The following is a 64,142-nucleotide window of genomic DNA, read 5'->3' as shown; positions in this document are numbered from 1 at the left end:
ACCTGGTCTGTAGGAAGTTGCTCCTCACCGTCCTCTTTGGGGAGGAAGCGCCCCCTCTGGGTCTGAGCCGAGTCCGCGGGCGCGGGCTGCCCTCTGAGTCGGTGGGCCCAGGGTCCTTCCCAGCCAGCCTGCGCCTCCTCCGGACGGGCCCTGCCCTGCCTCAGGCCTGCCCGCGCCTCTGGCGGCGTGTAGGGGCCACAGGGGAGTCCAGCGAGCCGCAGCGGGCTTCGCGGCTCCTGGCACTGGAGACCAGCTAGCAGGCCGCCCGCGCCGTCCTGAGGATGCCGCAGCCCTTGCGCTGTGCAGGGAACCCTTTCCTGCCGCAGGCCGGGGAGCGGGACTTGGTCCCACGGCGCCCGGCTGCGCGCGCTCTCCCGCTGCCCTGCCCGGTGCTTGACCTCCTGAGAGGCTGGCCAGGTCGCCCCCACAGTAGGTGCCCAGACCTAGCTATTACGGTGACTCACTGTTTTCAAGGTGACAGACCTAGAGCCCCTGGGCTACTCGGGGAGACCTGGAGTGGGAATGGGCAGCCAGACTTCTGGAACGCAGGGGTGGCCGGAGCCCCAGGCGCTGCCCTGTCCCGGAGGTGTGGGCTGTGCCAGCCCTGGCCCCACAGGTGGATGAGCCAGCGGGCCCAGAGCCGGGGCAGAGGCCATTCCTAGGGAGGGACAGACACCCAGGGCAACCTTGCCCTGGACTTTGCCTTGCCCACCAGCTCATGACGTGAGATTCCTGAGGTCCCCCCTGTTTTCTGTCTTCCCATGTAGGGTGGGGAGCGCCACTCTCAACAGAGGCAGGGTTTGTGGTTTGTTCTAGTTGCTTCCTCTAGACCCTCCCTGTAAAAGGCCCCAAAGAGCTGGCAGCCCCTCCTGCCCGTCCTGCTCCAGCCAGGCCGGCTGCCTCTCTCAGCCACCTTCAGCTTATCTTTTTTCAGGCTTTCTGGGAGCGTCGCAGTCCTGGGATCCTCTCCCAGAGCCCCCTGGGGACTCCCGGCGTGGGCCCCCTCTCCGCTGGGTGCCTGCACGCTGGAGGTTGTCCCCTAGCTCCTCCTCCAGTCCAGCCCCGCCGGCGGAGGGCTCCTCCATGGACAGGGGCATCAGACGAGCGGTCGTGGACCAGCTCGGCTCCAGGAGCCTGTGGGGACCTGGCAGGTGACGGCTCCCACTGGCTGGGACAGGGAGGACAATGCCCTTCCCTGCAGGGGCCTCTGAGCTGGAGGAGAACGTGGGCCGTTTGAGCCCTGGCAACCCTCCAAAGGGCCACCCTGTTGCCCAGCTGTGTGCGTGCAGGAGCTCGGGCTGCCTTCAGCTGGGATGGCCGTCCAGCTCGGGCTCAGCCCCTCACCAGCCGCCTGGTGCTCTGGGCACTGGGTGTGCATAAGTGGGCCCTGGAGCCATGGCTGCCTCGGGCTGCAGGGAGCTTGGGATCTGTTCATCTGAAACCTCTCAGCCCAGAGGAGGAAGTAAGCGCCAGGCCAGGGGAAGGCCTCCCGGCTGGACGAGGAGCCAGGTCCCGGGCCTCCTGCCTGGTTGTCAGAGAGGCGACGTGGCAGGGTGAGGTCTGAGAAGCCTGGCCGTGGGCACCCGCCAGCTCCCCGTCACAGCTGCCCGCTAGAATCGCAGTGCGAGCACAGATGCCAGCCACGTCTGTCATTTCCACTTTTGTCTTAGTTTTTTCATTTTGTGTTTTAAATTCCTCTTTCATTCTTTTAAAAATGAAATAGTTCCCCCCTTATTCTTTATTCTCTGGTGACACATCTGTCATTTTAATCTTTCTAACAGCCATTTTGAAAAAAAAAAAAGCAACAAACAGGTGAAATCAATATTTTTATCAGCTTTTAAAAACACATTTCAAGCCTCCCTGGTGGCGCAGGGGGTTGAGCAAAGCGCTGTGAAGCTGGCCGCGGCCTTTGCGGTCCAAGTTCGATCCCTGGCCGCCCGGGAGCGGCCCACATGGCGCGGCAGACCTCTCTGCTCCCCTCAGCAGTGTATATCGGCACATCTGCCTGTTCTGTTCCCCACTCTCTTGGGTGAATCTTCTCACCCACCACAACTCTGGCCTTTATTCCACTTCTAAAAAAAATAATAATAATAAAACACATTTCACTTAACTCGATAGCATTTAAAATATTAATGAGAATTTAGCATCTTTTGTTCATACTTAGTCTTTGAAATCTGGTTTGAATCTTAGCCTGGCAGCACCTCTCCATTCAGAGGGGCTGCATGTCCCCCAAAAGCCGCCTGTGGCCGTGGGGACTGTGGGGACCGTGGGGACCTTGAGGAACAGCAAACCCCATCTGGACACTGTATGAATGACTTGTACATATAAAAAACCCAGTGTCTTTCCAGATGATTCTGCAAAGGCTGTGGAGCCAGGGAGGAAGCCTAGCCTCTCTCCCTTCTCCTGCACTTTAATCTTAGGGACAGAGTCGGGGAGTCGAGCTGCCTGGGAGGCCCAGCTGGGCCTGTTCCTGCACGGCACCTCTTATCTGGGGAGCCGGGGTCTGATTTGCTGCTGAGTTAGTCACGCCAGGAATTCAGCTCTTGTTTTTTTTTTTGTTTTTTTGTTTTTTGCAGTGAATCAGTCCGTGTTAATCTCCGGGCGTGTGAGGGGTGCCAGTAGTTTATTTCCAGGAGGGCTTCTGCAGACAGGAGGCGAAGCTCAGCTCCCCCAGATCCAGCCTGGCTGCCGTGCCCCCCCAACCCGCCTGCCCCAGGGCCTCAGCCCTGTCCCACACCCCGTCCTCCTGGAGCCTCCCTGGCTGCGCCTGCTCCTCGGGCTGGAGTCTGGACATCTGGCCCAGGCCCCCACCTGCCTGACCCATGCGTCCCAGGAGGCAGCCCGGAGATGACAGGGAGGTAGGCGCCAGCTGCCGCCGCCCTCCCGCCCGGCTCTCCTGGGCGGTTGCCATCTTGCTCAATCTCAGAGATAAGGGAGAGGGCTGACTCGGCCCTGAGGTGCAGGCCCGGGAGGGCTGGCCACTGAGACAAATGGCCCCTTCCGAGAACAGTTGATTGCAGGTGTGCTGCTGCTGGTGAGGAGAAAATTGTCGGCTGGGCCTGTCTTCTCTGGCTCATCTCTTGTCACCTCGGCTGGAGCGGGGGCCTCCCTGACCCCTGGTGCTGTCCTGTCTGTCAAGCCTCCCACTGCGCTCCCCGCCCCGGTGCCACCGTCGCCCGTCACTGTCCCGACGGGCGGACCCTGTGCCCCCTCCAGGCTCAGCACAGTGTTTTGTGCATGAGGTGCAGCCAGAAGAGGCTCCGGCCACTTCCATCCCGGTGGGCAGGGGCCTGTCCCGGCTCTGCCCCAGCTCTCAGCCCCTGCGGCTGCGTCCCTGCCCCTCCAGCCCGCCGGCCACCAACCCCGGGGATGACTCCAGCTGTGTCTGGAGAAGGGGCTTCGTGAGCTGGGCGGAAGCAAAGCACCTGGAGCTGGGGCCTGGCAACTTCCCACGTCAGGCTCCTCTGGGGGGGGCAGCTGCCGAGAGGAGACAGCCCCCCGCCCAGCAGTGGGGTTAGAGGCCAGCACCAGCGCCACGTGGGCCGCTCTATCCAACTTCAGAAAAGCCATCAGGGGCCACTTGTGGGCACAGGGTGGGGAGAGCGGGGAGTTGGAGCAAGTAGGCAAGCCCAAGGGCAGCGGGTTTCCGGGGGGGCTCAGCCAGAGCCAGGCAGCACCCAAGGCTGACGCTCGCCCCGGGGGGAGAGGTCTGGGGAGTCCCTGCCTCTCCCGAGCGGATCTGAGGATTTGAGAATCCAGTGAGGTGCCTTCTACGGCATCGGATTCCAGAGCCCAGGGAGGTGGGGTGACGCCGAATCAGCCGGGAAGATGGGAGGCAGGACGACCGGTCATGGACTGGGGGGGCCTGCTGGGTGGTGCCCACTTATAAAATGTGCCCGCCTCGGGAAACGCCCTCCAGCTGCCCGGTCACGTCGGGGGAACACAGAGCGGAGATCTGGACGCCTGGCGGTGAGCAGAGCGCCAGGGCCCACCCACCACCCTGGGCAGGCAGGGGGCCCACCCACCCCCGCGGGCCTGCCTCAGGCGGGAAACGTCTATTAACCCCGAGCCGGAGCGCTGAGGCCGGGCTCTGTGGCGCAGCCTGCAGAGCGGGGTGCGTCTGTCTGTCCGGAGCCCCGGCCCTCCTGGCCCCAGCTATTTCCCCATCTGGGCGTGATCCCTGCCCGCTCCCTCTGGGGTGTGGGTGTAACAAGTCCAGACCTTCTCCGGGAGTCGGCAGGCTTGGGTGCCCCGCCCTCGGGGCTGCGCCCTTTCCTCCCAAACTGGTTGTGCAGGAGCGGGTGTGAGTGTGGGTGCAGGCGCGCCGCCACCGCTAGCTGCCTCACCTGCAGGGAGGGGCTCCCAGAAACTGCCTTCCCGGTGCCCGGCCACCCCGCCTCGCCAGAGCCCAGCTGAGCAGCCCGCGAGGACGCACGCCCGCCGCCCGCCGCCCGCCGCCCGCGCCGGAGCCAGCCTAAGCCGGCACCTGCTTCACCACCATGTTCAAGGGGCTGAGCAAAGTCTCCCAGGGGAAGGGGTCCCCCAAGGGCTCCCCGGCCAAGGGCTCCCCCAAGGGCTCTCCCAGCAAGCACAGCCGGTGAGTGGGGGCCGGGGGCTGGGCGGGGTGGGGTGGTACTACCAGGCCTTGGTACCCCAGCCACCTGGAGGCGGCAGCCGGAGCTGCCAGAGCTGGCGTTTGGTGTCCTGAGGCTAAAGGGCCTGGGGCTGGATTCTCCAGCTTCAGCCCTGGCGGGAGGCCAGGAACAGCCCGGAGCTGCCCATGTCCTCCAGGGGCTCGAGGGCGCCGTTGAGGCCACACTGCAGGCGTCTCGCAGGACAGGGCCCGAGCGGCTCCTTCCTCCCCGGGAGGCTGGACACCGGGGCACCTGGCTCCGCTTCTCACTCTGCTCTCAAGCCTCCGCTTGGGCCCGGGAGATCCCAGGAGTCTGGGCACAGAGTGGGAGGGGGCCCTGGTGCGGGAGGCAGACTCTGCCCCCTCCGCCGAAGCCCAGCTGCCCCACACGGCTCGTCTCAGCCTTGAGAGTTTGTTACAGGGTTGGGGTGATTCCTTTACTGTGTGGGTGTGCAGCGTGTGGAGGGGGTACAGTGGGGCAAGGGGAGAGGCCTTGGGACTATGGTGCCCTCAGAGCCCGCCTCAGTTTACCCAGTCACCTCCCACCCACCCCCTGCAGACAGGCCTTCTTCCTGCTCACTGGCCTTCCGCCCCTCTGCGGGGCGTGGGTGGGAGCAGCTCACCTGGGGTCCTGGGTGGAGATGGGAGGACAGACGAAAGGCTTATTACCCCGATAAAGATCAGAGTGAGACACTGAGTCTGTGCTTCTGGACGGGCAGGGAGACAGCAGTTAAGACCTGTTGGGAGTGACCTGTCCTCCCCTGGGCACCTGGGCCCTGTCCAGGCTGGAGTGAGCCCCTCCCGACGGGAGCAGCTGTCCTTGAAGGCTCAGGACCCTGGCCCCAGGCAGCTTCCCGGGGGGGGGGATTGCTCCGCCATGGCCCCCCTCTGACTGCAGCCCCCAATAGGGCTCATCATTCCCTCATGCAATCCACTCACTGAGCACATAGTTATTGAGCACCTACTGTGTGCCAGGACTGTGGAGGTGTCCCTGCCTTCCTGTCACTTACATCCTAGTGGAATAAAAACAAACATCTACGTGTGCTGACCCTGCCCAGGTTCTGTCCCGGGGGCACTTCAGAGGGCGCTTAGTTCTCGTAACTCACCAACAGTGTGCTGTGAATAAGTTAAAGCCCCGCTCTAGAGAGGGAACCTCAGGCACAGAGAGGTTAAGTCACTCGCCCAAGGCCACAGGGCACTAGAGAGGGAGAAGGATCAAACCCTGGCTGTCAGGCCACAGAATTCCTCTAGACTGCGTCCTTGCTGGCGCGGTCTTCTGCCTGGGGACTCGTACTTTGAAGCTGTCCGCTTCCCCAGGACCATCACCTCACAGCATGCCCTGCTTGAAGAGCTTGTGCCACTACCTGTATTAGGGCTGCTTGGCCTTCTAGGCCCTGGAAAGAGGGCTCAAGTGCACACAGCAGGTGCCAACAGAGGTTGAGTGAGTGCACACAGCAGGTGCCTATAGAGGCTGAGAGTGCACACAGCAGGTGCCTATAGAGGCTGAGTGAGTGCACACAGCAGGTGCCTATAGAGGCTGAGTGAGTGCACACAGCAGGTGCCTATAGAGGCTGAGTGTACACAGCAGGTGCCTATAGAGGCTGTGTGGTGCACACTGCAGGTTCTGCGGAAAGGACCTTGGGAACCGGGCTGCTGACCTGTGACCTGGAGGGAGTCAGGTCGCAACCTGGGCTCTCAACAGGCCTGACGCTGCGCTGCGTGGCTGGAGTGGAGCCTGGGCTGGGAGGACGTTGGGGCGGGGGGACATGTGCTGCCTCTGCCAAGGCCCAGCTGCTCGCAGGGATTAGCAGCCGCTGAGTGTGACTCACTGCCCCGGGGCCACCCGCCCGCCCGCCCGAGGGCACAGCAGGTTGTTGGGCCAGGCCAGGAACTCACTGCCAGGACAGGGAGGTCGCTGGGGACCCACAAGTGGGGGGCAGCGCCACTTGTGGCCTGGGATTCCCCTGCAGAAACCACAGAGGTTCCCAGTCTGGGGCGCCTCCTTCCAGAGCAGTGCGCCTGGCAGTCGGGGCGGGCAGAGGGGTGGGGACCCCTCTGGGTGGGTCAGCCCCGCCCGGGCGGAACAGAGGGCCCTTCACAACCCCGCCGCCCGCTGTCCCCGCCACCCCCAGGGCCGCCACCCAGGAGCTGGCCCTGCTCATCTCCCGCATGCAGGCCAGCGCCGACCAGGTGGAGAGGGACATCCTGGAGACCCAGAAGAGGCTGCAGCAGGTAAGGCCTGAGGAGCAGGTGGCAGGGGCACCAGCGCCAGCCACTCTGTGATGGTGAAGATGAGGCCAACCGGCCTAGCCCTTCCCCGGCTGCCCTCCAGGCTCTTGGAGGGAGCGGCCGGCCCCGGGGGACTCCCACCTGAGGGTTCAGGGTTCAGGGTCCCGGGCCTCCCCGGTGTCCTTGGGCCCGCCCCGCATACACCCTGGGTCTGGCCCTCCGCTGGTGTGGGCACCGAGGTGGACAGCGCAGCCAGGCCTCGGGTGGGGTCGGGTGGCCGTGCTGGGCAGTGAGGACGCCGCCCTGACCCACAGGACCGCGCACGCAGCGAGCAGAACCAGGCCCTGCAGCACCGGCAGGAGGCCGGCCGCAACCTGAAGGAGGCCGAGGTGCTGCTGAAGGACCTTTTCCTGGATGTGGACAAGGCCCGGCGGCTCAAGCACCCGCAGGCCGAGGAGATAGAGAAGGAGTAAGCGGGAAGCTGAGCTGGGGGAGGGGCGCTGGCGTCGGGGCAGCCCCGGGCCGTCCCTGACCGGCCGCTGTGGCTGTCCCGCAGCATCAAGCAGCTGCACGAGCGGGTGACCCAGGAGTGCGCCGAGTATCGCGCCCTGTACGAGAGGATGGTGCTGCCGCCCGACATGGGGCCCCGGGTCGACTGGGCACGGGTGTTGGAGCAGAAACAGGTCAGGAGCCACCCCCAATATCGGAAGCCCCTCGAGCGGGTTGAAGTCACGCAGGGCACAGAGCTGCGCATCATCGGCCCCGACAGGGCTCGGACCTGTGGGCAGTGGGGGATCTGGGCAGGGAGCGCGCAGATGGTGCAGTCAGGGAAGGCTTCCTGCTAGAGGAGGCAAGTGAAGAGGCTCAGAGGAGGAGGGCCCTGTGGGGTCGGGTGAAGTAGTGGACCTTCTAGCAAGAAGGAACAGAGGCTCCTGCACAGAGGAAGGCTGGAGAGGAAAGTGAGGTTACCTGGGCAGGTGGGCAGAGGTATTCTGAGCATCGGGGGAGCACTGGGCTCTGATGCCACAGCAGAAGAGGTGCCGTGCAGGGACAGAGCAGAGCGGGCTCGGGGCGTGGAGCCTGCTGGCGTCCAGGCAGCTGCTAGGCCAGGCGAGTGAGGAGGCCGAGCAGGGAGACTTTCAGAGCTGAGGCCCAGTGCAGGGGCCGGTGGCACAGGGGCAGTCGTTGGTGACACCACGGCACTGGCCAAGGGCCCCTCTCCCGGGCGAGCTGCCTGGTCAGGGCACGTTCACCCAGGCTGCTCGCCGGCCTGCCCACCCTGCGCACGTGACCAAGCCTGCTCCTTAGGAGGGGGGTGGCGGGCACGGCGGCCGCAGCGCTGAGCCCGGCTCTTCTGCAGAAGCAGGTCTGCGAGGGCCAGTACGGGCCGGGCATGGCGGAGCTGGAGCAGCAGATCGCGGAGCACAACATCCTGCAGAAGGAGATCGAGGCCTACGGGCAGCAGCTGCGGAGCCTCGTGGGCCCGGTGGGTGAGCCCAGCCCTGTCCTCCAGGGTCGGGAGGACACAGCCAGCCCGGGGGGTGGGTCAGGGCTCCCCCGCGCCTCCCCGCTCACTGGGCCTGCGTTTTCTCCCCCCGGCGAGACAGGACGCGACCACCATCCGGAGCCAATACCGGGACCTGCTGGTGAGCAGGGAGCAGAGGACGGCAGCCGGGGGGGCCGTGGAGGGGACGGGCGGCCTGGGGCCTGCACCCACTGGGCAGCGCCCGGAAGCCCTTCTCACGGCCCCTTCTCTCCGGCCGAGCGCAGAAGGCGGCCTCGTGGCGCGGGCAGAGCCTGGGCAGCCTGTACACGCACCTGCAGGGCTGCACGCGCCAGCTCAGCGCCTTGGCCCAGCAGCAGCGGCGCATCCTGCAGCAGGACTGGAGCGACCTCATGGCGGACCCCGCGGGCGTGCGGCGGGAGTACGAGGTTGGCGGGGCGCAGGGGGCGGGGTGCCGGGGAAGGGCGTGCTCACCCCCGTCTCCTGCATCTCACCCGTCTCACCCTCACCCCCAGCACTTCAAACAGCACGAGCTGCTGAGCCAGGAGCAGTGCGTGAACCAGCTGGAGGACGACGGGGCGCGCATGGTGGAGCTGGGGCACCCGGCCGTGGGGCCCATCCAGGTGCCAAGGCCCACGTGCTACCAGGGAACCCCACTCCCTCCGTTGGGGGGCCCCAGGGAGGCTGGGAAGAGGGAGACAGGGCCCAGGTTGGAGCGGGCGGGCCAGGGCAGGGCAGGACCCAGAGCTGCCCGCTGCCCCCAGGCCCACCAGGAGGCCCTGAAGATGGAGTGGCAGAACTTCCTGAACCTGTGCATCTGCCAGGAGAGCCAGCTGCAGCACGTGGAGGACTACCGCAGGGTGAGGCGCGTGCCAGCGGGGCGGGCGCGGCACGGGGGCGGCCCAGGGCCCCGCCCAGGCTCAGAGACACCACAGAGACCCGATGCCATCCACAGCAGGGGGTGCCCACCCGAGGTGTCCCCGCGCCTTGAGAGAAACCGAGGAGTTTCTCCTTCCTTTCTCTCGCCGGCTGCAGGGCACGCCCGTGTGTCCATGCCTTCACCGCGCCCGGCTGCAGGGCCCCGTCAGCGGCCCCGACCCCGGGGGTTTCCGGGACGCGCACCCCAGCTTCCGCTCTGGCTCTGGGCTGGGAGGAGAGTCCGCCGGGCGCCTGGGTGGCCTCCCAGGGTCCCAGGAGACGGCGCTTTCCGCGCAGGCAGCACGAGCGAGGGGCTTATGGCTCTCAAAGAAATTCAGTTCTGTAAACCAAAGAGCCCTTGGCAGAGACGCCCGTGAGCGGGTCCCGCTGCCCCGGGAGAAAGGGCCCCAGCGCGCACCCAGCTGGGCGGCAGGATCGCGGGCCAGGGGCCTGTCCTCGGCCCCCCGCCCTTGACCGCCCGCCCGCTGCAGTTCCAGGAGGAGGCCGACGCGGTCAGTCAGACCCTGGCGAAGCTCAATGCCAGCCTCAACACCCAGTACAGCCCTGCCCCCGGGGGCGCCCCGGGCACCCTCACAGAGCTGCTGTGTCGGCTGGAGGTGAGGGCCCCTCCCGCCACCTGCACCCCCCTCCCGGGCCTTGACGGTCTGGGCCCAGGCCTGGGAGCAGAGGGGGGTCCTCTCCAGTGGCGGGGGTGGGGTGGTCTGTTACCAGCAAGTCCTTTTCTCTGGGCCTCAGTTTCCTCACGCGCGCTGAGAGAGCTGACTCTGAGGCCCCTCCAGCTCCCGCTCCGGGGCGGCAGACCCCAGGATCCCGGCCCCCGGGGAGGCGTTCCTTGACCGTGCCGACTTGGAGCCTGCCCTTGCAGACGCCAGACCCCGGGCCCCTGTGGGGTGGGACGGGGTGGGCCTGACCGGAGCCCCCACGGCCTGGGCTCCCCGCAGGCAGAGGAGAAGCAGCTGGCTGTGGCCGAGAGGACCGTTGGGGACCTGCAGCGGCGGAGCCGGGAGGTGGCGCCTCTGCCCCAGCGCAGGAACCCGCCGCAGAAGGCTCTGCACGTGGACAGCATCTGTGACTGGGACTCGGGAGAAGTAGGGACTCACCCGCCGCCCCCACCCGGGCCCCGCCCCACTCCCAGCCCCCCACGCCTGGGCCCCCGGCCCACACACCTGCCCCAGCCCTGCTCTGCCCAGGCCTTATCCAGCACCACTAGCCCCAGCTCCTGCCCCGGGTCCTGTCCGCACCTGCCCTGTCTCCAGCCCCTGCCCCGTCTCGGCCTTCACGCGCCCCACCGGCCCCCAGGTGCAGCTGCTGCGGGGGGAGAGGTACCTGCTGCTGGACAACACTGACCCGCACACCTGGGCGGTGCAGCGCCCTGGCGGGGAGAGCAAGCGCGCCCCGGCTGCCTGCTTCTGCATCCCGGCTCCGGACCCCGAAGCCCTGGCCAGGGCCTCCAAGTGAGCGGGGACACCAGGAGCGGCACGAGGCTGCGGGCCCAGACCAGGCCCCGGGGTTGCCGCCGTTCCCTGCCCGCAGACCCCTGCCCGCTCGTTGGCCTTGGCGGTGCCCAGCCGGTGCAGGGAAGGAGGGAGGGGCTCGCTTCTCTGATTCCCCGCTCCCTCCAGGCTGACCTCGGAGCTGCAGGCCCTGAAGCAGAAGTTGGCCGCCGCCCGGAGTCGCCTGAAGTCCAGCGCAGCGGAGCCCCCGCGGCCGGGTCAGCAGGGTACATGGGACTGGCCAGGGAGTGGGGGTGTGGATACTGAGGAAGGAGAGTCCTGGGGGCAGCCCAAGGGCAGGGGTGGCCCTGAATGGGGGGGTCCAACTGCTCAGGGACCTCCTCCTGGGCTGGCAAGCTCCTGGGTGGCCCGTCCCTCTGACCTGAGTAGGCCCTGGACCTTCACGGCCCCCTCGCCCCCAGGTGCCACTGGCTCAGCCCCAGCCGACCCACAGGCCCAGCAGCTCTTGACACAGATGACCGGGCTGCACGGGGACCTGGGACAGCTGGAGAAGCAAGTGCTGGGCTGGGCGCGGGCCCCCCTGAGCCGCTCCACACCTGTGGAGGACCTGGAGGGCCGCATGCAAAGCCACAAGGTGGGTGAACCGGGGAGGAGCGCGGGGGACGAAGGAAGCCAACGGGCCACCACAGGGAGCAGGTGGCAGAAGGGCCTGGGCAGGGGAGCTCTGCTGACCAGCTGTGTGGCCTTGGACATCAGGTTAACCTCTTTGAATCTTGGGGTCCCCATCCCCCAAAACAGATAAAATAATAGCCAGCTCCTCTGGTTGTCCTGAAGGAGAAACGTGGTGACTCCAGGAGGAGTCAGCTCGGGCAGGGTCCAAAGTCATGACCCTGTGCCCCGAACCTGGGGGGTGTCCTGGTGAGGGTCCCCAGGAGGACCTGGAGCATCTTGGGGTGATTCCTCCTGCCTGGGTGGGCTGGGCAGGCTGGGGAGGGGTGAGAGATGAGGAACCCGCCCACAGGGGTTCCAGCCTGACCAACATGACCCCAGAAGAAGGCCTTCTCTGCGCGGTAATAGCGGAGGCCACCCCTTCCCCACACCCGGGTGGGGGACTCCAGGGGGTATGTCCTTCCAAACCGGCGTCTACTCAAATGTATTGTTCGAGGTTGGTTTTCAGACACTTGAGCCATGTCGTCCACATTCTGGCGCTACCTTGCCATTCTGGTGGGACCCTGCCCAGCTGCTCCTGTAGCTGGGCCTGTGGGGGGGTGTCCAGAAGGAGGATGAATGTCCGGGGTTCCACCCGCAGGTTGGGCCCTGGGAGGCTGACCTTGAGATGGCGATGAGGCCGCAGGGCAGTTATTAGGGAGTCTCGTGGGCCCGACCCCTGTGGGTGGGGGGAAGCAGGAGGGGAGAGCAGGCCGGCGGAGGCCTGCGCTGGCCCACGTGCTGGAGCCGGGCGGGGCTGGGCCTCTGTACCCCACCTTAAGTCACGTGTAGCCCAAGCTGTCCCCTGGGCTGCCCCAGGTCACGGTCTCTCTCGGATCCTCAAAGTCCCCAAATTGGTCCTTGATGTCACGAAAGGTCCAGGTTGAAGTCAGAGCATCTGCCCCATAAAGGGTACTGGGGTCCCGCGGAAGCCCAGTTAGCCGGGCGGGTGGGCAGTGGCGGGCGGGGCGGGGCGCAGAGCAGGGAGCGTAGGGAGTGGGGAGTGAGTGATCAGAGGACAAACACAGTAACCCCACGTGGACAGAGCTGGGGCGGTGCCGCCTGCCCTGGAGCGACAGGGCAAGGACCTCGGGTTTTGTGAACCACCAGGGCTGTGACAGGAAGCCACAGGGGGTGACGGCCCGGCTCCGCTGACACCCAGGGCCTTGCTTCACTGGCCCACCCTGTCATTCTGTAGAAGAGGCCACCGAGGGTCGGAGGCTGGACTGCCCGAGGTCATGCACACAGGAGCCCCGGGGCCAGGCTGTCCCCAGGTCCCTGGCCTCACTGGAGGATCTACCCGGCCTCTGGGGCAGAGTAGGGTGGACCTCAGGAGGGCGGGGTGCACTCAGACCAGAGACCCTGATCCCACCCCGCCCGGCCCAGGACCTGGCCCAGCGGCTGCAGCGCCTGGGAGCAGAGAAGGAGGCCGCCCAGCGGGAGTGCGAGGAGTTCCTGTCAGCCAGGCCCGTGGGCCCCGCCGCCCTGCAGCTGCCAGTGGCCCTCAACGATGTCAAGAACAAGCACAGCGACGTGCAGGCTCTCTGCAGCCTCTATGGGGAGAAGTGAGTGCTCCGGCGTGCCCTCCAGGATGGGGGTGGTGGCCCAGGTGTGGCCCAGGGGTCTCTGATCCTCAGTCTCCTCCTGGCAGAGCCAAGGCTGCCCTGGGTCTGGAGCGACAGATCCGAGATGCTGACAAGGTCATCCGAGGCTTCGAGTCCACCCTGGCGAAGGAGCCCCCCATCCCTGCTGCCCCGGGCGCCCTGCAGGAGAGGGTTGGGGAGCTGCAGGTGAGGGACCAGGCCACCTGCCAGGGTGGGGGTGGGCTGAGCCTGTACAAATGTTTGGGGGTGCATCATGCCGTGTCCCCTCGTCCCAGCACCAGCGGAGGGAGCTGCTGGAGCAGCAGGGCTGCGTGCTGGGGCTGCACCGAGAGCTGAAGGCCACCGAGCACGCATGCGGGGCGCTGCAGAATCATTTCCACGAGTTTTGCCAGGACCTGCCGCACCAGCAGCGCCGGGTGCGGGCCCTCACTGACCGCTACCACGCCGTGGGGGACCAGCTGGAGTTGCGGTGAGTGGCTGGGCCTGTGGGGGGGTGACTGGTGTGCCCCCGGAGTGCAGGGGTGACTGGCCAGCGGCGTGGCCTTGAGCTGGTGACCACCTGTCTGGACTCAGCTTCCTCCTCTCTCATGACAGCACTGCCCGGGGGTCTGGGTCTGCACCATCTCTGAATGCTCAGCTCCAACAGGGTCCCTCAGGGCCCTGCGCTATCCCCAGAGGGTGGCTCTCACCTCTGCTCCGGTCTCGTCCCCCTGCAGGGAGAAGACCGTGCAGGACGCCACTCTAACCCACCAGCAGTTCAAGAACTGCAGGGACAACCTGAGCTCCTGGCTGGAACACCTGCCCCGCAACAAGATGCGGCCCGGCGACGGGCCCAGCCAGGTCGCCTACAAGCTGCAGGCACAGAAGGTGAGGGGCTGGCACTGCAGGTGGCCTGGGGGCAGGTCAGGCCCCCGGTCAGTGTTGGGCCTCCATCTGCCTCTGCTCCCTGGCCCCCTCCCCGGAGGGCAGCTGCAAGTGTGGGGCCCCCTAGCGGCCAGAGTGAGAGCTGCACAGCTCAGCCCACAGAGGCCTTGGGTCCTCATGCCCGCGGGCATTGGGGGCAGCTCTGGTTAGGAGCTGTTGTGCCGCAGCACCCTCTCAGGGGGTGGTGCTGGACCAGCGGCAGAGCAGCACCCAGCAACTCTCATACATGCGGCCCAGCCCTGCTCCATCAGAACCCCTGGGGCGGGACCTTTGGTGCTTCCAGCACAGGACACACGGTGCAGTGACTATCACGATCAGAGTCACGGTAACGTGATTCTGAGGACACCGGGCAGAAGACAGGGACTGCTGGGAGAAGGAAGGAACCCCGAGAGCAGGCGCCAGGAAAAGGCAGATTCCCACGCCCCTGACTCTCACTTCCTCCTGGCAGAGGCTGCTGCAGGAGATCCAGGGCCGAGAGCTGGAGAGGGCAGCGGCTTCTCGCCTCTCCCAGGACCTGCAGGCGGCTCTCCAGGTCAGCAGTTTGGCTTCAGCTGTCCCTCTATCCGCCTGCCCTCACCAGTGCCCCCCCCCACTACACACTGACCGGCAGCCTGTGTCCTCTCCCCTGCTCAGGACTATGAGCTGCAGGCTGACACCTACCGCTGCTCCCTGGAGCCCACCCAGGCAGGGCCGGCCCCCAAGAGGCCCCGCGCGGTTCCCCTGCAGGAAAGCATCCAGGCACAGGTGAGATCGGACCAGCGGGCTTGGTGGCCCCGCCGCACTTCTCGGGGCCTGACCCACACTCTCCCTCCTGTTGACCTCCCCAGGAGAACAGCCTGACGAAGGCCTTCACAGAGGCTGCGGCGGCTCAGCGGGAGCAGCTGCACCAGCTGGAGTTTGCCAGAAAGGTGCTGGAGAAGGTATGAGACAGAGCCCTCCACCCCCACGTGAGGCCGCCTGGCCGGCCGAGACCCACAGCCGCAGGCCTGGCAGCCTTCCTCCCCGGCCCTCCCCAGCAGCTTACAGGCTGGTGTCTGTCTCAGAGTTAGGCCCTAGATCTCCCTCAGTGGGGTCAGTGTTGCCTTTGGAAGTAGAGACAGGGGCTTCCGACAAAGTCTTCAGCCTCAGGACCCTGTCACTATGGGCAAGAGGCCGCCTGGGGCTCCACCCCTGGGATGCCAGGAGTCAGAATTTCCCCACAACTCTCAGTGACCGGCAGAGGGCTTACCTGCTTTCTCCATACTCCAGCACCCCCCAGAGAGGCAGGCACCCATTTCTGGGGCTCTGGATGGAAGGGAATAGGGGAGAGGCTTGGAAGGGAGGGTCTGTCTTGTTCGCACACTCCGGGGCACACTCAACCTGCACGCGGCCTTGCACCCGACACAGTAGTCATTGATGGGCCTCTCTAAATCCTACCTCCGAGCACCTCCGCTCCCACTCCACCGCCTGAGTTCCAGGGGAAGTCTCGGGGAGCAGGGAGGGGTTCTGATCTTGGGGTACTCATCCCGTCCTCCCCTTCATCCTGTGCTCTGCCTTGCTTCCTCTCCCTCTGCAGAGGGAGCTCAGCGAGGACATCGAGGTGGCCCAGGGCGCACAGCAGGGGGCTGAGAGCATGAGGCACACGGGGAAGCAGCCAGAGGCCCTGAAGGCCCAGTTGGAGGAGGAGCGGAGGCGCGTGGCCCAGGTACAGCAGGAGCTGGAGACGCAGCGGAGCCAACTGCTGCAGCTGAGGACCCAGCGGCCTTTGGAGAGGCTGGAGGAGAAGGAGGTGGTGGAGTTCTACCGGGACCCCCAGCTGGAGAGCAGCCTGTGCAGGGCGAGGGCCCAGGTGGAGGACGAAGGCAAGAAGCGCTCGGGCCTGCAGGCCGACCTGGAGGCAGCCGCCCAGAAGGTCATCCAGCTGGAGGGCAAAAGGAAGGCCATGCAGCCTCACCTGCTCACCAAGGAGGTCACTCAAATTGAGAGGGACCCCAGCCTGGACAGCCAGGCAGCCCAGCTCGGCAGTGAGATCCAGCAGCTCCGGGGGCAGGATGCGGCCGTTGTGGCCCAGCTGGAGGAGCTCAGGAAGGAGCTGCTGGCCCTTGAGCAGAAGGAGGCCAATGTGAAGGAGAAGGTGGTGGTGAAGGAAGTAGTCAAGGTGGAGAAGGACCTGGAGATGGTCAAGGCAGCCCAGGCGCTGAGGCTGCAGCTGGAGGAGGACACGGCGCGGAGGAAGGCGGCGGAGGAGGCCGTGGCCAAGCTGCGCGCCCGCACAGAGGCCCTGGAGCAGGCCATCAGCGCTGTGGAGCCCAAGGTGATCGTGAAGGAGGTGAAGCAGGTGGAGCAGGACCCGGGCCTTCTCCAGGAGGCGTCCAGGCTGCGGAAACTCCTGGAGGAGGCGAGGAGTGAGAATGTGACACTGGCCCGGGAGCTGCGGGAGCTGCAGGGCGAGTACAGCGCGCTGGGGAAGCAGAAGCCCCGCGTGGAGGTGCAGGAGCGCGTCCACGAGATCTTCCAGGTGGACCCGGAGACCGAGCGCGAGACCGCCCGGCTCCGGGCCGCGCTGCAGGAGACGGCCAGCAAGAGGAGCGGCGTGGAGAAGCAGGTGGAGAGGCTGCTGGCCGACCTGGCTGTGCTGCGGGCCCAGAAGCCCGAGGTGGAGTACAAGGAGGTGACGCAGGAGGTGGTGAGGCATGAGAGGAGCCCAGAGGTGCTGCGGGAGATCGACCGGCTAAAGGCTCAGCTCAACGAGCTGGTCAACAGCAGTGGGCGGGCGCAGGAGCAGCTCATCCGGCTGCAGGGCGAGCGCGACGAGTGGCAGCGGGAGCGCGCCAAGGTGGAGACCAAGACGGTGAACAAGGAGGTGGTGCGCCACGAGAAGGACCCGGTGCTGGAGAGGGAGGCCGAGCGGCTGCGCCAGGAGGTGCGGGAGGCCACGCAGCAGCGGCGGGCTGCCGAGGACTTGGCCTACGAGCTGCAGAACAAGTACCTGCTGCTGGAGCGAAGGCGGCCCGAGGAGAAGGTGGTGGTGCAGGAGGTGGTGGTCACGCAGAAGGACCCCAAGCTCCGAGAGGACCACAGCCGGCTGAGCCAGAGCCTGGACGAGGAGGTGGGCCGGCGGCGGCAGCTGGAGCGGGAGGTGCAGCAGCTGCAGGCTGGCGTGGAGGAGCAGGAGGGCCTGCTCAGCTTCCAGGAGGACCGCAGCAAGAAGCTGGCCGTGGAGAAGGAGCTGCGGCAGCTGACCCTGCGCATCCAGGAGCTGGAGAAGCGGCCCCCAGCAGTGCAGGAGAAAATCATCATGGAGGAGGTGGTCAAGCTGGAGAAGGACCCGGATCTGGAGAAGTCCACGGGGGCCCTGCGGCGGGACCTGGACCAGGAGAAGGCCCGGGTGACCGAGCTGCACCGGGAGTGTAAGAGCCTGCAGGTCCAGATCGATGTCCTCCAGAAAACCAAATCGCAGGAGAAGACCATCTACAAGGAGGTGATCAGGGTAGAGAAGGACCGGGTGCTGGAGGGCGAGCGGTCCCGGGTGTGGGAGATGCTGAACAGGGAGCGCGCGGCCCGGCAGGGCCGGGAGGAAGAGGTGAGGCGCCTGCGGGAGCGGATTGAAAGGGCGGAGGCTCTGGGGAGGACCTGGGCCCGGGAGGAGGCCGAGCTCCAGAAGGCCCGGAACCAGGCCAGCCAGGAGCACCGGCAGCTGCAGCAGGAGCTGCGGGATCTGGAGCGGCAGAAGCAGCAGAAGGTGCTGCACCTGCAGGAGGAGTCCAAGCTGCGCAGCCAGAAGACGGAGAGCGAGCGGCAGAAGGCGGCCCAGCGGGGCCAGGAGCTCTCGCAGCTGGAGGCGGCCATCCTCCACGAGAAGGACCAGATCTACGAGAAGGAGCGGGCCCTCCGGGACCTGCACAGCAGGGTGAGCCGGGAGGAGGTCAACCAGGAGACCCAGACACGGGAGACCAACCTTTCCACCAAGATCTGCATCCTGGAACCCGAGACGGGCAAGGACATGTCCCCGTACGAGGCCTACAAGAGGGGCGTCATCGACCGCGGCCAGTATCTGCAGCTGCAGGAGCTGGAGTGCGACTGGGAGGAGGTGACCACCTCGGGGCCCTGCGGGGAGGAGTCGGTGCTGCTGGACCGCAAGAGCGGGAAGCAGTACTCCATCGAGGCGGCGCTGCGCTGCCGGCGCATCTCCAAGGAGGAGTACCACCTCTACAAGGAGGGCCGCCTCCCCGTCTCCGAGTTCGCCCTGCTCGTGGCCGGGGAGACCAAGCCCTGCGCCTCGCTGTCCATCGGCTCCATCATCTCCAAGTCCCCGCTGCCCTCCCCGGGCCCCCAGAGCGCCTGTTTCTTCTCTCCCAGCATCTGCCCGGGGCTCAGCGACGACAGCTTCCCCATCGCCGGCGTGTACGACACGACCACGGACAACAAGTGCAGCATCAAGACGGCCATGGCCAAGAACATGCTGGACCCCATCACCGGGCAGAAGCTGCTGGAGGCGCAGGCGGCCACCGGTGGCATCGTGGACCTGCTGAGCCGGGAGCGCTACTCGGTGCACAAGGCCCTGGAGCGGGGCCTGATCGAGGGCACCTGCACGCAGCGGCTGCTCAACGCCCAGAAGGCCTTCACCGGCATCGAGGACCCGGTGAGCAGGAAGCGGCTGTCTGTGGGCGAGGCCGTGCAGAAGGGCTGGATGCCGCGGGACAGCGTGCTCCCGCACCTGCAGGTGCAGCACCTGACCGGGGGGCTCATCGACCCCAAGAGGACGGGCCGCATCCCCGTGCCGCAGGCCGTGCTGTCCGGGATGATCAGCGAGGAGCTGGCGCAGCTCCTGCAGGACGAGTCTGGCTACGAGAAGGATCTGACAGACCCCATCTCCAAGGAGAGGCTGAGCTACAGGGAGGCCATGGGGCGCTGCCGGAAAGACCCCCTGAGCGGCCTGCTGCTGCTGCCCGCGGCACTGGAGGGCTACCACTACTACCGCGTGGCCTCCCCCGCCCTGCCCCGCTGCCTGCGCTGAGGGGCGCCCGGACCCGGGGCAGCCTCGTCGCCGGGCGTGGACTTCCCTTGGCCGAGGGCTGTTCTGTCACTCACACATTCATGGTGTTGGGCGGCTGCCCTGACTTTGGTGCCCAGTCCATGCCCAGAGCCGCGGGCAGCTGCCCTCCCTGCCCCTCCGCCCCGGTGTTCCCAATAAACCAAGTCTTCACATTCGAGAATGTAGGATTGGTTTTGTCTGCGTGGTCTGGGTGCTTCCCAGGCGGGGAGCGGAGGCGCCAAGCGGGAATGGGGTGCTTGGGTGCTTCTAGAGGGCGGCAGCTCCTCGGCTCTGGGAGGGGTGCCGCGGGATCCAGAGGCGGGTCACGGACAGCCTGGGAACAGCTCCGTCTGCCCCCCATCTCTGTCCCCACTTCTCCAGCCATCTGTGACCAAGTCCCTGGGCCCCCGTGAGCAGAAGCACATCAGAAAGGTCAGAAATAAATTCACTTTTATTTCCTGTTCTTAAAGCCAGGGGCAAACCAGCGTGAGCGGGTGGGGGCGGCAGACAGAGCTCTGGAGCCGTTCCCCAGAATTTTAAACCCAAAAGGACCAGCAGGGGGCACCCTTGCCCCGGGGTCCGCGCCGCTGAGGGCGAGGCAGGTGAGGCACTGGAAGCGCCTTGTTGGCGGGGCAGGCGTCCCTGTCCTGCCCGGGGCCTCTATCACACCCCCCCATGCAGGGCCCTCGGTGCCCCACGCTGAAAGGGCCCCGGCGAACTCAACAAACAACACAGGAACTTCCTAAGCTGCTGGCAGGACTGACCCAAACTCGGCCTCTGACGGCTGATGCCAAACTCCTCCGCGCGCTGCTCTCTCCCCAGGTGGGTTCTCTCGCCTGGGTCACTGGGGGGGCGGCCGCCGGGCAGCAGCTGGAGGGAGACTGAGGCGGTGGGTTCCACCTTCTCAGCTGCTGAAATGCTCCAGCACACACGGGCGGGCGGCCTGGGAGGTCTCGGTGGATGAGAAGTAGGGGTGGGCGAGGGCTGTCTTGGCGGAGATGCGCCGGCTGGGGTCGTACTGCAGCAGCTGCTGTGAAGGGAGGAGGAGACGATGCGGCCTGGCAGTGGGGCGAGGAACTACTGGTGCCAGGTCCCAGCTGCAGGCCGCAGCCCGAGCACAGCCTCCTGGCTGCCGGAGAGCTAGTTCTGGCTACTCCTAGAATCTGGGGACCAAGAATCCCTTCTAGTCCAGCCCTGAGTCACCCCCAGTCGCCTTCAGAGAGGCCAAGTCTGCCTGTCCCCATTCTTACTGAGTGTCCGGCCCAGCCCATTTTCAGTTGAGACAGATTTCTCTCTGCGTATCAGGAAGTGGGGGGCCAAACTTGCCCAGGGAGCAAATGTGGGGGTGGTGCAGGAACGCAGAAGCCCCAAACCTAGCCAGGACGTGCCGCCTTGGAGCAGCGGGGGTGGAGACCGTTCGTGGGCGTCTGCTGCCAGCACTGGTCAGCAGACACCGGCCTGAAGTCCAACCCTGCGGGCCTGGCTCTGACCCCTGCCCGTCACAGCCAGTGCCATGGCCCCGAGTCTTTGTGGGCAAGACTGGCAGGCTCTGTGCTGGCATTCAGGCGTAGGGGTCAGTGTGCCAAGACAGCGCAACAGGAGGACGAGGAGACCCTTGGTGCAGCCCAGTCAGCAGGGAACGGCCTGTCTGGAGATGCCTCATGGCAGCCATGCGGAAGGCGCTGTGGGGAACAGAGAAGCAGGAGGAGGGCTGGGCCCGCCTGGGGGAGCGAGCTGCTTGGATGGGGCAAAGGCTCAGATGAGGCAATTTTGGAAAATTACTAAAGACTCAAGGCAGCTGGGGACAAAAAAAAAAAGGTCAGCATCGCCGCCGAGCTATTTAGAAGAGAGACGTGAACGTTGGACCGACCCAGAAGTCTGTGGGTTGAACGATCAACATCACAGGGCAGCCAGCTGTGTACACGGGTCAGCAGTGGATCGGCTGGGACGCAGCGAGCCGGGGTTACATAAGAGGCTGGCTGACACAGGGGTCACTCAGGGCGGGGGGGGGACACAGCGGCTGCAGCCAGGAGGCCTTTCTCGCCTCCCCCGCTCATGCCGGTACCTACCACCAGCAGGTCTTTGCCCTGCGCCTCCAGGCTGGGCACGATGTCCTCCAGCCCCCTCCTGACCCACTTGGGGAAGCTGCCCTTGTAGTCAGGCAGTTGGGAGATGCCTGGCCACACGGCTTCACTGGGGGTCCCCAAGGTGCGGAAGATACGAAAGAGCTGGTCGATCTCAGAGTCCCCAGGAAACAGGGCCCGGCGGGTCACCTAGCGGGGCGGGAGCAGGTATGAGGGCCACTCCCTGGCCATACAGAGTCAGCACCAGGCCGCGCTAGGAATCCAGGCCCCTGCGGGCATCAGGGCCCTGCAGTGCTTCCGCCAGCGCCCAACACGCTTAAATCCACGTTCACGGGAGAATTGGAGCCCCACCCGCACCACCGTGGCCTCCCCGTGGCCATGTTTGTCCCTCTCTCTACCATCTCTGCAAAGATGCAGCCGATACTCCAGACGTCCACGGCTGTTGAGTAGAACTTGCTGCCCAAGAGGATCTCTGGGGCACGATACCAGAGTGTCATCACCTGTTGGGGTGAGAAAGCGGCCTCCTTCAGGGTGGCTGAGCGCGTGGAGGCCGTCTCTGCGCTCCCCTTTGTCCCGAGGTACCTCGTGGGTGTAGGTGCGCAGAGGCACCCCAAAAGCTCGAGCCAGTCCAAAGTCAGCCAGCTTGATGGCCCCCTGCTCATTGATGAGCAGATTCTGGGGCTTCAGGTCTCGGTGGATGACCCGATGGGAGTGGCAGAAATTCACCCCCTGCAGCAGCTGGAAGAGGTAGCTCTGGAAGAGTGAGAGAAGCAGCCGGCTGAGCAGCAGTGGGCTGGGGGGGCGGGGAGCCGGCCGGTCCCCTTGGTACCTTGACCAGGTGCAGGGGCAGTTCAGAGGCCGGGGTGGAGTCCATGTACTTCTTGAGGTCCTGGCTGAGGAACTCAAACACCAGGTAAAGCTTCTTCTCATTGTGCATCACGTCCAGCAGCCTGGGCAGGGGACGCTGTCAGGAGGCAGCTCCCGCCATGCTGGAGCAAGGCCGCTCCCGCTTCCTCCCCCCGCTCACCTGACAATGTTGGGGTGCTTAAGCTCTTTGAGCAGGGAGATCTCCCTGATGGCGGTGCTCGGGACCCCCTCGGTCTCCCTGCAGGAGAGGAGGGTACAGCCCAGGAGGCAGGAACCATGAAGGGTGCTTCTGACTGGGAGCTCCCTCAGCCACACACCCACTTATCTCTCCTGGAGACCCGGGGCGAAGCCCAGTGGGGTGAGGCCAGGCAAGGGCTACACTTTGTGGTCGCCCTAGAGCCCAGAGCTGCATATGAAACCCTGAGATGAGGGAAAGCTCTGGGCTGCGGGTCTCCCGGGGAAGACCGGACCGTCCCAGCACTCACAGATCCAGCCTGATCTTCTTGAGGGCCACGAGCTGCCCTGTCTCCTTGTTCTTGGCCTTATACACCACCCCATAGGTGCCCTCTCCAATCTTCTCTAGCTTCTGGAACACATCCATGTCTGAGAGCTGTCTGGGGAAAAGACGGCACCCCGGGCATTTGCCGCCCTGCCCAGTGCCCGCTGCCTCCTCCAGCCTCAGGGGACACCCTGCTGGCCCCCTCAGGCGTCCCAGCTCCCCAGGCCCGTGGCCCACAGGGAGCCCCCTACTCCTCCTGCCAGGCCCCCCAGGCTTGCCTCCCTCCCCCAACCTGGCCTTCATCCAGCCTGACCCTGGCTTGGAGGGGGCCTGCCCTCAGCCAGCACAAGGCAGGCACCTCCAGGCCCTCGGGGGTGCCCGCTGTGGTGTGCGGAAGAGCCCAAACCTCTCCCGCCCCAGCCCCACTGCGGCCATGCCCAGTCTCTGGAGCCAGAAGGATGCAGAGGCCTCCCTGGAGGGGACGGGCCAGCTGAGGGCAGAGATCAGGGAGTGAGAGGGTCTCTGAAGCCTCAGTTCTGCCCCAGGCCGCACGGCCAGGGTGAGGGGCTAGGCAGGGTCTGTTTGCGATACTCAGTCTCCTCTGCCGGTGAAACCTTGGTGAGAGTGTCCCCCCTGGGCCCTGGGCCCCCCCCACCTGGGCCGGGAGCCCTCGGCTGCCTCCCCTCAGCCACCTCCCCTCAGCCCCACAGCCCAGAATTCACCAGAGACCCTATGCTCCTGCGGCTGGCGCCACTGCTGCTCCACCGCGCCCCCTCCTGGCCCCTGCCGGCGCTGCACCACCTGCACACACTTCCCCCTGGGGCCTTTATTCACCAGCACCTTCTGGAACACTCCATGGCCTCCCCAAGGCACAGCCCCCAGCACCCCGGGGGCTCAGTCTCTTTAGGCCTCCTGGCAAGGGCCGAGGAAGGTGGAGAGTGTCAGGCTGAGACAGTCCCAAATAAGCAACGGCTACTCTCCAGCTTCAGACAGGCTGTCATTCAGGGGGGCCTGGGTCTCCACAGCGCCCAGGTGGCCAGTGGACTTGAGCTCAGGCGCTGCCTCATCCCGCTGGCCGCTGGCCCTGGCTCGCTGGTGCAGCCTCTGCGCCTGGATGGCTTGTTCTAACAGAGGCAGGTTCATTCCTTCCACACACGTCAGCACCCGCGCCTTCACCAGGGGGTCTCCACCTGCAAGACACACGCACCACAGTGCTGGCAGGGCCGCCCGAGCGCCAGCCACGCTCCGTGTTCTCGCTCTTCCTCCCCCGCCACGCCCGTCTGACAGGGTGTGGGGCAGGAGGACACCATCAGGATGTTGCCAGCCAGTCTGGGCTGAGAACTGTGAGCCTACGATGCCCTGTAGGCACGTGTCTGAAACTTAGGGGGCAGTCTGAGACCCCACTTCTCCAGAGAGGAAGAAGCTGAGTCCTCTACCCCCGCCCCACCCTTTGTCATCTCCGTTCCTGCTGCCTTCCCTGTAGGTCCCAAGTGCCGGGGGTGAGGAGGAGTCACGATCTCCATTAGCATCCTGGACCCACTGGGCCTGTAAATCAGGGCCAAGAGAACCCCATGTTTAATACACCCAAGGGGACAGTTTGGCCTGATAGGGGCAGGGGGAGGGGCTGACATGACCTAGCAGAGGCGACCTGACCTTATCCATTATGAAAGTCTTGTCAGGTGACATCAAACAGGAAAGACACCTGGGATTTGCTTAAAGGAAGTTTTTTCTTTTCCTTTCTCCACTCATGTCCTCTCTGTAATTGGGACACACCGATAAATACAATCCGTGTTCCTGGCCACTAAAATGTCTTCTTTTCATGCCATTTTGAGATAGAGGCACTCATTAAGCTAAAGTGTCCACCTTGCCTTCCTTCCAACCTACATTGCTATGTTGATTTAACTCAGCCTGGGGGCAGAATTCGGAAAGTCAGGCTGCAGCCCACACCCAGGTGGATGAACCACTCCGGCGGGTGGCTGAGCATGGGGGCATGGGTGACAGAGCCAGTTCCCTGAGCTCCCTCAGGACTGGCTCGGTTGCCCGCATTGCTCAACCCAACAGGACGTGTGTCCGAACTCCGCTGAGGAGCCTGGACCTTCTCTCGCGACACAGCCCTGCGAGCGCTCTCGGAGCCGGTTGTGCGTGTCCGATGTCCCGGGCTCGTGAGAGCACCAGGCACAGCTGGGGCTGCTCAATCTCAAGGCTCCCAGCCACAGGGCGGGACGCAGGTCTGGGTGACCTTTATGTCCTCCAGGACTGGCAGGAAAGCAGCCAGCTGTGCCCCCTGGCAGGATGGGGACTGGGGAGGGGCTTCTGTGCTCAGCCCACACCTACCCTTTCCTCTGCGCCCTCACCCGCCTCTCCCCTGTCAGCTGGGAGCGATGAGACTGTATTACTTTGAAACTAGAAACTCGGGGGATATTTTTTTGAAGGAAAATACAGATTGTAACATAAGAGGCAAACCAGCCAGAGCTGAGGAATGCTGCTTGATCTGAGGGCTGAGTTTTCAGGTTCCATTTTTTGGGGGGGTGTGGGTGGAAGAATGGCTAGATTCCAAGTTCAACATAGTAAACAACTTCTGTGCCCTCCTGATGCCTCACAGCCAAGACATGGGATTGATGGGCCTGCTTTTGTAACGTTTAGATGATTTACACTGAACTTTCGCCTGAGCATTCACAGATAATGATCATTGACCAGGATTTATTATTTCAAGGAGGCTGTTTGAGTGGTGATTAGAATTTAACCATTTCAGGGGGCCTCCCCAGTGGTGCAGCGGTTGAGCACTGGGCTTTGAAGCTGCCGCAGCCTCTGCAGTACCGATTCGATCCCCGGCCACTGGCGAGGGTCCCACATGGCGCGCAGACCTCTCCTGCCGCCCGCTGCTCCCCTCAGCAGTGTCCTTCGGTCCTTCTGCCTGCTCTGCTCCCCGCTCTGGCTCTGGTGAATTCTCTCACCCTCCCGCGCTTCTGACTGTGCCCAGTGCCTGTATAAATAAATTAATAAATCTTAAAAAAAAAAAAAAAGAATTTAACCATTTCCCCTGCATTTATTCATGGCAATTTTTCTGTAAAGAACATTCCCTCATCAACTATTTAGTTTGCCTGATGTCAGACAGAAAAAGGCACGGCAAGAGAATTTCAAGGGAAGGAGGAGCAGGTTTCACAACCAGGAGGAAACAATCGCCAGTGGTGTCCAGCAAATTCCACAGGGACCAGTGGTCACATTCTCCAATAAATGCCTTTTTTAAAAAAGATTTATTTATGTATGCATACAAGAACTGGGGTACAGGCCAGAGGTGCGGGCTGGGGAGAATTCACTAGAGAGAGGGGGAACAGAACAGGCAAACTGACTGAAATGTACTGCTGAGGGGAGCAGCGGGTGAGACAGGAGAGGTCTGCTGTGCCATGTGGGCAGCTCCCTGGCTGCCCAGGGATCAAACTTGTGCTGCAGAGGCTGTGGACAGCCTCAGAGTGCTGTGCCTAACCCCTTGCACCACCAGGGAGGCCCAAAAGTGCCTTTTTTTAAAAAAGGAAAGAAGGGAGACAGAACTGTCACAGAGACTTAGGATAGATAACCTAAGGGCAGTGGAGGGACTTTGTTTTTTTTTTTTTAAGACTTTTTTGTTTATGCATACAAAACTGGGGTCTATGCCAGTGGTGTGGGGGCATGAGAGGACTCACCAGAGACAGATTGGGGAACAGAACAGGCAAATCGACTGAAATACACTGCTGAGGGGAGCAGCAGGGAGCCAGGAGAGGTCTGCTGCACCCTGTGGGTAGCTCCCTGGCTGGGGATCAAACTCATGCCACAGTGGCTGGAGACAGCTTGACAGCACTATGTCTTTAACCCCTGAACCATCAGGGAGGCCCAATGGAGGGATTTTGGATCTGGATTTGAACTAACCAATTGTAAAAAGCCATTTTTCTGGAGGCAACAGGGGGAAGTGACTGTGGACTAGGTATTAGATTATATTAAGAAATGACAATTCTGTTGGGTGTAATGTTAGAGGTACTTATTGAGGTATTTACAGGTAAAAATGAAAGAACTTCTTAAATTTGCTTATCAATACATCAGCAAAATAAATGAATGTAGGTGATAGTGACACAGAACAGTGGAATGTGGGTTGATCACAGCTGAATCTGGGTGATGGGTACCTGGAGCTCACTCTATATTCTACATTCATTTGAGATGAAAATAGTCAATTTTTGGGCCTCCCTGGTGGCGCAAGGTGTTAAGACGCAACCTATGAAGGTGTCTACAGCCACTGCAGCATGAGTTCGATTTCCCGGCCAGCTGGGAAGCAACCCACATGGCACAGCAGACCTCTCCTGACTTGCCCTCTGCTCCCCTCAGCAGTGTACTTTGGTCAATCCGCCTGTTCTGTTCCCCACTCTGTCTCTGGTGAATCCTCTCACCCCTGCATCTCCGGCCTGTACCCCAGCTCTTGTATGCATAAATAAATCAATCTTTTAAAAAAATAGTCAATTTTTTTAAAATCCATGTGAGTTGAATTTAGACTTTAAAGTTTTTTTCCATTTTCTTCCCACAATAATTCTAGATGACCACACCAGGTCCTGCCCTCACTCTGGCCGCTGTTCCGGGCTGGTGTCAAAGTGCCCCCTCCTCATGGGATTTATAATGGGAGGGCCAACCCTTTCAGACACTGGGCACCAGGTTCCTGGCTTCTAAGACTCACTGTAGAGGTCACAACTACAAGGGAAAGGCTCAGGTGATTTGGGCTGAAGTCAAAGTGGAAATCATTTATGTAAAAGGCCTTTGTCCACATTCCCAATCCTGCCTCCTGATAACTCTCTCAAATCAGTTATGAGGGCAGGCGCTCTCAGCTCAAAGGCTTAATCCTGACTAAAGATTAACTTTGATGAAATCAAGTATAGATAAAGTAAGCACCATTTAATTACTTTCTCCCCTGGAGTGCATTTCATTTTCAGAGTGTTAAAAATCGCTGTGACTTAGAAAGTGAGTTGGTAATATAAGCCACGAAAGGTAAAGAAATGTTCACATCCTTGAGCATAAGGATTCTACTTTCAGGAAACAACCCTAAAAAAAAAAATCAAAATATGGACAAAGACTAGTAGATGTCAGATGGATGGATGAGATAGATGGATGCATAGACTGACAGACATGTGACAGACAGATGAGTCACTCTTTTTTTTTTTAAGATTTATTTGTTTATAAAGACAAGAACTGGGGTACAGGCCAGAGGCGTGGGGCTGGTGAGAGGATTCACCAGAGACAGAGCGGGGAACAGAACAGGCAGACTGACCAAAGTACACTGCTGAGGGGAGCAGCGGGCGAGTCAGGAGAGGTCTGCTGCGCCCTGTGGGCAGCTCCATGGCCGGTTGGGGATCAAACTTGTGCTGCAGTGGCTGCGGACAGCTTCATAGGCTGCATTTTAACCCCTTGGCACCATCAGGGAGGCCCCAGAGTCATTTTTTAACTTTTTTCCCCTTTTGCTATAAAAGCAACATATTTTCATTGTAAAATCCCACCACCCACAAGTAACTGCTATTAACATTTTGGTAAATAATCTTTCAAACTGGGGCATCCCTGGTGGCGCTGGGGTAAAGTCTCTGCACTATCAAGCTATCTGTAGCCACTACGGCCTGAGTTCAATCCCTGGCCAGGTTGCTGACTCACATGGCGCGGCAGACCTGTCCTATCTCCCTGCTGCTCCCCTCAGCAGTGTATTTCAGTCACTCCGCCTGTTCTGCTCCCCACTCTGTCTCTGGTGAATCCTCTCACCACTCCCACCCCTGCACCTCTGGCCTATGCCCCCAGTTCTTATATGCATAAATAAATAAAATATTTGACAAATACTAATAATCTTTCAAATTTTTACGTGTATGAGATATATTAAGACAAAAAAGGTATCATTCAACACATATTGCTTTGTAAACTGCTTTTTCTTAGTGTGGTTTTGTGAGTATATTTTCAATGGCAATTGATATAAATTTACAACTCCGTCTATAATGCACAATATCCTACTGACTGAATGGACAATAATTTCTTTAAGCAACTAATACACTTATTAATGTATAAATGTACTGATGAGAGCAAAAAATGGAAACACTATACATGACCCATTGTCACATGACTCAGGATATGTGTTATGATACGTGTTATCTGTAAAGTATCATGTAGCTGTTAAGACCTACATCTGGGGCCTCCCCGGTGGCGCTGCGGTTGAGCGCTGGGTTGCGAAGCTGCCCGCGGCCTCTGCGGCGCCGGTTCGATCCCCGGCTGCTCCCCGGCCACCGGAGGAGGGTCCCGCATGGCGCGCAGACCTCTCCTGCCGCCCGCTGCTCCCCTCAGCAGTGTCCTTCGGTCCTTCTGCCTGCTCTGCTCCCCGCTCTGGCTCTGGTGAATTCTCTCACCCTCCCGCGCTTCTGACTGTACCCAGTGCTTGTATAAACAAAACAAACAAATAAATAAATAAAACATGCCTCTCTTAAAAAAAAAAAAAACTACATCTGGAAAAATGTAAGATATGGGGAAATGTTTGTGATATAATCTAAGCCAAAAATAACCTGACACAACATTTTATATTAAGTAACCAACCAGGTAAAGGGAAATGCACAGGATGGCCAGAAGCACAGGCAAGGAATAATGAGAGGACCTAGATTTCATTTTATTTTTTTTTTAAAGATTTATTTATTTATTTATAGAAGCACTGGGTACAGTCAGAAGCGCGGGAGGGTGAGAGGATTCACCAGAGCCAGAGCGGGGAGCAGAGCAGGCAGACTGATGAAACACACGCTGAGGGGAGCAGCGGGCGGCAGGAGAGGTCTGCTGTGCCATGTAGGACACTCGCTGGTGGCCGGGAATTGAACCGGCGCTGCAGAGGCTGCGGGCAGCTTCGCAGCCCAGCGCTCAACCGCTTCGCCACCAGGGGAGGCCCAGGACCTAGATTTTAAAGACCAACTACAGCTCTGGGTCCTGGAGATTTTATGATTTTATCCCAACTGGCTTTTATTCCTTGTGTTCTACTTTCTTCCCCTGACCTGGCCTGTTACTCCAGCCCCATTTTCTATGAGCCTTAGTTTTCTCCTCTATGTCATGGGCTGGTGGTTAGATTCAAAAGGATTGTAAGCAAACAGCCTTGCGCCACACCTTCGAAAGGAATGGCCTCTCCCCCTGCCATGCTTCCTTGGCAGGCCTACTCTGAGCCCAGTCAGGCCTGTTTCCCAGGAGCCCTTGAGTGTGAGGGACTCCTATGTGGTCACAAGCAAGGCCCAGCTCTGAGTCACCCCATGACTGCCCAAACTCGAGACTCAGTGTGAAAAGGGGGTGTGGTTCCACAGCCTACCCTTCTGGTGTTCCAGCTCCCCCAGGACAAGGTACAGGGAGCCCACCTGGGCTCGGAATGGCTCCACCAACTTGGTACAGATGTGGACGACGTGCTGTTCAGGTCCGTGCTGAGCCAGCAGGGTCACGTGGGACTGGGCCGTGTCATAGACGCTCAGCCTAGAGATTGGGGAAAGCGCCGTCAATTCTACTCATGGACAGAACCACCATGAGCCCAAAAGGTTCTGGGAGGCCCATAAATCCACAGGAAATATTAAGTCTCACTCTGATCAGGCAAATAAAAATGGCAGCAATGAATCAGAAAAGATGTTTCAGTCCACCTGCTGAGATGTGAATCACATGCATTAAACATCGAAGTCAACAAGCATTGATGAAAGTACAACCTGGGCCTCCCTGGTGGCGCAAGGGGTTAAGACGCAGCACTATGAAGCTATCCACAGCCACTGCAGCACAAGTTCAAACCCCAGGCAGGGAGCTGACCCACATGGCGCAGCAGACCTCTCCTGTATCCCCACTGCTCCTCTCAGTCACGCCACCTCTTCTACTCCCCACTCTGTCTCTGGTGAATCCTCTCACCCCCACACCTCTGGCCTGCACCCCAGTTCTTTAAAAAAAAAAGTACAACCTCCACCAATTTACCTGGTGCGTTCCTGTCACCCAACGAAGTCTCCTCATGCCCCTTTGACGTCACTCTCCCACCCCAGGCAACCACGGATCTGCTTTGGCCCCTAAAGGTGTTTTGCTTCTCAAGCACCGTGTGTAAGTGGAGTCATGACAACGTGTGGTCTTTTGTGTTTAGGCTTTTCTGTTGTTTTTTTTTAAATTTCATTTAGTATTTATTTATTTATAATATCTTACTTTATATAATTCTTACATCATTTTTCATCTTTGCACAATGTATGCATTTTCATTTTGGTTATATTCCCCATACAATTGCACTCCCCCCTTATTTTGACTCTAGTTCTTCCTCTCCCCGCCTCTCCCTCCTACCCCCCCCCAACAGCTCCCCCCCGTAGTGTGTCTCTGGTTTATAGTTGCTTGTTGATTTTGATTTTCACTTTGTATTGATTAGTCTTTTTCCTGGTCCCTTATTTAGGTTTTCTAGATTCCTGCTATGAGTGAGACCATCCGGTATTTTTCTTTTTCTTTCTGACTTATTTCGCTGAGCATCATCTCTTCTAGCTCCATCCATGTTGCTGCAAACTGCATGTGTTTATCTTTTTTGATTGCTGAGTAATATTCCACGGTGTATATGTACCACCTCTTCTTGATCCAGGCATCTATTTTTGGGCATTTGGGTTATTTCCATAGCTTAGCTATTGTAAACAGTGCTGCTATAAACATAGGGGTGCAGGTGCCCTTTGGAATTACCATTTCTGTGTCATTTTCTGTTTGTTTTAACATAATGGTCTTGAGGCTCTTTATGTGGTTGGGCAAAGCAGTGGCTTGTTCCTTTTTATTATTCAACAGTGCTCTGCTGAACAGATAAATAGACCGTTTGTTTATTCGTCCACAGCTGATTTGGTTTGCTTCTAGTTTGGAGCTATTAGGAATAAACTGGTAAGAACATTCCCATACATGTCTTTGGGCTGACATGTGCTGCATCTCTCTTGGGTAAACACCCAAGTGGGCATGCTGAATGGTATAGCCCAGCTGCCTGTTTAAAAGAAATTGCCAACGTGCTTTTCACAGAGGTTGTGCCAGCTCACATCCACTAGCAGGTAAGAAGGTTCTAGTTACTGTGATTTTCGTCAGCACTTGGTGTGGTGAGTTTTCTCATTTTGGCCATCCTATTGGGTAGGAAATTCCTTATTAGGATGACTTTAATTTGCATTTCCCTGGTGACCAATGATGTTAGCCATCTTCTCCTGTGCTTAGGCACCATTTGTGTGCATGTGTGTGTCTGTGTGTGTGTGTGTGTATATATATATATATATATTTTTTTTTTTTAGATTTATTTATTTATGCATACAAGAACTGGGGTACAGGCCAGAGTTGTAGGGATGAGAGGATTCACCAGAGACAGAATGGGGAGCAGAACATGGGGATTGACTGAAATACACTGCTGACACGAGCAGTGGGGAGACAGGAGAGGTCTGCTGCGCCATGTGGGTAACTCCCTGGCTGGGGCTCGCACTCGTGCTGCAGTGGCTGCTGATAGCGTCATAGTCTGAGACTTATCCCTCTGCGCCACCAGGGAGGACCCTGTATATTTTAAAGTGGTTTAATATTTCAATGTTGTCTTTTTGTATGACTGCTAGTTGCTATGTCTTTCTTCTTTTGTAGAGTCTGTTCACGTGTTTTACCCTCCCTCATTCTTGGCATTCTGTTACAAATGCTCCTTCCCTCCGGTGTTAACGAGGTATAACCTGATGAACTGCATATATTTAAGGTACGCAGTTTGATATCTGCACACACTTGTGAAGCCGACGGCGCAAGGTAATGAACATAACTTTTTATCACCCTGGCAAGTCCCCTCTTATCCTCCTGTGATTCTCCCAGCACCCCACTGATCTGCTATTTTCCCACTATAGATTACTTTGCATTTTCTAGATTTTTACATACATGCAGTCATACAAACATGTACCTGTTTGGTACCTGGTTTCTTTTTTTTTTTTTTAAAGATTTATTTATTTATTTATTTGTTTGTTTGTTTATTCATACATACATACATACAAGCACTGGGCACAGTCAGAAGCGCGGGAGGGTGAGAGAATTCACCAGAGCCACAGGGGAGAGCAGAGCAGGCAGACTGAAGAAGTACACTGCTGAGGGGAGCAGCGGACGGCAGGAGAGGTCTGCGCGCCATGTGGGACCCTCGCCCAGAGGCCGGGGATTGAACCGGCACTGCAGAGGTTGCTGGTAGCTTCGCAACCCAGCACTCAACCGCTGCGCCACCGGGGAGGCCTGGGACCTGGTTTCTTTACTTCAGTTGACTTATTTTGAGATTCATGCACATTGTTGCATATTGCCATAGTTCATCCCTTTTTATTGCTGAATAGTATTCCACGGTATGACTCTCCCACCATTTGTTTATTTAGTCAGACAGACAGACATTTGGGATGCTTCAAGTTTCTGGCTCTTACAAAGAATATTGCTATAAATATTTATATGCAATCCTTTGTGTGCACATAAAGCTTTCATTTTTCTTGGGCAAATACTTAGGAGTAGACTGGATGGGACACATGGAGGGTGTATGGTTAGCTTTTATAAGAGGCCGCCAAGCTGTTTTCTAAAATAGCTGTGCCATTGTATGTCCCCACCAGAAGTGCATGTGAATCCAGTCACGGCTTCTTCAGCATTTGGTATTGTCCATCTTTTCTAATGGAGCCACTCTAGCATGTGCAGGAAACTCTTTGGGGTTCTAATTTGCATTTTCCTAATGACTAATGACGTTGAGCAAAATTTCATGTGTTTGTCTGCCATCTGTGCATCTTTGGTAGCACCTGTTCAAATCTTTTGCCCTTTTTACAATTCAGTTCTTTGTTTTACTGAGTTGTTTGTGCTCTTTGATATTCTAATACAAGTCACTTGTTGGGTAGAGGTATCATGTCCTCACATACACAGACACACAGGTGGTACACACTTTCTCCCTTGTGACTTATCTTTAAATTCTCTAAAAGGTATCTTCTGATGAGCAGCAAATTTCAATTTTGTTGAAGTCCAATTTATTCATATTTAATGACTTTTATTTTCTGTGTCTTATCTAAGAAATTTTTGCCTAACGCCAGGCTGTGAAGTTTTCCTCTAGATATTTCATAGTTTAGATGATACATCTATGAATTCCATTTATTGTGAGTTTTTTTAATGCTGCAAACAATTTTTTTTTTAACACCTGTGAGAATGTCAGTAGGAACCTCCAGTACCATTTACTGAAATGACTATCCTATCCCCACTCATTTACATTGATGTCTTTGTTGATAATCCATAGATCTTGGTTAAATAAACAGATATTTTTAAAAATTATGATGACTCTATATAATAAAATGAAAGGGATCTATTTAAAGTGATGATAAAACTCCAATATTTGGCGTAGTGCCAGGTCTACTAAATGCAGTTAAGTAAATAAATGGTACAATATAATATAATAGGATCTCATCTAGCTTGAGATATTTCTCTATGTCCATATATACAGACTACTGCAGAAAGGACTGAGTGACAGCCAAGGATAGGTCACAAAAGGCCTGTAGCTTTTTCTTTGCTCGCTGTTGGATGGCCCATTGACTGATTTTGAGATTCATCCACACTGTGTAATACTGCCATAGTTAATCCCTTTTTATTGCTGAACAGTATTCCACTGTATGGCTCTTCCACCATCTTGTGAGAACCCTCAATTAGTCCCCAGGAAGGAACCTATATTTTTAGAAATCAGTCTTCTTGACAAGAGCTGGTACTGACTTGCCAAAGATGTGAATGAGTCACCTTGGAAGCAGGTCCTTCCCACTCAGTCCCTCCTTCAGGTGTTGGCAGTTCTAACCAACTTCTGACTGCAATCTTGTGAGTCTGAGCCAGAACCACCCAGTCAAGCTGCTCCCAAATTCCTGACCCACATAGTAATTAAATAAACTATTAAATGATAAGCATTTGTTCTCATTTTAAGCCACTACCTTTTGGGGTAATTTGTTACACAGCAATAGGTGACTAACAGATGCATTACATATGTTGTGTGTATCTACCACGTGGCTGTCTGTACATACGTGCACGAAAATGTGGGTAAAGCAATCAGCGGGCTGTCAGACAGTGGGGTCACCAGGGACTTTTGCTTGCCCTTTTCACACCTTTGCGATTGTTTGCATTTTTACAATGAAGACATTATTTTGTTTGCATTTTCAAAACATCTAGATAAATGTAACATAAAATGATTTCATTTGCTATTGTTGGGTTTAGGTAAAGTCATTTAAACATCCCCCCACATACAAAACATTCTCACCGGCCAAATGTTCGCAGAGAGGCTCCCTCGGGAACATGGCCGGCGCTGACCTCCCAGGGGAAGTAATAGATGCCAGGTGTGGGCAGCATCCTTGGCTCCTCTCACCAAATTGCTGAGATGGATTTTTGGAGACTCCTGCAAATCAAGCAGACAGAGATTAGCAGATGTCTGGGACCAGCCACTTCTGAAGGCCTAGTTCCAGTGCTGGGTGTCTTCAAATTTTTTAAAATCGTTTTGATGGTTGTGCATTCACATATTTTGTTAAAAACTATTAAAAAAAAAAAAGTTGGGTATCCCCAATGGCGCAGGGGTTAAAGTCTCAGCACTATCAAGCACTATTGCCAGCCACTGTGACCTGAGTTAGATCCCCAGCCAGGGAGCTGACCCACACAGTGCAGCAGACCTCTCCTGTCTCCCCGCTGCGGGGAGCAGTGGGGAGTATTTCAGTCAGTCTGCCTGTTCTGCTCCCCACTCTGTCTGTGGTGAATCCTTTCATACCCTCCCTCCGCACCTCTGGCCTACACCCCAGTTCTTGTATGCATAAATACATAAATCTTTAAAAAAAATTTATATAATAACAATCACTACAACATTCACTAGGCATTTTAAGAAGACAAGAGTTTACATACCCTCAGAGCACAAGATCTCCAGGGCACACTAGCGGGGACTAGAAAGGTGAGGGTGTGGGTATGGCCTGCAGGCATTTGTGTGTATGTGTAGGGTAAAGAAAATATCAGGCTTTTCTGCCCTTCCGCCATCAGGATAGATGATGGATCCTTGTCCTGAATGCACGCCTGATGGCGGCACCTGGGGTAGGGTGTGGGCCTAGGTAGATGGGATTCAGCTGAGTTAAGACTGTGCTTTTAAGGGCGGCGTCACGGGGACGCCAGAAGCAGCAGCAGCAGCAGCAGAAGTCGAAGCAGAAGCCGAGAAGCAGCCAAGAAGCAGCAGAATGAACGCCAGAGAGTCCAGATAGAGTGAAGACTTGCTGGGGGCTGGGAGGCTGGCAGGCCTCCCAGCCCCCCAGCCAGCACCCCTGCCTGCCATATGCCGGGTGAACCCCAAATAAAAAACCTGCAAAACTACTGAGGACTCAGACTCCTCCTTTACCCGGTCTGCATGGGATCAGAAAACCTGCACTGTGGCCAGTTCTGCCTTACAGTATGTTTGTTGTACATGAGAAAGAACAGTCCAGAACACAAGGAGCCTGTAGGGTAAGGAAAACTGTCAGGCTTTTCTGCCCTCCTGTCATCAGGATAGATGATGGATCCTTGCGGTCCTGAATGCATGCCTGATGGCAGACACCTGGAATTAGGGTGTGGGCATAGGTAGATGGGATTCACCTGGGCTAAGACTGGGCTTTTAAGGACGGCGTCATGAGGACGCCAGAAGCCAAGAAGCCGAAACAGAAGCCGAGAGAGAAGCAAGAGAAGCAGAAGCTGAGAGAAGGCTGGAGAGCCCAGAGTGAAGACCTGCTGGCAGGCCTCCCGGGCCCCCAGCACCCCTGCCTGCCATATACCTGGTGAACCCCAATAAAAGACCTGCAAAAACCACTGAGGACCCTGACTCCTCCTTTACCCGGTCTGCTGGATCATAGAAAACCTGCACTGTGGCCATTCCTGGCCCTTTACAGAGTCCCTTGTGGAAAGTGTTAAGGACTGCAGGGCCTCAGGAGTAATTGTTCAGTGACAAAGCCTAAAGGTGACAGCCTTCACCCGTTTCTTGCTAGGACAGCAAGCAGAGGCAGAACAAAGAAAGCGACCACGAGAGAGCCCCAAGCAAGGCCTCTGCAGAAACCAGATGACAGAGCATTTGCCCACAATGAAGGTAAGCTAGAATCTTGCACAATTGGGCTTCTCATCCCCAGGAAGACGTCATGGACTGTAGGTCATTGTTCAATGATCATCCCAGGACAGAGTGTCCACAACAGGTTTGGCTGGTGTGACGGGAGCACTGGCCAAGGTCAGCAGCATCCTCTACTCCAAAGAGCGGGTGTTCCTCACTGCCGAGACCAGGGAGAAGCCACTTCGATCACCAGAAATGAGATAGCCCTCATGCCATCTTCGGCATGAGGCAAATAAATAAACAAAATAACAAGAAACAGCCAAGAGAAGAAAGAAATGTAGTTCTTGTTTGGGGTGATGGAGACAGTCCTGCCCAATCTAGCAAAAAGTTGAAGCTTCAGAATCTTGAAAAATAATTTTTCTACTCTCAAGGGCCACATATATTACAGGCTAAGCTGTTGGTAACTACATCACCAAATTTGTTTTTATTTTAATTATCTTTCAGTAGAGCTCTTTGGGGGCCTACACGTCTGTAAATTTTCACTTCATGAATTGTTTTCAAACAAAAGTTATGATGTATTTATTAAGGTGTTTCTGTGAAATCGGGCAGAGCTGGCTCAGTAAATTATTATTTGTACATCACACATGCAAGAAAGTTTCTAAGGAGATATAGCAAGACAGGCTCCTCTGGTGGCTCAACTGGATTTCAAATAATCTCTTTCAAAATCTAAGCCGTGGTGTAACCTGCCAATCAGCTCCTTTTAATTACCAAGGCAGAAATCCACTTCTGGGAGAAAAATCCATGGTATGAACAAGAGAAAAATTCCGGGAAGCTTGTAAATACTATAAAGAAAGGATCATAAACCAATCTGACTCTCTTTTTCTCTTAAGCAATTGCCAAAGTTTCTGTAAGAAGACTGAAGGTCAGAGGAGGAACATCTGATGACCAAGCTGTAGTTTTTATCAGCTTTGGGTTTGTTGCTCAGAAAGAAGAACCTTGATGGCAGATGTTAACCATTCTGCAATCAGAATAGACCACTGAGGGCCTCCCCAGTGGCGCAGCGGTTGAGCGCTGGGTTGTGAAGCTGTCCGCAGCCTCTGTGGCGCCGGTTCGATCCCCGGCTGCTCCCCGGCCACCAGAGGAGGGTCCCACATGGCGTGCAGACCTCTCCTGCCGCCCGCTGCTCCCCTCAGCAGTGTACTTCGGTCCTTCTGCCTGCTCTGCTCCCCGCTCTGGCTCTGGTGAATTCTCTCACCCTCCCGCGCTTCTGACTGTACCCAGTGCTTGTATAAACAAAACAAACAAACAAACAAATAAAACATGCCTCTATTAAAAAAAAAAAAGTATTAGAATAGACCACTGATTCTCACTACAGGATGTAGCTCGGGAGAAGCCAGATGGAAGACATGCAGGGTATTGGGAAGGGGCTTCCATGCTCTCTTCCAGAATCTCCATGCTCTCGCCAACCTGGAAGTAGGTCACTGAATCCTCTTAGCTACCTGATTACCCAACAAACCTTCACCATTACAACTGGAGTTATACCACAGGATTTGAACTATGGCCTCCAAATGATCTACACCCTGGGGATTATTTCCAAATTTATCTTTTTTTTTTTAAAGATTTGTTTTTATTTATGCATATAAGAACTGGGGTGTAGGCCAGAGTGCAGGGGTATGAGAGGATTCGCCAGAGACGAAGTAGGGAGCAGAACAGGTGGATCTACTGAAATACACTGCTGAGGAGAGCAGTGCGGTGAGACAGGAGAGGTTTGCTGCGTCATGTGGGTCAGCAACCTGGGCAGGGATCGAACTCAGGCCGCAGTGGCTGGCGAAAGCTTGACAGTACTGAGACTTTAACCTCTGCACCACCACAGAGGCCCCCCATTTCCAATTTTTTTTTAAAGATTTATTTATTTATTTATTTTTTTTTTTTTTTAAAGCTGGTTCTTTTCTTCTTTTTTTTTTAAGATTTATTTATTTATTTATACAAGCACTGGGCACAGTCAGAAGCGCGGGAGGGTGAGAGAATTCACCAGAGCCAGAGCGGGGAGCAGAGCAGGCAGAAGGACCGAAGTGCACTGCTAAGGGGAGCAGCGGGTGGCAGGAGAGGTCTGCACGCCATGCGGGACCCTCCTCCGGTGGCCGGGGAGCAGCCGGGGATCGAACAGGCGCTGCAGAGGCTGAGGGCAGCTTCGCAACCCAGCGCTCAACCGCTGCGCCACCGGGGAGGCCCTAAAGATTTATTTATTTATACAAGCTTTGGGTACAGTCAGAAGCGCGGGAGGGTGAGAGAATTCACCAGAGCCAGAGTGGGGAGCAGAGCAGGCAGAAGGACCGAAGCACACTGCTGAGGGGAGCAGCGGGCAGCAGGAGAGGTCTGCGCACCACGTGGGACCCTCCTCTGGTGGCCGGGGAGCAGCCGGGGATCGAGCCGTGCCACAGAGGCCGCGGGCAGCTTCGCAACCCAGCGCTCAACCGCTGCGCCACCAGGGAGGCCCCCTGTTTCCAATTTTAAATGTAATCTCAACCAAATGAATTTTACAGTGACCAAATAAAAGGATTATTTCATTATGCCTTTGAAAGTTTTGCAACTGCAGAGTAAAAACGTGTTTAGGAACGATCTTTCAGTGTTGGCTGGAAATATTGGGTAAAGGTTTGATGAGGACCAGGATACTGACATGGTCTCCGCATGTCTCCCCACAAATTATTTATTAATGGCAATGGGAAAGGGGTTCTCTTTGCAGTGAGGAAACTTGGCAAATGCAACCTTCGTGGACCTCTTTACAGGACAGAGTGAGGATGCTTCATTTTTGTGCTATCCCTGCAAAAACTGCACAATCTGAACCTAATCACGAAGAAATGTCAGACTCATTTGAGGGACAGTCTACAAAACAACTGACTTTACACAGAAGACGAAGAAATCACTCCAGTTAAGAGACTAAAGCAACAGGCTTCAGTCATGGGTTGAATTGTGACGCTGTTCCCCCTCCCCCCAAGAAATATGTCAGAGCCCTAACCCCAGCACCTTCACAATGTGACTTGTTTGGAGAGAAGGTCTTTACAGAGGAAACCAAGTTAAAATGATGTCATCAGGGTGACTGGACAGAGACACACACCGGGAGAAGGCGTGTGAGGATGAAGGCAGATAGAGCGTGAAATGTACGGACTGGTAGGTCAAGGAATGCCGATTCCCAGCAGATTATCAGAAACTATGAAGAGAGACATGAAGCAGACGCCCCCTAGAATGAACCAACCCTGCCTACAGATCTTGACCTTGGCCCTTGGCTTCCAGAATGGTGGGGCAATCTGTTTCTGTTGTCAGACCACTGACTACCGGAGCCTGTGGTCCTCGGTGCAGGCACCCGCACAGAGTAACGCAGCTAAAGGTGCTTGCGAGTCGTGGACGGGATCTTGTTTGGGAGAAGCAACTGTGATATAGGACATTATGGGAAAATTATAAATCCATGCAAAGGTTTGCACATTTCTGCAGCAATAGTAAACTCCCATTGAAGGGTGCTCAAGAGGCGAGACCGACACAGGTGGACTACATTTTAAGTGGAACTGACTCCCATGGCTTGAGTACGATGCCCAGCTGGCCTCTGCCCCATCTTTTTATTTATTTATTTATTTATTTATACAAGCACTGGGTACAGTCAGAAGCGCGGGAGGGCAAAAGAATTCACCAGAGCCAGAGCGGGGAGCAGAGCAGGCAGAAGGACCCAAGTACACTGCTGAGGGGAGCAGCGGGCGGCAGGAGAGGTCTGCGCGCCATGTGGGACCCTCCTCCGGTGGCCGGGGAGCAGCCAGGGATCGAGCCGGTGCCACAGAGGCTGCGGGCAGCTTCGCAACCCAGCACTCAACCGCTGCGCCACCGGGGAGGCCCTCGCCCCATCTTTCCTTATGTCACCCCCTCTCTCATGGCTTCTTTTCTACCACAAATTTCTGTCGGTCCTATCTCAAATACAGATTGAATCTATCCACTCCGTCTCCAAGGTGACCACCCACATCCAAGTCTCCATCAATTTGTCCATTCTCTTCAAATCAACCGGATTGATATCTTAAATACATAGTATGGGCCATCCTGCTGGCACAGGGGTTAAAGTCTGAGCGCTATTAAGCTATCCCTGCCATGGCCTGCATTTGAACCAGGCCAGAGACCCACATGGCGCAGCAGACCTCTCCTGTCTCGCCTGCTGCTCCCCTCAGCAGTGTATTTCAGTAGACATACCTATTTTGTTCCCCACTGTCTCTGGTGAATCCTCTCACTTTCTGCACCTCTGACCTACACCCCAGTTCTTGTATGAAAATAAATAAATCTTTAAAAAAAAAAAAAAAAGACATTTCAGTAATGGTAAAATCCAGATGATAAGAAATTCCACATGAAAAATGAACTTTTTCAACAAATTGAAAAAATGGGGGCCTCCCCGGTGGTGCAGCGGTTGAGCGCTGGGTTGCGAAGCTGCCCGCAGCCTCTGCAGCGCTGGGGTTCGATTCCGGCTGCTCCCCGGCCACCAGAGGAGGGTCCCGCATGGCGCGAAGACCTCTCCTGCCGCCCGCTGCTCCCCTCAGCAGTGTACTTCGGTCCTTCTGCCTGCTCTGCTCCCTGCTCTGGCTCTGGTGAATCCTCTCACCCTCCCGCGCTTCTGACTGTACCCAGTGCTTGTATAAATAAATAAATCAATCTTTTTTTTAAAATAAATTGAAGAAATGTAAGCTTCTCAGCCAACTTTACTGTGGGGATCTTGGCTGAAGACTGATTGGAGCAAACCAACTGTAGACAATTTGTTAAGAAGCAACATTTCCAAGTGTGACAATAATACTGTGATTATATTTGATAGCTTAAAGATGCATATTAAGATTCTTTGTGGGTAACAGAGGATTTACTTAAAATTAATGTGGGTAGAACTATAGCTCACATTTGTTGAACTGGAGACGAGTATATGGAATTCACTGTATCATTCTACCTTTGCACAGGTTTGAAGATTTCCATAAAATGTCTGAACGTGAATCAGACTGCACAATCCCCCTGAAAATCTATTCAAGGCTTCCCATTATAACTACAAAATTGAAAGCCTCTACCTTGACCTTTATGTCGCATGAGGTCTACACCTGGCTTAGCTTTCTTCCTCCTTTGCCTTCCCCTCCCCTCAGGACAGTCCGTGCTTTCCCTCAGGTTGGAACAGTCCACTCCAGACCATCCCACGGCTGCTTCTCTTTTCTTATTCAGGTCCAGCTCATCTACCTCCTCCCTGTGCACCCCATTTAAAACTGCCTTCTCCACCATCCCATCATGCCATCCCCTCATCATGATTTATTTTCTTCATGGAAACTTACTAAAAGGATAGAATTTCATATAGTGTGATTTGCTTACTGGTTTAGTATCTACGCCTCCCACTAGCCTACCAGCTCCAGGAGGGCAAGGATTCTGCATTATTCCTTCGGTGTATCCCTTGCACCTAACACAGCACCTGGGACATTATTAAATGACTGACTGGATGAATGTATTCATGGGGAGTGAAAACCAAAACCATCTAGAGCCACACTAGCCTGCACACAGAGACACTAAGCCACACCTTATTACCTGCCGTTAAGGAGACTTTCTGGTCCTGTGCCTTCATTTGCTTTTTTTGTATCTCCTGACTGTCCAGTCCAGGCAAATGGTTTGAATGTCAGCATCCAGAATGACCACTGAAACTCTCTCAGTTCAACTGTTTCCACCAATTTTTACAGTGGTTCGTACCCAATCCTAATCAAGACCCCAAACTGATAAAACCCCTCCTTAAACCAAACTTCTAATTCTCCACAAATTAAGGCCTTACCATCTCCTAAGACACTGTGAAATCTTCCCAAGTCATGTTCTCCCTTACCTGAGTAAGCACTCAACTCAGCTTTTTCTCAACAGTATTTGAAGAGCTAGCTTTTGACAAGAGGAATGAAATCCAAACATAGTAGCACAACTATATGTTTTAATGGCTGGGGTCACTGAGTGCAGCCATCAGTTACAGGTATATTGGAGCAGAGATAAGCAATGATGGTAATCTGCGTAGTGTAGGTTATCTTTTTTCTTTAAATTTATTTATGCATACAAAAACCGGAGTACAGGCCAGATGTACTCCGAGGATTCACCAGAGACAGGCAGACCGACTGAAACACACTGCTGAGCAGAGCAGGGGGCAGGACAGGGGAGGTCTGCTGCTCATGTGGGTAGCTCTCTGGCCGTGGGGATGAATTCGTGCTGCAGAGGCTGTGGACAGCTTCACAGGTTGCATCCCAACCCCCTGCGCCACCAGGGAGGCCCTATTGTGGGTTACCTTGCATTCTTTTAAGTCACATTAAAATGCTCTAAGGTTTTTGGCACTCCCTTAAATTTTGCACAGGAAGTGAATGCCTCACAGGCCTTATCTAAGAATTGCCGCATTAAGGAACACTACCAGGCCTACAGGTTAAAAAACCAGGGGATTAAATGTTGTAACTAGGAAGAGATAAAGGGAAAGCAATAGCTTCACCACCCTGTGTTGGACTGATGGTAACTAAATTGACCCAATCAAGAAAGAGCACATAGGTAGTTTACCAAGGAATTCTTTAGAAATCAGAACTAGAAGTTCAGCCGCTTAAATGTGGCTGCCTCTGAGGATGGAGAATTTGCTAGTTATTGCAAATTCTTCTATACTAATCTTTTCACTGGAAGATTTTGTTAGTTTACAGCACTGGATGTTACTTGGGGGTATATTCACACCTCTTCAGCTGGGAGTTGAAAACCACGCCCGCACGGGACCCCCACCATCTTCCTAGGGGTCCCCGCGACCCTTTGCTTCCCTCCCCCTCCACCAGGTTTTTGAACGTGTGCATTTACGACTTCGACGCCTGTGAAAATAACGAAGTCCGGAGCCCCAGACCTCGAAGCACACAGGCCGCCGGCCTCATTCCTCGCGCCGCGCCCACCCCATAAACTTGGGGCGCGCCCGCACGCCCACCACCCACGCGGCCCAGGCCTCGGGCAGCAAAGACACAGTTATCTTAACAAGAGATAACTGGAGAAGGTCCCCTGTGACTTTCGTCCCAGACCCTCGCCCCCCGCCCCCTTTTGGGAGGGTCTCGGAAGTGGGAGGACCCCCCCCACTCAGGCCCCTGAAGGTCCTTCTCCCTCACTTCCGGGGAGGCCCCTGCGCGCGCCGGAAGAGGCGGGGCGAACGAGCCCCTCGGCGCAGGCGCAATCCTCCTCGGCCGCGCGGCCCCGCCCCCTGCACGCACTCCACGCTTCCCGGCCCCGCCCGTCGCCCGAGCGCGGCGCCGGCCTGGGGCTTCCTGTCCGCGCCGCGTGACCACGTAGCGGGCCGCGCTCCTCCCCGCGCCCGCGCCCGCGCCCGCCAGCCGCGCCCGCACCTGCTTCCGGGGTCCGCCGGCCGAGAGCAGGGCCCGCCCGCCCGCCCGCGGCCGCGGGGTCTCGGCGCTCTCGCGGGCGCCGCCTCCGCCTCGCCCCGGGGTCACGCGCCCAGGCCGCGGCGGGGAAGGGGCGGGCCCGGCGCGGGGCGGGGCTCGGCGCCGCGGCTGCTCTTAGGGCCGGGCCCGCGCCGCGGCCGGGACTCCGGTCGTCGCTGTCACCGCCGCCGCCGCCATGAACCCCGACCTGCGCAGGGAGCGGGCCGCCGCCAGCTTCGACCCCGAGCTGCTCACCCACGTCCTGGACGGCGGCCCGGAGAGGACCCGGCGCCGCCGAGAGATCGGTGAGGGCGGGGGGCGCCGCGGGCCGTAGGCCGCAGCCTCTCGTCCCGCGCGGGGGGCGCGGGGACCCCGACTTCCAGGGGCGGCCTGGAGCTGGGGAGCGGGGCGTGAGGGGGGCGCCCTTCCCGGGGAGGGGCTGTGCCCCAGACGGAGCCAGCCGCGGCCGAGCCCTGACCTGCTTTCCCGGCTGCCCTTGATCCCCTCAGAGAACTTGGTTCTGAAGGACCCCGACTTCCAGCACGAGAACGTCAACTTCCTCTCCCGCAGCCAGCGGTACGATCTGGCTGTTCGGAAAAGCGCCACCATGGTGAGGAAGATGAGGGAGTTCGGCATCGCAGACCCCGACGAAATCATGTGGTTTAAAAAGTAAGTGTGCCCCGGGGAGAACGGCTGTCTCCGCCCGACTGTAGACCCCCGTCTACGGCCCTGTCCTGGTGCTCGGCGTCTGAAGACTCCAACTGGCATATTTTCTCCCTATTTTGGAGTTACAGTGTGAGAAAAGTTGTGTTTACGTTTGTACGGTAAGTCTTTTGAAGGAATGTCATTTGTCGAACGCCGATCATGAAGGGGGGAGAGGCCGCAGTTTTTATTCCTAAGAATCCTTCAAGTTCTTGCAGCTCAGGTGCCTAAATCCTGAATGACTTAAATGCAGAATGAATTTGTTCTTTGTGAGAAGGGAGGCCTGCTCAGTTTAGACGCTGAATTGGGAAGGATTTTTGTCAGTTGCAAGATCAAACATTTAAGTATTGGTAGCAATGACAGGTGCTATTTTCATATTATCGTGTGTGAATCTGGAGTTTAAGACAATGGAAGAACACTAGTCCACCCTTAGAATGAATATGAAGAATTCTAAGAATCCAGCATTGTTGAAGCTGGTGGCAGTGTTTAAATGGCTCTCGTACCTCTGAGAACTCAAAAAGCATGCTTCGGTTGGTGTACTGAAAAAAAGGATCTCCGTTTTTCACACTACTGTTTTTATTGTGTTGTACTTTTTGATTCAAGATACAATCTGTACTTCTTGGTCCTTATCTAAATAAACATGATGCAATCACACCATGTTAGTATCATTGGCCTCTAATGTTTCTCATGTTTATCCCTGAACATTTCCTCTTTTAGGTTTCTACATTTTAGAAGAACTCAGGTGTTTTAGCCAATAAAGATTAAATGATACGAATAGGGTATATTCAGCAGCCAATGAAGCATGCCACAGGCACTGCCTTTATATTGCAGTAGTCCTGCTCTTATGCAGCTGCCTCTGGTGCTTTTGGTATCTAATTATTTTCTATCTAACCTGTTTATTTTCAAGATGAAATCATTTACTCCCACCCTTAGGTCCTTGGAACCCTTTTCCATGGTTTTACCTATAAACATACAATTTGGTTTTGGGAACCCAAATCAGTGCTTACTAGCTCTTTAATTTTTGAAGTTTTAACTCTTGCCTGTGGGGATATTGGGGCAGGTAGAGTAACTCCTAGAAGTCTGTGGTTCTGAAAAGATAATAGAGGTAGAGTAACTCTTAGAAGACTGTTTCTTTAAAAAACAAGTTAAGATTTTGTTCTTCCACAAAGTGGTACAAAAGAAAAGGCTTGTTTTGTTTTGTTTTGCTCTTTTTTTTTTTTAAATAGAGGCATGTTTTTATTTATTTATTTGTTTGTTTTGTTTATACAAGCACTGGGTACAGTCAGAAGCGCGGGAGGGTGAGAGAGAATTCACCAGAGCCAGAGCGGGGAGCAGAGCAGGCAGAAGGACCGAAGGACACTGCTGAGGGGAGCAGCGGGCGGCAGGAGAGGTCTGCGCGCCATGTGGGACCCTCCTCCAGTGGCCAGGAGCAGCCGGGGATGGAACCAGCGCCGCAGAGGTCGCGGGCAGCTTCGCAACCCAACGCTCAACCGCTGGGCCACTGGGGAGGCCCTTGTTTTGCTTTTAAATGTTTGTTTTGCTTTTAAATGTTTTTAATGGTTGGTGTGGTGGGTTTCAGAGTTGGTTAGATTATTTCATAATCTTTAATATATAACCAGATTCCAGGCAGGTCACAGTGAAATAGGACAAAGTCCTTTATGTGGGTTAAAGATCAGTGGGCACCAGCCAGTAGTTTCGTATATCATTTTTCATGCTTACAGACCTTGCTATTTGGTGAATATAATGTACAAGTTTTAACACACCTTTTGACAACCTTCCAGTGTCCCTACAGTATGACAGGAAAAGCAACTTAGGTTAGAGAGGAGATTGGGAATTAGCTGTAGCACTTAGCAGGGTGCTGCTGAGTCTGAACCCGGCGCTGATTGTAACTCACACTAAATGTATTATGCATCACGAAGAAAAAATTGCTGCCTGTTGACTCTTAATGCACCGTTCATTGTGAGGTGGATCAGATTTCTTAGATGCTAAAAATGAGGACTTGATAAAATACAGTAGTGTCTCTCTGGAGATTTTGGGCATTTGCTGGTCTCCTGTATACCCACTGCCCCTGTCACACAATGAAACTCATGAGAATATTTTGAAGTTCACTGAATGTTAACACTTTAAGATATTCCTCAACTTGAGCTACAAAAGATCTGCTCTTGCCAGTCCTTGAGAAAATAGGACCTCGTGTTTGGGGAATATAAAAGCTGATTTCCTAATCTCTGTTCTATAATTTTACCTTTTAACTGTTCTGTTTACTTTGAAAAGAAAACTGTGGCTTCTTAAAGGTAGTCTAAAATTTTAGTGACAGTCAAGGTTTTGTTTTCCTGGGGTTTTCAAGCTGATTCCTTGAACACCGCCTTTAGGAGGAATTAAACAATAGAAAACAGGCACTTGGCTTTTTTGTTCTTGAGTTGATTTTCAAGTGACCTCAGAAACATCTCAGCATGTCTAAGAACATTAAATAGGAGTAACTGATTTCCTAGAGTCACTTGTTTTCTGTCGACATCATTTCATAAACCCAGAGCACTTTACTGAGTTGCTCTCAGCCTTCTTGCGGGCATAGAATTGTCTCATGTTGCCATCATTCCTAACACCTGCTTTTATTTCTCAGAAGTTCGTCTATGTTCACGTCCTGTTTTGATAAGAAGTGATTGTCAGGGAGGACTGCGGTGCACTTGGCCTTTGCGAGAGCTACTTCTCGGTGGTCTAACTCATAGGCCTCCCATTTCAGAGAGGTGGGTTGTGTCTGAACAGTGTGCTCTGCATCATGGCAGCCGTGAGCTGAGTTACTGGAAACTGATTAACTCACCTCTTCTGTGCTGCTTTCTCCTCTCCCTCATTCAGTTTAACATTTGGAAAAAAGTTAACATTTGCTAGTGGTATAAAAATGATAGAATCTCAGGGTTAAAAAGCATTTTCAATGCTAGTCCAGTCTTTCTTGGACTTTAACTCTTTCCTCGGCCCCCTTGAAAGGCCATCTTCCACCCCAGACCTATGCTTGAAAACCATCAACAGCAAAGAAAGCATTTTTCACTGAAGCCAATGAGCTGCCTTTGTTGACTTTTGCACATGACTTAGGGTACAACCGTTACTCTCTCTGGTGGAATCTGCAGTGGTTCCATTAATTCTTTTCAACTGATAATAGACATTAATATTTAAGCACATGTAAAGAATTGTCACCAAGTGTATTATGATTTGTGAAAGACAGGAAAGAAAATGGGCTAATTCATGTAGTACTTAGGAAATAAAACATTAAGATAATATGTTGTGTTTACTATTGTTTTTTGTTTCTTTTAAGCTGGAGCAGTGGTGTCAGGGCCTTCCCCAGTGCGGATTGGCAGCCTCCCTCATCTTGCCCGTAACTCGTGCTCTGCTGTTGCACAGACCAGGGTAGACCGCTGATGACACCACTTCCTGCCCAGACCCTTGAGGTCACGAAGATCAGTTCGACATATATCTTGTACTTTAAGCTCTCTACAGAGAGAATACAGAATGGACCTCCATGTCTGTAACAGTGGAGCCGAGGCCAATAATGTGTGCAGTTTGTATTGTGACATTTCATGCATTTTGTTTTATCAGACGATAGTTGATGACTGAATTTCATGATGATTAGAGTTCATCTCAAGTCATGTTCAAAGACTTGAGTGATAAGTTCTTAACATTCTCACATTACTACTTTCCCATCTGTAGCCTCTGACAGCCTCTAGAGATGACAGCCTCAGTGCTTCTGCCCTGAAATATATATTTTTGATCTTGATTGTACAGTTATTTAGGAAGAGAGCATCTGTAGGAGCTTTTGCTAGCAGCTCTATAAGTAGGCTGTGGAGTTCCTTTTGATTCTCAGAACGAGTAAAGCCTTAAAAAGCACACACTGCAAAATATCCGACCAACAACTAACACCAGCCCAACCAAAACCAAAAGGGTTTTTTGGGCTTAAAGCATGAGTAGAGTTTGCTTCTGGATAAGTGTAGGATTTAGAGAAGAATTCTCACCCCAAATTGACTAAGGGAGAGGAAGTACACTAGATCCTCCTAGGAGCAAAATGGCATTTAGGGGGCAAAATTTTACATTGAATTTCCTAAGAAAGCAGTTTCAGTTTTCCTGACCTTCATCCCAAGGGCCGCGCTGTTTGGCAAGGATGGGTGGCAGGACGCACTTTCGAGAGTAAGGCTGAGACCCTTTTCTTTTCTCTCCTGTAGACTACTTTTGGTCAATTTACCGGAACCTGTGGGCCTCAATTACTCCATGTTTATTCCTACCTTGCTGAATCAGGGCACCACTGCTCAGCAAGAGAAATGGCTGCTTGCATCCAAAGAACTCCAGATAATTGGCACCTACGCCCAGACGGAATTGGGCCACGGTTAGTCCGCATTTGCGAGGCAACGGGTCACCCACCTCAGGACTTCAGCTGAATGACCCCCAGCATTTGGCTTTGGTTCTGCTGCCACACACTTAGGATTTTGATTTTAAGTTGTTGAATCTTGAATAAAATTCAGCTTTTCATTTTTCTCATAGGTCGTCACCTCATAAACTGGCTTAGGATTCTGGCCTGAAACATCCTTCGTTATTTCTTAAAGCCGTTTACCATCGCAGCGTAGACCTCATTTTAGGGGGTGTTGAGCAGCTTATAAAGATGAGGTTGAAAATATTCCAGAGCACCCCCTCCAAGATGTTGGTGTCTAATTTTTAAAGACTGTTGGAAATGCTTGAGCGTATTACTGCATCAGCAATATCTGGAAGTTGCCATGTTTTAATGAACTTAAATATGAGTGTTTTAATGGGGATAGAGGATAGAGGATGAGAGCAGTTAGGTGTCTTACTCTCTCATTACCCACTAGTGGGCTTAGAGGGTGGGGCTCCCGGGGGAGTCCATGATTCTCTGTTTGATTCCAGTAACATTTTATACACTTTCCCTATACATGTCTGTGGACTCTTGGTTAAATTGTTCATAAAATGACTACTTTTGGGCCTCCCCGGTGGCGCAGCGGTTGAGCGCTGGGTTGCGAAGCTGCCTGCGGCCTCTGCGGCGCCGGTTCGATCCCCGGCTGCTCCCCGGCCACCGGAGGAGGATCCCACATGGTGCGCAGACCTCTCCTGCCACCCGCTGCTCCCCTCAGCAGTGTACTTCAGTCCCTCTGCCTGCTCTGCTCCCCACTCTGGCTCTGGTGAATTCTCTCACCCTCCCGCGCTTCTGACTGTACCCAGTGCATGTATAAACAAAACAAACAAACAAATATAATAAATAAATAAAAACATGCCTCTATAAAAAAAAAAAAGACTACTTTCAAAAAGTTTTATGCAAGTTTCCTTCGCAAGGAAAAGGCCATAGACAGGTTTGAGCATCTTGAATTTGAGCTGCCAGGCTCACTCCTAATTATTATAATAATTCCATTATGCAAATAAAGGCAAGCAGAGAAGGGCAAGAGAAGGGAGGCACAGACCAGAAAAGTGGAGCTTCAGTGTTTGATTTGGTGCGGTTTTGTGAACTGGTGTAGGGCAGTGTTCTCTATCATAATCCCGAGCGGAGAGTAGATTCTGATCCTGAATCTTGGAGTTATGAACTCCTGAGACTTAACTTTCGCTTCAGGATGGCAGATACTGAAATACTGAGCCTGAAGAAAGTGTCCTAAGGGAAGGAAGGTTCTATTCATATTGCACTTGTCCTCTGGCGGAGAGAGATGCGTGCATAGGGAAAGGGATCTTGAAATAACATGAGGTGCACAGCCATTTTCATTGTAGTAGGCATTGTAATATTGATTTGACATAGTGTTGCTCATAGGCTGAAGTGTAAGCTACTCTGAGGCCAACTGGGTCTGGATATGGTACTCTCTCTTGTTGGTCTAATCCTTCTGCCTCTAATTATAAAGTACATTGCAAATTTATGTGTTTAATTCTGAAACTTTGGAACATTGGCCAGTCAACCATGATTATCTGAAAGATAAAAATTATCTAAAGATTCTCACAGAGGGCCTCCCTGGTGGCCTAGGGGTTAAGTCTCTGTAATCACCACTGTGGCCTGATCCCTGGCCAGGAAGCTGACCCACATGGTGCAGCAGACCTCTCCTGTCTCCCCACTGCTCCCTTCAACAGTGTGTTTCAGTAGATCCTCCTGTTCTGCTCCCCACTCTGTTTCTGATGAATCTTCTCACCCCGCCCCCCCCCCCATACATCTGGTCTATACCCCAGTTCTACACCCAAAAAAAAAAAAGGTTCTCACAGAATTGGCTTTAACTTTGACTTTGGGATTTTTTGACGTCTCCATAGCCACTAAGATTGAAGAGACTCAGTATTAATCAGGTTTCTTCTAGTGCCCCAGGAACCTTAGAATCCACTCACCTGCAGAAAGTTTCCATTACCACTTTTCTGTTTTCCAGAATGTGTCTTCCATCCTCTACACTCATACCTGTCTCTGTAGGCATATGACTCCCAACACATTCTGATATGGTCTGTGTGTCTTAGCTAGAGGCAGAGGCCTGGACAGAGGCCATTTCTGGGATCAGAGGCACAGCCTGGAAAACCTGGCCAGGCGTTGGTTATTCTGTCCATGCATTTCTCCACGTCACAGGCCAGGTGGTTGTTTGGTCTTCACAGATTTTTGATCATTTCACATTCTGGGCACCTCATAAGGAGCCTTCTGGCCTTGTTTTGTGTTATCACTGCTAGTAGCGCTACTGTCACTGCTTAGGAAAGTCGAGCATGTGTATGTCACTGTTCTTCCAGATGATGCAGTAGTTTTGCAAATCCCCATCACTAATGCTCTAGTAGGAAATAAAGCACCTTCTTTCTTTGAAACTTGAAAAATCCACCATAGACTCCATTTTCATAAGTCACTGCTTTCTCTTCCCCTGCCTCTTCGTGCTTCCATCTCCCAATAGTCTCCTGTCTTCTCGTCTGCCCTGAATGACTCTCTTTACTGCCTGGGCTATTCTAGTTTCCCACTGTTACTGATGACCATGAAAACGCCTATAAACATCTTTACAAAGACTGTGTTCCTTGAGGTTATGCCTTTGCATTATGTCAGGAGTGGATTACTGCATTGAAGGTAATGCATATTGGGTAACTTCTGTTACAGAGTTCAAGATTTTTCTTGAAACATTTAACCAGTTTATGACATATTGAGCAACTTCTTAGTGTACTGGTGTCTCCATAGCCCCATCAACATGGTTACTTGAATTTCTTTTTCCTACTTAAATATACTAAGAGTTAGGTTTAATTTTCCAGTCCTAGAGAACCTGGGTGTCACTACTCGGGTTGGCTTACGGTCTGTGTGACCTGTGTGTAAGCTATGTTTAGTAAATAGGATTAGTGTGTTGGTCTGATAGAATTATGTCGTATCCTTGCAGTATTTGCTGTTGCCTTCTGTTTTGTTTAACATTTTGGCCTTATGTATTCAATACATCCTTCTCTAAATAGGACTAGATTTTCTTTTCCCCAAATCTCAGATAATGATCTTACATTTTCTTGCCTTTTTTTTTTTTTTTTTTTTTTGGTTTGGGCTATGTTTAATGCGTTGACTTGTATGGGATGCAGAATGACAAGTGTTTATTAACTAGTTTGTTCATTGTTCTTGTTTTAATATGCTTTCCGATTCGTCTTAGAGTTTTATAATTTTCCATCTATTTCTGGAACTTTAAATTCATCCCCTTGATTTGTTCTTTGTTTTTCTCCTAACATAAACTTTGGCTAGTGGTTGCTTTATAAGAGAGTTTAAAATCTGACAAGCCTGACACTATTATTGTTACATTTAAATATATGTTTGGTGTTCTTGCATACTCTTCTAGATGAATTCTGATCCCAGTTTGTCAAGTTCTAAAATAAATTCTACAGGGATTTGAAAGTTATTTTACATTACATACATATATTTTCCCAAGAAGTATTATCTTTTAGTCCTCTCTGCCAGGAACTAGACATTTCTTTCCTGTTCATATCTTTTGTTCACCCTATTAAGTTTACTTTTTTCCTAAATAAATCTTTAATATCCTAAATTAAGTCACTAACACATTTTAAACATTTTGTTACCTTTGTAAATCAGCTCTCACTGGAATTTGTACTTGTACCATCTTGATAAGAATGCAGTGAATTTTTTTCCCCCTTATAACCTGCAGCTTTTCTAAATTAATTTGTTATTGATGGAGTTTTGTCATTGATTTCCTAGGATTGTAATCATGCCGTCCATGGAGGTGCTATTTTGATTCTTCCTTATTATTAATCTAATTATTTTGTCCTCAGTATTGACTGCCAGCCTTTCCAGTCCTGTATCATGTGGAAGGAGAGACTAGGAAGGCCTTTTGGGGTTATGATTTTATTTATTTTATTCTTTGGGGGATTGTGTTTTAAACTAGCAGACTCTAGAGCTTCACCAAATAAAACGGTGCTTTGTATTATTAAAATAAATTATTTAGAAATAATATGTGATCATTATCATGCATAACCAACTTTTTTACAACAAATGCTTGATTAAAGTCAAAAAGCTATCCAGGCCGCTTTCTCCTCGTGATATTTCTAAATTTCGTCCACCTCTGAACGATCCTTGTCTTAGTTACAAGAGACAGTTTTCTCCTGAAAACATTCATCAGCCTCGAAACAGTTTATGGATGTGGTAGTGCCGGCCCTGGCTCCCGCATGTGTTGTGCCTGCTCCCAGCACAGCGCCCAGGATGGGCCTCTGCGAGCCTGACTGCATTTCGGCCGTGCCGTAGCTGCAAATGGCTCTGGTTTCTTTTTGATTTTTCTTTTTTTGTGTTTGCCCTCGAGCGTCTAGTCCTGGAGCACAGCCTTTCAGCACTGGAAGCGGCTGGTCTCGGGCCAGTTTTCAGTTCCAGTTCCAAGAGTGCTCTCCTTGCAGTCCCCAGGCACGCATGGTTTTTTAATTTCTTGCATTATTCTTTTTTTTTTTTTTTTAAAGATTTATTTATTTATTTTTACAAACACTGGGTACAGTCAGAAGCGGGGGAGGATGAGAGAATTCACAAGAGCCAGAGCAGACAGAAGGACCGAAGCACACTGCTGAGGGGAGCAGCGGGCGGCAGGAGAGGTCTGCGCGCCATGGGGGACCCTCCTCCGGTGGCCGGGGAGCAGCCGGGGATCGAACTGGCGCTGCAGAGGCTGCGGGCAGCTTCGCAACCCAGCGCTCAACCACTGCGCCACCAGGGAGGCCCTTGCATTATTCTTTTAAGAACTGGGAACAAGTTGGCATTTCGGTTTGTGAGTGAAAAGGCACCCTCTTTTTTTTTCCAACTCTATATTTTGAAATGACAGTTCATAGGAAGTTGCAAAAATAGCTTAAAGCAGTCCTGGGGACCTTTCACTCACTTTCCACAGCTGCTCCCATCTCCCGGGATTTCGGCTTCAGCATCGCCGGCTAGCCTTGGTCCTGGCGAGGTGTTCTGGTGTCATCCTCGTCCTCAGTCAGTGCTGGTCCCGTCATTCTGCCGACTGGAAGACTTGAGATCCTTGTTTTTGCCATTATCTTTTTGACCCGAGTCACTTAACTCATCTCAGCATTAATTTCTTTGTAAGGTGAGGAAGTCACATATTATTTGATTTTTATGTGACAGGTTGGTCGCACACAGTCTGATTATAAGACATGATTGCCCAGCCCTGCCTGAGCTCTGTGCCCTGGGTCTCGTCTTCCTGACTGTCCATGGAACAGACAGACATTTTAAAGCTAAAATGTTGTTCAGGTTCAGGTCTGAGACAAAGGATAAAAGAGCAACATACGGTTGATTGACAGCTAAACACGGTGCCAGTAATACAGTAACATGGAAAATTACAGAACTATGTAGAAGAACTCTTTCCTATGGAAAATACACTGAGAAGTCTAAGGCATCCGCAAATAGGAAGTGGGGAAAAAATGACTTTAGAAAGTGCATTTAAGGGCCTCCCCGGTGGCGCAGCGGTTGAGCGCTGGGTTGCGAAGCTGCCCGCGGCCTCTGCGGCGCCGGTTCGATCCCCGGCTGCTCCCCGGCCACCGGAGGAGGGTCCCCCATGGCGCGCAGACCTCTCCTGCCGCCCGCTGCTCCCCTCAGCAGTGTACTTGGGTCCTTCTGCCTGCTCTGCTCCCCGCTCTGGCTCTGGTGAATTCTCTCACCCTCCCGCGCTTCTGACTGTACCCAGTGCATGTATAAACAAAAAAAACAAACAAATAAAAAAAGAAAGAAAGAAAACATGCCTCTATATAAAAAAAAAAAGAAAAAAAAAAAAAAGAAAGTGCATTTAAAACAACTGAAAACTATAGTGTTTATTAACATTTGTGACAAATCCTACATAACTGCAGTGGAAAGTTTGTTATGCATGCATTTGTTATTTGTAATTATGATGATGATGATGGTCTTTACTAGAAGTTCCCGTGTCTTTTTTTAATTTCTGAAATTATTGGAATGAAGAGCACTGTCAACTTCTGTATCCAGTTGTTTCAACAGCACATGGCTGGATGTTTGTGAACCTGAATGCAGTGGCCAGAGTTATGTGAGATTGTGGGTCTGTGCTGGGTGTTTTGTGGACTGACAAAACATTCCCACCTAGAAGCATTATCGAAATTGCACTCGTTGTGAAGGAGACGAGTGCCATGAGCATGCTCCCTGCCGGCTGCAGGAGAAGGGTGATGGCTCTGAGTTTATTAAAGCGATACAGAAAGGGGCAGTGCTCGCTCCCACGACCGAGTCCAACAGCTAACCCATACTTACAGGAGGCTTTTTTTTCTTCCCTTGCTCTCCGATCAAATTGCTCTCTCCCTCTCCCCTGATGACTCCTCTCTCAAATGCCCATCCATGGTATTTCTTCGAAGTTCTGTGCACCGAGGGCAACCTGAACCTCTGGATCTCCACTTGGGCATGTTCCTGCCCACCTTGCTTCACCAGGCAACCGCGGAACAGCAGGAGCGCTTCTTCATGCCCGCCTGGAACTTGGAGGTCATTGGCACTTATGCCCAGACAGAGATGGGTCATGGTACGGTGCATTCAGTCTACCTTCCGGGTGGGCGGGGCTCCGCGAGCTGTGCATGTGTGGCATGCCCACCCAGTGACAGCCATACCGTGCCCGGTTTAGATGTGGCCTTCCTGCAGCACGGGTGGTTTCTCTGCCTCAAGTCTTGGCCCAAACATTGCTTTGGTCAGTAGACTTAAAAGTTATGTTGCCACGGATGGGTGCTGCTTGCTTTGTCGCGGTCCCCTTCAGCAGGTCAAGAATTACCATCAGGCCATGTTTACTCAGTGGGTTTTCAGGTTCACTTATGGATAGAATGTCTGTGCTGTAGAACCTGAACCCTGTCTTTCATCTTCGTCACTGTCCAGTTGCCTGTTCTGCTGCCACCTTAACCCACATTCACAAATTGCAGAAGACAGATTAATCATGTGTGTGTTCTTTGACTTGCTTGAGGGGAATGAGTGGCTTTTATAACAAAATGTGCATCGTTTTGGATCTTGGAGTCATTTATACCTTCATTGAGCAAATTCTGTAACGTCGGCTGAAGGTTGGCTTGGCCAAAGGCCAGAAATAGGAGGCGGTGAGCCTTACTTCCAAGCCTCAGGTTTCACACCATGTCCAGCTCCGATTTTTCATCCCCCACCCACCTTATTTTTGATCCTGGGGAGTGTCCTGTTTTCATCTGTTCTGAATGCCATTCATTTGCTTCCAGCTTCTCTTTCTGCTCAGCAGCTTCAGGAAAACTGGCTTAGTGTCTGTTTGCTACTTGCTCCTTACTTTTGGACAACTTCATCTTAATTCTACAGCTATTTTGGCTCTTGGCTTTAGTGCTAAATAGTATTTCATGGAATTTTCACAAGACTCAAAGTGGAATACTATTTGGGTCAGTTGTGCATTTGAAAACGTCTCTGTGTGTTCTAGTTAATTGCCTTGCGTTCTCCACAAGCTTCGCTGAGGGAAGGAGTCTGTGTGTCTGGTTCCTGTCTCCCAGTCGGGAAACGTGGGGTCTCTCGGCCATTTCTGTTCTTCAACTTGAAAATGTCTGAGTGTTTCAAGTTTGAATGTGTATTGAAGTCTCGCTTCAGCAAAGCAGCTGCCACGGGCTTCTCGGGTTTGCTTCAGCGTAGGGTCAGGGCAGAGAAGGGTGCTGAGGGCCTAGTGCTGCGGCTCTTTTCGGGAATCGTGGCTCATTTGTTTTAGGATTTGAAACGGGAAGCCCTGTGCCAGTAAACACATGAAACTGGCACTCCTGTAGTCATGCTAGCCAGCCAGCTAGGACCAGGGTTCAGCCTGGCATTGGATCAGGGTGATGTCTTTGTTCTGGGTCTTTCCCCTGTACTGGGACTGCCTTCTCAAGGACATGTTTTCCGTTTTAGCTATCATTCTGAAATAAATTCCCCATTTACAGTAACTTCAGCTAGAGTCTTTTTCTGCTGCGTTGTATTATTCTTTGTAACAGTAAAATATCCCAGAATATTCGATCAGTATAATATAGTAGAGCCAACACATACAAATTGAAATTGGCAAACTCAGTGGGTTGAAAAGGGCCGTTCCCTTCCCTGTGAAATTCCTACCTTGTGATTTTATGAAACTGCAACTCTACGCTGCCTTTACATTCTCTCTTGGTTGGTCTCAATGACCTAAGTGTGCTGTCGAGGCTCACGAAGCTAAGTGTAGCCACAGTACATGCTTGGCGTGTATGTTTTCAGCTCACAGGCCCTGTCTGACATTGGAAGAGCGTGTATCTCGGACATTGGCCGACCGTAGCTCATCTCCGTATGTTTCGTTGTTATTAGAGTTTTTCTCTGAGATACTAAAGCTTAAAAACCTGGGTGGGAGATTTTACCCTGTACCTACTTTTCCCGTAGTTTGTCAGAACTAAATGTAATTTACGTCTTCAGGCACTCATCTTCGAGGCTTGGAAACCACAGCCACTTACGACCCTAAGACCCAGGAGTTCATTCTCAACAGTCCTACCGTGACGTCCATCAAGTGGTGGCCTGGTGGCCGTAAGTGACTTTTAAAGCATTTTTGGATATTTTGAAGACTTATCATAAAATTGTGTTTACAAGGTGCAGCTTATATGAGAAAATAATTTTGAAACGGGGTAAAAAACTTAAGTCTTACGCCATTCTAAGGTGTTTCACAGTCTCTTGTGGCATGTGTGGTAGATGTTTATGTAGTTCACAGAGTGCAGAAAGGCTAGCTGTCTTACTGTCTGCTTTCTAGTTTTTCATCTAAACATGCCTGTGTATCAGCATAGATTGCATAGTTATCTCTTTGTTATTCATGTTCTGTATTGTAATATGTGACATTTTGGTTAGAAAAAACTAGCGTGGGTAAAACATATATATTCTGAGTGTGTTAACCAGAAACCTCTGATGGCAGCTCTGCTCCATAATGGAAATGGAAATACTCTCTGTGTTTGGGGTTCGCTCTGCCAGCATCAGCCCCATGCAGCTTTTTTTTTTTTTTTTAAGCTTTATTTATACAAGCACTGGGTACAGTCAGAAGCGCGGGAGGGTGAGAGAATTCACCAGAGCCAGAGCGGGAGCAGAGCAGGCAGAAGGACTGAAGGACACTGCTGAGGGGAGCAGCGGGCGGCAGGAGAGGTCTGCGCACCATGTGGGGCCCTCCTCCAGTGGCTGGGAGTAGCCGGGGATCGAACTGGCGCTGCAGAGGCTGCGGGCAGCTTCGCAACCCAGTACTGAACCGCTGCGCCACCGGGGAGGCCCCCCATGCAGCTTTTGAGCTCTTGCATTGTGGCTGGTCAACCAGGGAGCCGAGTCTCTGGTTTAATTATAATTAGAGGTGAATAGTCCGTGTGATTCAGCAGTTATGTACAGCATTGCCTTAAGGGAGGAAAAAGGAAGTGATTTAAATGGAAGTTCTTATGTTTGCCCTAAAATTTTCTTTGAGAATGAATGAGAAATAAGAAAGTAAAGTTGTCTTTTTTAAGACAACTTTAACTTACACAATTCTTTCACCTGTTTAAAAATTTATATATAAATATTAAAAATGAAGGATTGCTTAACCAAAACATCAATAAATGTTACTAACCTAGGTGGATTTCTTGGCTGAAAACTGGATATGGTGCTGCCATAAGACTTGGGCACCCTTCATTTTCATAGTCTGTCGTCCTATTTAACCCAACCTTTCCCGTCTTTTCTTGCTGTCCACTGAAGATATAAGAATGTTTGCTCACTTTTCTCCCTTGTTTTCTTTGATGCTGCAGTTGGAAAGACTTCAAATCACGCCATAGTTCTTGCCCAGCTCATCACTAAGGGGAAATGCTATGGATTACATGCCTTCATCGTGCCCTTACGGGATATCGAGACCCATAAGCCCTTGCCAGGTTAGAATTATTCCTCTGAGGTTGAGATGAGAAATGATAAACCCACTACTTTCCTGTGCAAGAAAGTATAATATGCCTATAAAGGAGGGGCAGTCAAGTGTTGTAGAGGGTTAATACTTGATTCTCCTCCCATGTGTGGTAGGTATTACCGTCGGAGACATCGGCCCCAAGTTTGGCTTTGATGAAATAGATAATGGCTACCTGAAGATGGCCAACTATCGTATTCCCAGAGAAAACATGCTGATGAAATATGCCCAGGTACACTTAGGGGTCAGCACGGGGGTTTCAGTGGCTGGTGATAACCACGGGGTTAGATGGCCCTGTTCTTTTATATGGTAATAACATGTTTTCACTTCTGATGCTTCTTTTATTAGAACAGTGACATCAAAAGCATTTGACAGGTATAGAGATTTGCTAAACCAGTGGGTCTCAAATTTCAGCCCCCACTAGGATAATCTGGAGGGCTAGTTAAAGCAGGTCAAGGTGGGGGGCTGAGGTTTTGTATTTCAGGCAAGTTCCCAGGTGATGCTGCCTCTCTGGGGACCACACTGTGAGAAACAGTGGCCTAAACTGCTGCTGAACGTTAACAGGAGGACACATCCCTCCCGTGTTCTTTTTCCAGGTGAAACCCGATGGCACATACGTGAAGCCCCCGAGTAACAAGCTGACCTACGGGACCATGGTGTTCGTCAGGTCCTTCCTTGTGGGAGAAGCTGCTCGGAGTCTGTCTAAGGCTTGCACCATTGCCATCCGCTACAGCGCCGTGAGGCACCAGTCTGAAATCAAGCCAGAGTAAGGCCGGCCTCTGAGATGGGTACAGTCAGTACTGGAGATCCCTTTCAAGTGTCAGAATCCCCGAATGGGGCATAGAGCGGATGCACAGGCTGAGCAAATGAGCTGGATGGCAGTGTGCTGGCCTCCGCGTGGAGCCTGGCCTTCCTGTCCTAAGGCAGAAGGAGAATATCAACTTTGTTTTTATCTATAACCTTCTAAGAAAAACAGTAATAAAATCACTTGAACTCTATAAATGAAGTGTTCGAACCACTGAAGACATTTGGAAAGGTTTGATTTACTAACAGCAATGATTGGGGAAGGCTAAAGTGACGTTCAGCCAGATTCCCACTGTGTTCGGTGCCAGGGTTTACTCCTGGTGCCTTTCACTTGGGCGTGACTCCCTGATGGCCTTCTTATTCTGAAAACAGGAAATTGCTAAGAGCAGCCCTTCTTAGACTTCGGGTGCTCAACTCTCTGCTTTGGGTCTTCTCCACAGTCGTGGTCAACACAGTTCATTTAGCTACCTGGTGGGTTGGGCCTCCTCAGGGTTGCGTTCCTCCTGCAAAGTTAACTGACTTTGATATTGTATGTTGTCATGAGACCTCATTTCCTTGTCATGCTAGAAGGACTAAGACAGGAACTTCCTGGCTATTCTGTCCAGCCAGGGCAGCTCAGCAAGGTTGTCGAGAGCATGGTCCACTTCTGTAGCCGAACAGCCTAGATTTAAATTGAGCTTTTGTCTCTTATTAACTGTGTGACTTCAGGCAACTTCTTTATCATTTCCCCCATCTGTAAAATGGGGGTGTGGTAGCCATCTCACAGGGTCTTCAGGAGGTTCAATTAATGTATCAGTGTCTAGAGCACTGAGCTCTGTGTGAGTGTTGGCTAATTATTTTTCTATGTATTTTAGCGAGCCGGAGCCACAGATTTTGGATTTCCAAACCCAGCAGTATAAACTTTTTCCGCTTCTGGCCACTGCCTATGCCTTCCAGTTTGTGGGCGCCTATATGAAGGAGACCTATTACCGGATTAATGAAGACATCGGCCATGGGGACCTGAGTGAACTCCCTGAGGTACGTGCTTAGTCTCGTTCCCTTGTGGGGCCCTTCTGTCTCGTATTTGTCTCTTAGGTGATGCTCCGAGAAAATGAAACTTTGAGATTTCTTGGAAAGAGTCCCTATATTCTTGAAAGATACGGACATATTTCTTTTTTTGTTTTGTTTTTTTATTTTTTAAAGATTTATTTATATAAGCACTGGGGTACAGTCAGAAGCGCAGGAGGGTGAGAGAATTCGCCAGAGCCAGAGCGGGGAACAGAACAGGCAGACTGACAAAATACACTGCTGAGGGGAGCAGCAGGTGGCAGGAGAGGTCTGTGTGCCATATGGGACCCTCGCCTGCGGCCGGGGATCGAACCGGTGCTGCAGAGGCTGCGGGCAGCTTCTCAGCCCAGCGCTCAACCGCTGCGCCACCAGGGGAGGCTCAAATACGGACATATTTCTAATTGAAAGTAGATCATATGTAAAAATATGTAGAGTTTCTTGTTTTTGTGTAGAAGAACTGGGGTGTAGGCCAGAGGTGCGGATATGACAGGGTTCACCAGAGACAGAGTGGGGAGCAGAACAGGCGGATCTGCTGAAACACACTGCTGAAGGGAGCAGCAGGGAGTCAGGAGAGATCTGCTGTACCATGTGGGTAGCTCCCTGGTCAGGGATCAAGCTCAGGCCGTAGTTGTGATAGCACTGAGACTTAAACTATAGGCCACCAGGGAGGCCCTGTGGGGTTTGCTTTTAGGCTTCAGAAATATGTTACTATGTTGGTTATTTGTGAGCCAAAGGTGTATGAGCAGTGACTGCCTTGTGGACCAGTTTAGAAGGGAACATGACGTGTTTTTAATTCAGGCTGATAGAAATGTGTGTCCTGTGTTTACACACACGGCGGCTGACCTCAGCAGAGACTGGTGCTGTTAGCTGAGGATGTATTTCTCATGGGTTCAGACGATCAGCACCCCCATTTTCTGGACCCTGTGCTCTTCCCCTTCAGCTTCACGCCCTCACCGCAGGCTTGAAGGCTTTCACCACCTGGACGACTAGTGGGGCTATCGAAGCCTGTCGTATGGCCTGTGGTGGCCACGGCTACTCTCACTGCAGTGGTCTTCCAAACATCTACGTCAACTTCACCCCGAGTTGCACCTTCGAGGGAGAAAACACTGTCATGATGTTGCAGACGGCCAGGTGAGTGTGGAGTCAGGGCCCTCGTTCCTAGCCGGCCCCAGTCCCATGTGGCCTGTGGTCCTCATGGGATTGGTTCCTAAAACATGGAGGTTTACCTCCCCTCCTGACCCACTGTTTCATCTTGTGCTCATTACCTTCCAGTATGAGACCCCTGGTTCGTAGCTTAAAGGCACAGAGTTTTAACTTCTGTTTCTCAAGAACCACATTTCACGAAAGCGTGCGTTTCTGGCGGCTTTCAGGTTCCTGATGAAGAGCTATGACCAGGTGCACTCGGGGAAGCTGCTGGGCGGCATGATGTCCTACCTGAACAGCCTGCCCAGTCAGCGCATCCAGCCGCAGCAGGTAGCTGGCCGGCCGGTTGTGATGGACATCAGCAGCCTCGACAGCCTGACAGAAGCGTACAAGCTACGCGCGGCCAGGTGAGCGTGGCAGCAGGGAACCCGCTGGGCCGGGGGTGGGGGGATGGGGAGGGAGGCAGCGAGTACTGTGGGTCATTTCCACGGGTTCCCATTTCCTTTCATTTCTTAACAGATTAGTAGAAATTGCTGCAAAAAACCTCCAAACTGAAGTAATGCGCCAAAAAAGCAAGGAGGTGGCTTGGAACCTAACTTCCGTCGACCTGGTTAAAGCCAGCGAGGTCGGTAAAGGTTCTTCTCTTCCCTTCCCCCTAAACCCCCCCCCCCCAACAACCTCCGCTCTACCCACCCCCTTCCTTTTTTCAGCTCAGAAACCCAGGTCTGTCCTGACTCTTGCTCATAGGTGCTCCCATCCCGGTGTTCTCTCTCACCAGGCGCATTGCCACTATGTGGTAGCGAAGCTCTTTTCAGAGAAACTCCTCAAAATTCAAGAGAAATCCATCCAAGCTGTGTTAAGGAATTTGTGCTTCTTGTATTGTCTGTATGGAATCAGCCAGCACTCAGGAGACTTCCTGCAGGTCAGTGTTTTCTAAATTTCAGTCCCTTTGCAGGGGATGTCTGCTTCAGAGTTGAGTACGTAAGTATCTGGTTCTACATACTTACATATTTGTTTGCTTGTTCTGTTTCTTCTAGGGGAGCATATTAACAGAATCTCAAATTACCCAAGTAAACCAGCGTATAAAAGAGTTACTGATGGTGATTCGCCCTGATGCCATTGCTTTGGTGGATGCCTTTGATTTTAAGGATATGGCCCTGGACTCAGTGCTTGGCCGCTATGATGGGAATGTGTATGAAAACTTGTTTGAGTGGGCCAAGAACTCCCCACTGAATAAAACAGAGGTAAAAAACCTATCTTTTCACCTTTTGAAATTCTTCATTTAAACATTTAAGCAAGAGCAGTCCCTGGTGCAGCCCAATGGCCTTGGGGCTACTTTCCTGAACAGCAGGTGGAAAAGAACCTGTTGCCTCAGTGAGCAGTTTTCTTTTTTTTTTTTTTTCTTTTTTTTTTTTTAATAGAGGCATGTTTTATTTATTTATTTGTTTGTTTGTTTGTTTTGTTTATACATGCACTGGGTACAGTCAGAAGCGCGGGAGGGTGAGAGAACTCACCAGAGCCAGAGCGGGGAGCAGAGCAGGCAGAAGGACCGAAGTACACTGCTGAGGGGAGCAGCGGGCGGCAGGAGAGGTCTGCGCGCCCTGTGGGACCCTCCTCCGGTGGCCGGGGAGCAGCCGGGGATCGAACCGGCGCCGCAGAGGCCGCGGGCTGCTTCGCAACCCAGCGCTCAACCGCTGCGCCACCGGGGAGGCCCTCAGTGAGCAGTTTTCATCCCTTGACTCTTTAATAATGAGCTGAGAAGTTCAGATGCGTACATAGTGGGGCACTAGGATGCACTTGCCCATGGTCTGCTTCAAGGAGCGACTGCCTGCAGCCTCTCCCCCAGATCAAGTTGCATTGACCCAGGAGGGCAGTTTTATCCAGAGGCCTGGAGCTGGGCGGTGGGGGGAGCAGGTGCACGTTGGTGTGGCACATACTTCCCAAATGCCATCACTTTGTGAACAAGGGGTATCAAATTTGATTTTCAAAAAGCTGGGCTGTTTTACACTGCAAGCTCCTTATAGTTATTTCTTCTCTCTCCTTCCCTTAAAGGTCCATGAGTCCTACCATAAGTACCTGAAGCGTCTGCAGTCCAAGCTCTGAAGTGTCCTGGGGCGTCCTGCTGCTGAAAGCCACCGTGTCTACTTCCTTCCCTCACACCTTACACACTAATCTGCCTGGAGGTTTTGTCCTATTCAGAGAGCTCTAAAGCAAATGAA

The 64,142-nt window shown here is 53.9% G+C and overlaps 4 protein-coding genes across 8 annotated transcripts; 2 read left to right on the top strand and 2 right to left on the bottom strand.

Moving 5' to 3' along the window:
* Nucleotides 1-4,499: 4,499 nt before the first annotated feature.
* EVPL (envoplakin) lies at nucleotides 4,500-19,098 on the top strand (the record flags this gene model as incomplete). 3 transcript variants are annotated; one of them, XM_084237402.1, is made up of 22 exons in its annotated part: nucleotides 4,500-4,597; nucleotides 6,766-6,865; nucleotides 7,177-7,331; nucleotides 7,419-7,545; nucleotides 8,223-8,348; nucleotides 8,470-8,508; nucleotides 8,633-8,794; nucleotides 8,882-8,989; nucleotides 9,131-9,226; nucleotides 9,776-9,901; nucleotides 10,247-10,393; nucleotides 10,605-10,759; nucleotides 10,928-11,025; nucleotides 11,242-11,393; nucleotides 12,854-13,032; nucleotides 13,119-13,257; nucleotides 13,347-13,540; nucleotides 13,788-13,938; nucleotides 14,444-14,527; nucleotides 14,629-14,739; nucleotides 14,823-14,915; nucleotides 15,551-19,098. In XM_084237402.1, 22 exons carry the CDS (start codon nucleotides 4,500-4,502, stop codon nucleotides 18,989-18,991), a joined length of 6,081 nt encoding a protein of 2,026 aa, XP_084093528.1. In that variant the 3' UTR covers nucleotides 18,992-19,098. The 3 variants fall into 3 exon arrangements, with proteins under 3 accessions (XP_084093528.1, XP_084093527.1, XP_084093526.1); XM_084237401.1 differs by having other exon boundaries at nucleotides 11,221-11,393; XM_084237400.1 differs by having other exon boundaries at nucleotides 11,206-11,393.
* An 815-nt stretch (nucleotides 19,099-19,913) lies between these two features.
* On the bottom strand, nucleotides 19,914-22,561 carry CDK3 (cyclin dependent kinase 3; the record flags this gene model as incomplete). Its single annotated transcript, XM_084238083.1, has 7 exons — nucleotides 19,914-20,039; nucleotides 21,079-21,282; nucleotides 21,492-21,593; nucleotides 21,676-21,846; nucleotides 21,923-22,043; nucleotides 22,121-22,198; nucleotides 22,446-22,561. 7 exons carry the CDS (start codon nucleotides 22,559-22,561, stop codon nucleotides 19,914-19,916), a joined length of 918 nt encoding a protein of 305 aa, XP_084094209.1.
* An 837-nt stretch (nucleotides 22,562-23,398) lies between these two features.
* TEN1 (TEN1 subunit of CST complex) lies at nucleotides 23,399-34,955 on the bottom strand. The gene is made up of 3 exons (XM_084236523.1): nucleotides 34,716-34,955; nucleotides 29,787-29,944; nucleotides 23,399-23,649 (listed from the first exon to the last, which is right to left on the bottom strand). Exons 1-3 carry the CDS (start codon nucleotides 34,802-34,804, stop codon nucleotides 23,432-23,434), a joined length of 465 nt encoding a protein of 154 aa, XP_084092649.1. The 5' UTR covers nucleotides 34,805-34,955; the 3' UTR covers nucleotides 23,399-23,431.
* A 9,156-nt stretch (nucleotides 34,956-44,111) lies between these two features.
* On the top strand, nucleotides 44,112-64,026 carry ACOX1 (acyl-CoA oxidase 1; the record flags this gene model as incomplete). 3 transcript variants are annotated; one of them, XM_084238543.1, is made up of 14 exons in its annotated part: nucleotides 44,112-44,223; nucleotides 44,428-44,587; nucleotides 55,412-55,572; nucleotides 57,450-57,557; nucleotides 58,784-58,903; nucleotides 59,046-59,161; nucleotides 59,526-59,695; nucleotides 60,588-60,750; nucleotides 61,721-61,911; nucleotides 62,151-62,330; nucleotides 62,443-62,548; nucleotides 62,702-62,845; nucleotides 62,961-63,167; nucleotides 63,976-64,026. In XM_084238543.1, 14 exons carry the CDS (start codon nucleotides 44,115-44,117, stop codon nucleotides 64,024-64,026), a joined length of 1,986 nt encoding a protein of 661 aa, XP_084094669.1. The 3 variants fall into 3 exon arrangements, with proteins under 3 accessions (XP_084094669.1, XP_084094667.1, XP_084094668.1); XM_084238541.1 differs by lacking the exon at nucleotides 55,412-55,572 and adding an exon at nucleotides 48,826-48,986 and having other exon boundaries at nucleotides 44,115-44,223; XM_084238542.1 differs by lacking the exons at nucleotides 55,412-55,572; nucleotides 57,450-57,557; nucleotides 58,784-58,903 and adding an exon at nucleotides 48,826-48,986 and having other exon boundaries at nucleotides 44,115-44,223.
* Between the last annotated feature and the right edge of the window lie 116 nt (nucleotides 64,027-64,142).

This window comes from Talpa europaea, assembly GCF_964194135.1.
Source record: "Talpa europaea genome assembly, chromosome: 7".
Lineage (NCBI taxonomy): Eukaryota > Metazoa > Chordata > Mammalia > Eulipotyphla > Talpidae > Talpa > Talpa europaea.
The sequence above is the reverse complement of the archived record's forward strand: the minus strand, read 5'-3'. Positions and strand labels throughout refer to the sequence as shown.

Excerpts from the sequence above, each read along its gene's own strand:
- TEN1 (XM_084236523.1), bottom strand. The coding sequence starts at position 34,804 with ATGCTGCCCACACCTGGCATCTATTACTTCCCCTGGGAGGTCAGCGCC. Across the intron at positions 29,945-34,715 it reads TCTCTGCGAACATTTGGCCG|GCTGAGCGTCTATGACACGG; the intron begins GTGAGAATGTTT and ends CCCAATCTCTAG. Across the intron at positions 23,650-29,786 it reads GGAGCTGGAACACCAGAAGG|GTGGAGACCCCCTGGTGAAG; the intron begins GTAGGCTGTGGA and ends TGTGTCTTGCAG.